General features: G+C 32.3%; 1 protein-coding gene across 1 annotated transcript; it reads left to right on the top strand.

Annotated features, from left to right (window-relative positions):
* The first annotated feature begins 15,303 nt into the window (after window positions 1-15,303).
* On the top strand, window positions 15,304-47,291 carry LOC146996898 (TWiK family of potassium channels protein 7-like). Its single transcript, XM_085819156.1, has 2 exons — window positions 15,304-17,203; window positions 46,942-47,291. The coding sequence occupies exons 1-2, from the start codon at window positions 16,747-16,749 to the stop codon at window positions 46,974-46,976; spliced, it is 492 nt and encodes a 163-aa protein (XP_085675282.1). The 5' UTR covers window positions 15,304-16,746; the 3' UTR covers window positions 46,977-47,291.
* The last annotated feature ends 24,798 nt before the right edge of the window (window positions 47,292-72,089 follow it).

Here is a 72,089-nt window from a genome sequence, read left to right as displayed (position 1 = left end):
GATATGTTTGTCATACTAGAAATTTTTTTACATGTTTATTTTGAAATACCAAGGCATTTCAATGTTGATCGGGATGTTGGAGGTCGTTATACTGTTTATTTTTTTAAAGCATAAAAGATTTTCTTTTCAAAATTGGCAACGATAGTATTATAAATATACAGCGGCCACTTGTGTTTTATTATTATTATAGTAGCTTCAATTATGGTCTGCTTTGCAGCTTAAGTTCTTACAAGATAAATTAGATATTAGTTTTCTAACTAATTAGTAGCATTGCATTTCTCTTAATTTTTAACAAAATCTAAGGAAGAACCACGAAAACACCCATGCCTAGAATTAAACTCACAGCCGAATATCAGTGCTCAGGGACTTTACCACTTGGATGCTAATACGCTGTGATTGTGAGCAAATATAAAATTGTTACTACGTTAGTTGCCGTCAAAAGGCGCCGAATGACGCCAGCGGCGCTCATATAATGTTGTCATCACGAAAACAAAATAAAGAAAAAGGTCACAAGCTCAAACATTTCCTCCTTAAAACAGAAAAAATTGCCTCCTAGTAAAAATTGCTTACTTTCATTTGGTAGATATTTAATCTATTTTTTTATGATAGCCTTATATTTCGACCGATTGAAACTTTCTTGCTTAATACAAGCAACTCCCCAACTCTCTGTTTTTAAAGGAAATATGAAACGTATTTCATGGCACGGAAGCCTTGATTAAAGTTAACAGTATAAAAACTCGATCTGTTTATAATAACACTAGGTGATTTTAAAGTAACAGGAAAAGTACGCAATACACAAAAAAATACTAGATCTTTTTAATAATGAAAATTTTTTTAACAGAAATAGTTACCTATTTCGCCAATAGATAGTGTTTCACTAGTGCCAGAACGTAACACAGGTACAGATAGAAATAGGCAGCACATCAGAATTTTAACACATGTCGCACAGGTACAGTTCTACCGCATTAACTGTGCAACTTCATCTCAGTTTCGAAGCAGAATATCATTGGGATGAATTCCATGCTCACATCCGTTTTCATTTATTTTTAAATGCTTGAGAGAACTTTTGGTTGGCCAGTATTTTAAGTGTCCTCAGGCCGTACAGACACTAAACATCTACAAACATGTATGCATCCTCCGGGATTCGAATCCGGGTTTTCCGCTTCGGTAGGCAAGAGGTTAGTAGAGTAGCACAGTTCATTTCGTAATGCAACTAGGATTGCAAATGTTCCACGTGATGTAGCCACTGTCTATGAAACCGTTGTTGCCTTAGCTATCGGTGAAAAATTTAACTATTTTGGCAATGAATTGTTATTTGTGATATAAAAACATATCATACTATTTTGTGCACTTTTGCCACATTAATTGAAATTTTACCGTAGGTTATAATAATTATAAAACGTGCACTTTAAACATAATTTTAAATACAGATATAATTTTACTTATGAATGTATAAGTGAAAGACACATTTGCTCTGAAAACTTTAAACGGATATATCTAGCACTTAAGTTACATTTTAAATTAAGTGATGCAAATTTATAATATGTGCATACTTTTATTTGGCATGTTAATTTATCTAGGTTTTAAGTAATTTATTTAGTTATATTGTTGTGTTTATTTAGTTATGTTTCTATGTTCTCATATAATTTTAAGCTTGTTTTGTTAGCTTAAAAATTAATAATATCAAAATTTTATTTATATAACGAAACAATTTTTTAAAAGTGCTGTAGAGTAATATTAAAAGTACATGAAGTTTGATAATGAAAGTTCTTCTAGAGATTCCTGAATTTTCTTGGCACCTAGTGTAATTTTACCGAAATGATGAAGCCAAATACGAAAATCCGTCTATCGGTATTTGAAACCAAATAGAAACATTTATCTCAGTTGGCTTTCATTTGCTCTAAAACAAACTTCCTTCTGCACTTGCCGATAGAAAAAAGTGTTAAAAGAAGAGACGGATTAACCTTAATGTCAAATGTTAAAACACTGACACAAATTACGCTTTCCAATGACGAGTAATAAAATTAAGACTTTAATAATTGATCAATTCGAAAACAAACCTAATGAGAGAGGCCAATAAAATAATGGATATTAGATAAATTACAAAACCAAGAGTTGAAACATATGTAATAAGTACGTACATGAAAAAACACAAAATAATGCCCATGACGTGGTAGAAAAATATGCAAGATGTTAATACAAATTAATTATAACAGAAAGCTGCTACGACAGAGAATCATAATCAAAAGTAAATAGGTGCTCTGCCGTGGTTTGAAATTGTCAGCATTTATTGGCACGTTTAAAAGGTTTACGCATTTATTAGTTGTTGTGCAAGTGCATAGCCTATTTGTGCTGTCACTCTGTAAAATAAAGAAGACAGTTGACCTTTCTATCTTCGGTGGTGAAGTCTTGTAGTTAAAAAAAAAAAAAAAAAAAAAAAAAAAAAAAAAAAGCGAAGAGAAGAAAGGAAATCGTTTTCTTTTTCGGGGAAAACAGTTTCGTGGAAAAAAAAATTCCAAGGAAGTTAAGTTGGAATAACAGAGACCAGTCAGAGAGAAATTAAACACCCCATCACACGGGAAAATATGAGTCAAATATTTCAAGATATACTGCAAAAATTACCTAATCAAAAATCCGAGACTAAAAGCATTGTTAAGCCATTTGAATTTGACTAGCTCTCACTGGACAAACACCTCTAGAAGTAAAATTATTTCCGAGAATATCAATAAACATCAACATTAATAGTTATAATAATCGTTTCTAAAGCTACCACACTCTAACCCGACAGAGGCCATTAAATATATTCATTAAAGCGACCGGCAAAAAGTTCAATTCGCTATTAATCTAAAATATTTCAAGTACTATATAAAAAAAAGCATAGTTTTTTTTTTAACTTCCTTGAGCGAAATAAAGTACTGCAATAGCGAAAAATTTCGGGTATCATATTTCAACGAAAATATCCACTCTAACCTCTAACGGATCTATCTGAATGATGTTTTGCGCGACGTCTTTATATGCGGACAGAATAAAGGACTCTTCTTTCCAAAACGGATTGTGAAATAGATTCAAAAGAGATTTCTTCGTGACGTCTGTACGTATTTATCTCGCATAACTCAAAAGCGAGTAGCTGTAGAACGTTGGAATTTTGCATATGGGACTGGCTATAATATCTACTTGTTCATTCTTGTTGTTCAGTTTTGTTGCAATCGGCCGCAACAGATGTATATATATATATATATATATATATATATATATATACATTGTCACTGTTACCCTACTCGGTGAGCTGAGGATTTTTATTTTTATATACTGGTAAACTGTGCATTTTTTGCCTTAAAAGTGACTGGATTATATTGTTCTTATGTTTTGGTTAAAGGTTTTATGCCTTTAGTTAATCTGAATGCGATAGTTGTAGAATTATCAACAATTTAAAATTGACGTTAGGTCTAACTAGGCCACTATTTGTTTACATTTGAAATCCTTAGTAGAATCTTGAATTAAGTCAAATGGTACACCAACTTTAGTTTCTTTGCAAAAATTTTGTATTCATTTCCGTTGGCTGAATTGCTTGTTTTTGCGTAGAAACTCTAATTTTAATTGTAAAAATTGCTTTTTTTAACTGCTTTTGTTTGTATTTGGTATTTTATGTTGTTCTGAAGTTTATAATTTTTAGAGAAGATGTTTTGAGTTTTTATGTATTTTTGCCTTTCCGCAAATGAATAAGAACTGAATTTATTGAATGAGAAACGTATCCCCAATGAAATTTCCGGAAATAAGTTTAAATGAAGTGCAGCAAAAAATGTCTATAATTTAATAGATCGTGTAAGGAAGTCATGTGGTGTCCACATGAGATATTTTAAATATATATTTGTGAAACTTTAAATTTCTGTCAGCGTGATGTTATTTATCATGCAGGTTCGCCTGTAACTTGGAGCTCTTATTATTGCATTCATAAATTATTTATATTATATCAGACTACGGGCTCATACAGATCTCTTCAATAGCCACGTCAGATGCAAAAGAAGAAACGGACACTTTCATTCAGCACAGAAATACCTTAAATAAATGGCAATAAGATATGTAGCTCAAGGACAAAAACGAAAGAAGACTAATTCTCTTTAACACACGAGATCTTACAGCAGATTGCGAAAATCACTGACTGAGAAAATTTAAAGCAATAATCACTGAGCAGAAGCGACTCTAAACTGAATTTTCCCGATAAAAGAACTATTGGTTCCACAATAGCCGAATTTTAGGGTTGAACAACCTCTTCGGAAGCTTTTAGAAAAATCCTCCCTAGGGCTTTAGAAGAGAATTATCCGGACGCATTTAGAATGGCGCAAAATCGGAATGTATTAAAATGTTGACAAAGTAACGACAAATTCTAAGTTTCACTTAGATCATTCAGAAGGGCTTATGAGCATATCTCCGATTTTAAATCAGCTAGCTTTATATTTCAAACGTCAATGGATTCAAAACTTTAAGGTCCATAACATAATACACAAAATAAACAAAATAAATGGCTGAAAACGCAATAACAAAATAAACGACAAAAAATTTTACATCAAAACAAATGAATGAAAACAATACTTAAAACTAAAAAAAATACATAAAAACAAAATATAAGCAAAAAACATCAATATTTACATAAATTTACACCAATACTAATAATACCCACCAACAGCCTGGGAATTTCATTTTGCGATTAGCTAAATGTAAAATTCAACCCTTGGTGCTTAAAAGTTTTCATGTCATACTACTGATAACCACATCTATGAAACTGATGTTTTACTTACTGAATCATGGGAAGGACAGAAAAGTGTTTCGAGAATTTTAAATAACACGGTTGCATTCTGAAATTCTAAACTTTCTTTTGCCTTGTTTAAGCTTTGAATATGTGTATGTAAATAATTTGCCCTTGATAAGGAATCACTGTATTATTCAAGTAAATATTTTCAAATATGTTCCATAGAATGTCAAAACACGAATTTCGTTTAAAATACAGAATTCAAAATCTGGGTCAGTTCTGCGTTGCTGTAAAAGAACTATCTTTGGGAAAAGAACCACTAGAAGAGGTACATTCAGTTCAGCGTTTCCTCTTATATCTCAGTGTTGTGTATTTTAACTCAATCGATTTATATCTCAGCTCATATTTAAGGCAAAAATATAGCATGTTTGCTTTAAGGATTAGAATATTTCAACTTCAGAATATTTTAACCTGTGTACATCTGAGGGCCAATTTATACGGGCCATAGATACGTAATGTTCTGAATTGCTAAATGCAGCAATGGCATCAAATGTAAAATGATGCATAAAAATTTGAAGGGAATTTTTAAGCACATTTTTTAGTAAAACGTTTTTGGAATATTCTTGTGTGTATTTAATTATGGCAAAGCACACTAGGGCTATCTGCCTAAGAGGAGGGATGCCTTCGTGGAGGACTTTCTAAGGGAAACTGGCTCGTATACATGGAATATTCTTGAGTTTTAATCTTAAAATGAATATCACTGGCGCCCATGTGGAATAGTAGTTTCGTTAAAGTCAGTTTGCAGTGATATTAATGATCAAGTAATTTTCTTTATAATAAAGGCAATTAATTTGGAACAATGAAGTTATAGGAAGAAGAGTGTTAAATTACATTGCGAAAATTCGTGCAGTTCTCAAAAGTGGCCTCCCAGAGCTCGTACAATTCTTCACTGGACGTGGACCATTTATTAGTTACTTTATAAAGTTTCATTTCATTTCATTCAATGATCTTTGCATATGTCACGAGGTTTGCGACCCGTACCAAAGAGATCGCCCATTTACCTCCACTGAAATGAAATTAATATTGCTTAAAGCAGGTAAACATCATCGATACACTTAATAAATTTGACATCTTTTGCGAGTAATACTATGGATTGGAAGCCAGCAGCTGAGAGTTGTCATTGCAAGGGCAGCTAACACCTGCAGGAATAGTCGTGAAATATCACACAGTAACGCCTGCAGTTTCTATGCTTTCACTGTGACAAGAAGACAAGATTTATCAGTTAATATCTCCAGCCATAATGTAATATTTAAGTAGTAAAACACCACGTAACTCCTTCAGCTGTATTAAACCACTGTATTTGTATCCAAGTACACTTCGCACAAAAAATGGGATAGTTCTTATCTCCCATTCTACTCAGCCGATTGACAAAACCGAACTTACATTTTTTATGTCTCGAAAGACACGAAAAAATGCAAGAGAAGACATGAAAAACGCCAAGTTAAATTTCATCAATTGGCCCAGTAGAACGGGAAATATAGAGCTGTCCATTTTTTTTTTGTGTGCAAGGTGTACATTAACTGTTAACGTAATTTTGTAAGTTTTTCATGCTTGATGTAAATGCTTAAATATTTGTACTGATTTCATCTATACATATATACCCTGGCCTTATTACATCCGTATGTCAAAGTTAATAGTATAATATTAGCAGTATAATATTATATTAGCAGTATACCCATCTTGTGTTTTCTCACATTGTTCCTCTCGCTCTTTCAATATTCCTTACTTTACTTAGTAAAATCCCGAAGGACCCATTGCATTAAACTCAATTTTTATTCCACTGACGGGAACTAATAGGCTGATGAGCACCTAACCAAATGGGCAAGCTGCTTTGATGACGGCGAAAGAAAAAAAGAAGAAAAGTGATACGACTGATATTTTCAAAACATTGCGAAGAAAATTCTGAGATGGACATAAGTACGAAAATGTTTAAGCACTATGAAATTCACTATGAATAATAATTGTAATAAAAATTTTGTTAATATTGATTCTTTTTGAAGGCAAAGTTTTCAAGGAACACTAGTTCGCCATATCTGTTTCTCTCGCTAAATATTTATAATTCAAAGAAATTCTTACACGGCCGTGCCATCTATAGTTTCTCTTGAGGATTTTGATTCTGTGTGCATAATCTCACCTTGGCAAAATGTGTTTAACATTCGTGTTTATTTATATCCCGATAATTAGGGACTATTTTCAGAAATGATTGTCCACAACAGATGGTCGCCTTGAAAGCGTTTAGCGCATTTTAATGCATTAAACGAAATGAATTTAATATTGCTTAAAGCAGATAAGCATCATCGATACACTTAATAAATTTGCACATCTTTTGCGAGTAATACGATGAATTCATCATTAGACTAATTAACTGAGAAACATATCGTTATGAATGATCACCAGGAGGTTCCGTTATGGATATAGTGTTTTCACTTTAAAACACAGGTAAACGTACCAGAATTTAAACCTTATTACAAGGTTAATTAAATTACATCGCTGGTGAAACCGCAATGAAAAACAATATTTTCATAGTGTAAAGAATGTGACATACTTATCTGTTTAATAGAGAACTTTATAAACAATTTTTATGCTTTATAGTAAACAATTATGTAAGTAACAAGCAACATACAGAACTAACCGAAAGGATATAGTACGCATAAAAAGTAAGTTTGTCACGTCGTATAAATTTTTTGTGTATGAAAATGAGAAACCGTCTTGCATAGCCTGCATATTCGTTTATTTGTTTAATAATCACGTGAGGAACAAATGCATGTTTTATAAAAATATTTTTTTCAAAGAATTTTTGTATTGAAGAAGTTCGCGGAGGGACTTTGAAATAACATCCATTGGTACTCACCCTACATTTAGCTCTCTTGCCACTTCTAAACGAATTCTTTTGGTATCTACCACAAAACTGGCTGCCTCATCATTTTGGATAATTTGAATTGACTGAAAAAGTCAACTCATTAGAAACATGTTGAAAAGAGACAACAGCAACGTTAGATAATGAGTTGGCTGTGGCATAACAAGAATCTGTTTCTAGCTAAAGAAATCTAAGCTTCTTTGCTCAAAATGTAAGAAGGCGCCGAACGGTCCAAGGATGCGTTAATTCTGTTTGCTTTACAACATGAATTATGCTCTTTCGAATCATACGGTCTCAGTCATTTCTTCCACTGAAAGCCCACTAAAAGCATTTAAATATTTCAGATTTCATGCATTTTCCTATAAGGTTTCAGCAAAGGTATATTTTTTAAATTTTCGGCTGTTGTTTGGTATATACATATATGTTCGTTTTAAAATTAAACTTTCGAACATATAGTGTTTCTGAAGTTCACTCAGATTCAAGGGTCTTTTTAAGTTGTTGGTTCATAGACGGTCTAATAGCAGTTTGTTTAACAGTCCCACATTTTGTAGGGAGATATTTAGACGCTTTGAGCAACTCCAATTTATTGTTAGGTGAGGTTTTCCGTCGCCACGTTATTTATATCTGGTTTTAGACAGTAGTTTTGTAATATTCAAAATCCCAGTATCTGAGCAGCTTTATAACTGGGTAGAACTGTAGTACATAAATAACAGGCATATAATTTTTGCCTCTTTTTTATCATTACTTCAACTAACTATGACGAAGTTCTTGGACAGGTGAGTCAAAATTTGCACTTCATGATAAATGTGTTATCAGATTTGAGTAAATGAATAGATTAATTTATAACGAAAGAGCGAAGAGTCGAGAAACTGCTATTATCCACGCCAATTGATTGACAGCCGCAAATACGCTGCTGATGGAATGCTGAGCTATCTAAACAGTGCGCTATAAATGTATTAGCGTTAACACTCATTGGCTTAGAGGCCATTAGAACAGAAGTGATGCTAGTGCTCAGGTATTGAAGTAGACTAATATTAATTATTTAAGCCTATGATATATTCTATCTCTAATTAAAAGAAGTTTAGAAATGTGATAGTGATTAAACATTTCGTCTCTTTCATTTTGTTTTGGCATTATTTGTGGAAAAAAAAATTTTCGTTTTAGTTTATAATGTTACATGTTCAATCAATATCAATGTATTATTAGCAATTTTCTTGTGTATTAATTGAGTATTAAAGTATGGTGGTCCTTTTATCATTAGCAGTATAAATGACATACATTGTCACTACCAAGATTCCTATTGTTAATATACAAAAGTACGCGGAAAAGTAAGTACAAAAGTAGATTAGGATATAAGTCATCAAGCATGTCTAATTTTACCCTTGTTCTTCAAGGAAAGAGAAAAATTGGACATACAGAGCTACTTCAGATCTCAATCAAATTTTATTAAGAGCGACGCCTCTGGCTTCTATTTTGTATTCACATCTTCATGTAAAAGTGAAATGCGTATAAAATAATTTACAAGCCACACGGTTTTAATGAAATTAAGTTAAAAAATCTGAAAGGTTTCAGATTTTTAAGGTCGCCCAAAAGAGTTTATTAATGTTTTCTTACGCTTTCGTTGAGCTCGCAGTCTAGCAGACTATTGTTGCAATCACTCCTGCTAACCGATTACTTTTTGACTTTTTAGCTTTATTATTAAGCATCGTTTTCTTTGCACTTACGTCATATACATGCCAACAGCAGAATTTCAAAAATTTTAAAACCACCATAGCAGGATATGTTTAGAATTCCCGATCAGTGTTAAGTGTTGCATATATTTTTCTATTTTTTTACGATATTTATGATATCCGTGTTCAATTTTCTTAATAATATGACTTATTTTTTGTCTTCTTATTATTAACGTTTTGCATAGTAACTTTGCATACAAGGCGATAGTATTTCGTGAAAACAATTTGAAAACTGATTCGCCGTTTATAACATTTATTAAACATCATTTTTTTCTCACTTACTCCACAGAAAATTCAAGTCAAAAATCGCAAAATAATTAAAAAACAGCATATGTTTAGAATTTCCTGTAGACTTGTGGTCTGGAGATAAAAATGCTTTATTGTATATAGTGTTGCCACTGCACACTTTGAAATTGTTCAGTTTGTTAATCAAAAATGCATTAAAGTTAACTATGACAATGTTAAATATTTTAATCAGACAGATCATGAATTAAATGCATTTTTATGAAATGAATCCGATACAAAAGCAAGAAACGAATATTTATAAGAATTGCATCTGTTGCTTTAAAATCCACAACAGATAGATTCAGTTTGAAAGAAAAAAAATGTAAAAGGGTTCAGATTTTAACTGACGCCTGAAAGGGTTTATTAACATTTTTTTCTACTCTGTCGCTGAGCTTGTAGTCTACCAGTCTTTTGATACACTTACGCGCCCAGCAGCGTGTAGACCACAACGCCACGAAGGCATGCTAAGAATGCGGTAGAAATACCTTATAAGTTTATTAATTAAATATTTTGTTGTTCTTATATACTTACCTCACATATAGGTCAATTCAACAGCAAAATTACAAAATATTTAAAAACATCATATCTTTAGAATTTCCGATAGACAGTCTCTCGCGCTACAGATAAAAATGTTTTATTCCGTATAGTGTTGCCAGTGGTCGCTTTCAGATTGTTGAGTTTGTTAATTAAAAATTCATTAAAGTTTTACTTATATGAAATATAAAATTCGAAATAAAAATTAGGACTTTTAAGTGCACATGAAGAACTACGCTATTGAAAATTATGAAGGACTACGTTATTCAAATAATTTTGAATTAGTTTGAATTTGTTAATTTTGAAGGACTACATTATTCAAAATTAGATGGTCCTAGGTACTGTCGTTCTTTCACAATGCGAGGAACACAGATACTTACATGCGTACTTTATTATTTAATTTCTTTAAAAATAATACAAGGCGAGAATTTCGTGGAAACAATTCGAAAACTGATTCTCCTTTTATAGAGGACAACGCAAAATCCCTTTTCGAGAATAATAGCGCATTCGCGCTAACGCCCTTTTAAGCTAATAAGTATTTCATATTTTGCCGAATGACAACATAATCCCGTCTGAGACTAATAGACCTTTCAGGATAAAAGAAGAAAATCTGAGGAGATTCAGATTTTAACTTCGCATCAGAGGATTTATTAAGGTTTTTCATGCTTTCGCTAAGTTCGCAGTTTATCATTTTGCTCTTGGACTCACTTCTGCTAACACAACTTTTTCCCTCTTTCTAATTTTATTATTAATGTCATTTTACGCTTCATAAAATTCAATAGTAGAATTACAAAAATTTTAGAGGTAGCATTTTTTTAGTATTACCGGTAGAGTGTTTTGCCGTACATCTCTAAATTTTTATTAGTGCTTTGTCAGTTTATCATAAGCATGTTAAATTTTCTTAATAATTTACCTACAAGACTTTGTATCTTTTTAACTTAATATTAGGCATCTCTTTCTTCACATTAACTCCATATAAAATTTAAGAGAAAATCAAAATTCCCGATAACCTTAACTACTGTCACACATTTGTTTAAAAATATAATCTAAAAATTACATCTGGCGATAACATTTGCTGGCCTTTTATTTGAAAAGTGAAGATCGAGGTTAAATAACTACCACATCATGCTAGGTCATATGTGACTGAAACTCAAATCGGGGGATTGTTATTAATAATGAATTTTTTAATCAAAATTGTGGAAGGGGAACTTAATTGAATTCATTTCTCATTTTATGTATCGTTTCGAAGGTATTAGTTGTTTTATTTTTTGAAATTATTCTGTTAGTGTCCCAATGTAATGTTTTGATGGGCTCCAACTGCATTTACTTTTTGTGATATATATGACTAGGAATCCTGCGGTAGCTAAAAGAAATACTTATGTAGTTTGTTTTAATGCATTTGTTCAAAAGGTGTAATTTTAAAAGTTCGTACAAACACAAATTCAAAATACATATTTTATATTTATTAGGTCTTAGAAGTGGAAAATGATATATAAAGAAAACTCTGCATGGACGAAACATTTTCCCTCTAATCAACAAACCAACGAAACTGGATTATTCGTCAGGCTTTTAACCAATATTTTATAATATTAAGACAGTACGATAGACATAATAAGAAAAAATACAAGAATAAAACAAAGAAAAATAAACATTTAAAATAGGGCAGTTTGAACTAGAAAATATGACGGCTTTGCCATCGCGTTTAGAAATAGTGATTAAATTACCATTCTTAAGAATGTTACTTCATACTGCTACACAATTAATGTTTTTTTTATGAAAAATTAACATGCATTTTTGGTATTGTCACTATTCAGTATTCTTTTGTCATTTCAACACCGTACAGTATCATTTACAACATAAGATAAACTATATATATTGTAAAACTTCCTATACTGGTAACTGGTATATGAAATTTGAATAGAATTTTGTTTTTTTCTTCGTGTGCTTTTGATTAGAAATTACTTGAAATAATTGTTCTGTTACATAAAATTACGTACGAAATTTTCATATTACGTACTCGAATTCTTTCGAGTTTTGGAATAAATCCAAAAATGCAGTATTACATTTTACATTAAATTAAATTGAAAAATATGATAAATATTTGCTAAAAAATGCATTATCACGTTTTATTTAAATTAAGTTAAAAAATATAATAATAAATAATTGAGGAAAATGCATTATCACATTTTATTTTAAATTAAATTGAAAATTACAATAATAAATAATTGCTAAGGAAAATGCAGTATCACGTTTTATTTTAAATTGAAAGATATAATAATAAATAATTATTAAGGAAAATAAGAAATATTTAAAATTTATAAATTTTCTCTAAATACTGGTTTGGATTTATTTATAACCAATTGAAAGGCAGTTAAGTAAGTGAAACACATACTTGAATCTATTAAGCAGCGAATGCTCTTGTCACGCAATTTTGATTGCTTCATAAAGTTTTATTACTCTGCGAATTACACTCAACTAAAAATAAATAGTTTAAGTGCAACAACTGCATCTTAATTGAATAAAATACTACCATAGAAAGGGACATATACGAACTTAAAAGTTATTCAACTGCAGTAATTTTATAAAATCGACTTAACAACCACCGAAATAAAAATCCCAATTCATTATACTCCAGCGGATTCACTTTGCGTAGAATATCACATGAAAGTAAATAATAGCTCTTAAACAGGTAAATCACATCACTTGCACAGATACATTTCATATACATTTCATTAGGTTTTTATATCATGAAATCTGTTTACAAAGTAATATTTGGGGCTATCAGTTCCAGATAGGTAGCGTATGAGGATTGTATCTGATGGTGAATATGGTATGGTGAATGGTATAGAATTGGTGCCTTATGTGCTAGTATTTCTACCGGTACCTGCATCTTCATTGAACTTTCTTTCATTGAACATTCAACTTTCTCCACCTCTCTGCAATAACTTTAACATCTCCTTATTTTCGTAATCTTTCGTATACCTTAAGTTTTTAACAAGCAAAGGTAGAAGTGAGTGCGATAGCACAATTTCAGTTTCGTACAGCTGCAATCTCATACAGACATTAGGTTATTTTGAAGCAGGAGACATGAAAAATGAGCAATGACCTAACCAGGACTCGAACCTCGGATCTCTCCAATACGCGCCGAGTGTGCTGACCATTACACCACGAAGGCCGGAGAAGTATCTTATATACTCCCCCTTTTAAATGGGAACTGGGGATTAGGGGATCCAATCACTAAATCCTGGCGGTGGAGACTCATTATCCACCACCTTTTCTAGTTCCGGCGCCACTGTAGCGACATTAGGTTATTTCGAAGCAGGACACATGAAAAATGTGCAGTACTCTCGCCGGGACTCGAACTTTGGGCCTTTCAATTCGTACCGAGCGTGCTGAACATTACATCACGACAGTATGCTAAGAAGGCGGTAGAAATACCGTATGGTCTCTTTCCCTACAACCAACCACTCAAGAAGATTTTCGGCTCGCCACTATTTTAAGTGTCCCATTTTTGTATAGATGTTATGTACTTACAAATATACATTCCTTCTCCGAGATTCGAACTCTGTGATACGACAGCCAGCACCATTAGCCATAATACCGATCTGGGTGGCATACATTTTTAACGCGCACATGTAAACACATTTAAAAATATGTATGTATGTAGTAGATTTGAAAGTAAGTGGCTTTTTCTCATTCCTCCTCTATCAGCAAAAGGATTGTTTTATTTTAGACGGAAAAGTGTGACTGAATTAAACATATTCAAATCTACTGCACATAGCATGTGCACTTTTATATATCTGCTGTTTTTTCTATTGCAGCGCACAATGCGCTACTACTACAATGCACATTAAAAAAGGATTTTTTACATTTAAAGTTTTCCTTTTTATTGTTTGTTTTCCTATATTTAAAAAGAGTACTTTAAAAAATTAGACTTGACATAAATTACTTGACGTTTAAAAATGTACAGATATGTTGAATATCAAAGTTGCTACAAATCATTAACCAGAGAAATATAAAAAGAAATATTACCTGAACTTTGATTTACACACACACCATACGTAAATAAGGAACTGTTATCTCTTTTCATCATTTATATATTTCGATATTAAACAGCATGATGAAAAAAAAAATTCCTCTTTTACGATCGGCCGACTTTATACTAAACCAGGAGAAAAAATATCTGAAGTAGAGTTTTACTTTTAGGGAAAATAAGCGAAAATAATTTTCAATATTTACTTTATCACCGGAAAAAAAGGATGATTTAAATTGTGAAAAATAACACAGATTTCGGCTGTATTTCTAAGCATGATTCATGTTTTTTTTCCTTCTTTAGCTTGGAAATTTTTCGGAATAGTTTTCACCTGTAAATTAATGTTCATTGGTTCTATACTTTGCGTCTTACCGGCTTACTAACATTTTTAAAGTTATGCTTTACTTTCATATTACGGTAATTTCTTAAGCAACTAAGGTGTATATTCATTTATTTAGCTTATTCATACAAAATTCCAGAGGCAAATATGAGAGTCAATTAAATTTTTATACATAAACAATATTTTTTCTTTCTTTCACTTATTATTCTATTACACGAATCCTTTCGCTAAGACGACCTATCTCAAAAAGCAATCAATCACATTTAAAATAGTAAAGATATAGTCTAATAGTATAGTTTAAGAAACATAAATAGATACTGACGTTAAGCATTACGGGATTAAAGCAACTTCTCCATAGGCACAAAAACATTTGGAATCGCAGGTTGACATCTTAGAGAGGGTTCAGTATATTTTTATTTATACCTCGTTAGTAAAATATTTCCTACCTTTTACAATTTCTATAATTTTGTAATAGATTTGTTATTAATAAGACTTTAATGAATTATTTTAATTTTTGTTCTTTATGTATTAATAAAATTAAAGTATTCAGATCGCACGAAATCGCAGGCTACGTGAAAAATCGGCGTTTAAGATGCCGTCTCCGATTTATTCACTGCACTCGAGTTCTGAGGTATTTTGACTTTTCACTTCTCATATATTCGACAGATGGCGTTGCCATGCAATGCGTTAAGCGTGGGAAAAGCATAGTCTGCTGAACTGGCTCAACGGCATCATCTTTCCGTTTGCATCCCGTCAGTTTTCGCTGTTCCATCCCTCTAGTCCGCTGGACTTCTCGGATACTCAACAGAGCGTGTGTGAGATCTCACGGAAGTGTTGAATTTGTTTCATACCTCAACTGTTGGAATTGTGAAATATTTTTTCCCCTAGTTCTCAGTATCTTTGAGATTCGGCCAATATTTCTTAAAATAGCACCACAACATGATATTGATGCGACGGGACAGATACCCTAAGAACAACACATGTGCTCATCGCTAGTAACGGAAATTAATTTCCGCTATATTTGCATACGTGGCTAATTTTTAAATTTCCTCTTGATTTCTGGAATTTTTCTTTAAATTCATTGTATTGGAGAATATTCACGTGAGTGATTTTGTGGAACCAAAACAAATAAAACAGTGAAATTATTGAATTATTTAAATGCATTTTGCATGCTTTAAATCAATATATATCCGAGTGATTGATCTGTTTACTAAGACCGCTGATCTATATTATTGAAAATCAAGCAAATATTTACTAGCCTGGGGACGAAACTATTGCTATAACTTTTCCCTTGACTGATAAGATGTACATACTTTTAAATCTATAAATCAAATTGTAAGATTTCCATTTGTGTAGCAGAACTTCATAGGGATACTAATAATGTATTTCAGTGAATGTGAAATGAAATCAGGTAGCTAGAGAAGTTTTTATTTCATGTTGTACAGTTTGTGAAAATAACAGAGTGCTGTGGAAATCTATTGAACTTTGTTATTAATTGAAAAATCAAAACACGATCATAAAATTTAACAGAGTATTTGAGTGCAAAGCACCGTGATATTCATATTAGTCTTTAACTTCGATATTTTTCGACTAATTAAGTGTCCTATAAAAATACTGCTTGCTTCAAAAAATAAGTATATGATTTTTGTTTTCATTAGTCTGGATATTTATTTTTAACATAATTATATTTTACTACTTGAGATATTCATAAAAGTTTCATTTTAAATTTTTAGTTGAAGGTACATTTTTGGAACATGACTTATTTGACATTACTGAATATTTCAGTTTAATGCAGGTGCCGTATATCTATCACATTAAAAAAATTAAAGCCTTGTTATTAATTTCAACAGTTTTATCTCTTGGACCATTTTAATAATACCTATACTGATTTACTTGGATTAAATTTTGTGATTAAATAAGGTGTTACGAATTTCTCTGACAACTATCATGTGTTTGCTGAATAAAAATATGTATATGGCACCAACTTAATCTTTGGATCTCTCGGGCTGTGAACGAGAGTGGTCATGTTATGAAGAAGTTTGCCATCCGGTATCCAGCGTGGCCGATTACGAGTGCGATTGTTGGCGGACGGACCCCGCCCTCGTTCCTGACGGGGGGGTCCCAACCGCCCGTCTCGCCACACCTCCTTGTGTTCTCGAGATGACACTTGATGCAACCGTCAAGAAAAATAAAAAGAAACAAAAATTACCCAAGAAAACAAAGTCCAATAAGGCGTCCCCAGGTAAATGTCGGCGATGTTGTGGAAAATTTGCTACCTTTTTATTCTCACATGTGGGCTTGTGTGCGTTGGTTATTGGATACAGTATTATGGGAGCATTCGCTTTCAGGGCCCTTGAGGCCCCATATGAAGAACAGAAAGCTTCTCAAGTGAGTCATTTGCGTCAGGAAACTGTGCGAAGACTTTGGGAGATAACAGACAAACTCAATGTCCTATACAAGGACAACTGGACCGGACTTGTGGAGGCCGAGGTGCGAAGGTTTCAAAAGGACTTAATCCTGGCCGTTAAAGAAGGATATGATGGGAAAGAAGGGCCGGGACAGCAGTGGTCCTTCTCCGGGGCCTTTCTATATTCACTCACGGTCATAACGACAATAGGTGAGTAAAACTATCTTTTATTATAAGCCTCTTATGTTTAAAACATCTTAGGATTTACATATGAGTTATTTGCTTATTCGATTGTGTGTCATCCCCTAAATGTGATCACCTACTACCTGCAGCAGCAATCGCAAACGGAAATTAAATGACTGCAAACAAAACCTGAGACGTTACATCTAAAACGATTAGGATTGACTTATTTGAAGGCATTGTTATTTTCTAAAATTTAAAATTTCTTTCCATTTTTAATGAGATATTAAGCTGATTAATTATTTTATGCAGTTTTGGTCTTTTGATTATGTTGCATTTTTGATAACTATTGAACAACTCGTAACTAAATAGAAATATAATTGTAAAGAAATTCATAGAATAATGAAATTAATCAATATATAAATAGCTATATGCTCATTTTATTCAATATATTTTTCACGTTATGTATAAAGTAATCATAAAAAGGATTGCATTTATATTTTCCCGTGGGAAGTTTCGTAACTTCGATTTGCCCATTTGACGACTTTTTTAATGGAATTCATTATACTTTAGAAATGGTAAAAATGCTGTAAACATCGCATAAAAGACAGACAATTTAGTGAACACTGAGTTTTACTTTTTGATAAAGAAAATGTTTATTATTGCCGCGTAACGTTGTGAAGGTTTTCTTCGACTTTTAAGAGCTTTTTAATGTGGCCCCTAAAGGCAAAGAAAAAATAAATTTTTTCGAATGTCATTTATACCGCATTTCGCGCTTTCAAAGAAGAAATAGTAATATATATTTCGAAGCAATAAATGTTTCTGACTTCTCGAACGTACGAGAGGACATTACTTTCGAGATATGTTTAAAGTTTATGGATATTATTTGTGATAGTTATCCGGTTATTATGCATTAACTACTTTTCTATTAAGTACTTTTTCTACGTATTGATACGATGGAATTAATTTGTGATTTTTTGTATAAATGCAGAAGTAAATCATAAATGTTATACCTCAGAAGCTATATTTATTTGAGCTTTCGAAGTAAAACCATAATTTAAATTAAAAAATATCTTTAATGTTTTGTTCTTTTCAGAGAGATAGATGTATCTTGTATATCGAGCTGTGATGCAATATTAGAATTTGTCGTAAATTTTGATACTTATAATGCTGAATATGAAAGTTAAGTTAAATGCTAGAAAAGTCAGTTCTTACAAATAGTAATGAAGAGCAAATATTTCGATGCAAGGAAATATTGTAATCAGTTTTGTCTATACTGCTAAACATTATATTCAATAAATACCTTATAAGTTTCGTATACTTTCCTGTAATCAATTAAACAAACAACTTACGACAATCATTAGACGGCACGCAAGCATTTATTCTTTTCCAGAATATATGGGGTTAAAAAGATCTCTTAAGTGCAATAATGCTGTAAGTTTGTGAAAATTGTTAATTGCACATGTTATAAATCACATAAATTAGATTTGTTGCAAATTACGTCGATGTTGCTATTATATAGTGATTGATATAAGGTACTGTTAAAATTAAAATGACGATATAAGTTTTGTAGAATTATGTAATATATTGCTTTAAATTACTCTGGTAATAATAAAATGTATTGCGATAATGTGAAAGATAATTAAAGATTTTACAAAATGTCTAATGGCAGCACATCGCAATCTGGCCATGCCGCGACTAAGCAGTAGATTTTTTTTAATGAAAAAATATTCAAAAAAAAAATATAGAAAAGTTCAGTACTTGTTTGTACGAGAAATATTGCATTACATTTAGTCCGAAAAGATGGGAACCAAGCGCTTTCGTTAATTATATCACATAAGTGCGATATGCTTGAGAAGAGAGTTTCCTTTAACTTAATGAGAAAAAATACAAGCAACTATCGCGTAATACGGTATTTCTAGAATTAACGCAGAATATTTAGATAATTTCGTATAAAATAAAATCTCTCTAGTACACTTTTGCTCTAGCATTCTTCAAGAAAGAACTACAAAATTAAATTTCAAAACTGCAGTAACGAATTGCCAGGAAAATCCTATATGCTACAAATATTTAGCGAGCCATAAGTTTGTATTTAATATATCAGTACTCAAAAATACTTAACTGCTTTCAGTAGATGAATAGGTCTATATTTAATACTACAAGTTAGTAATTGGTTACTTCAAGCCAAAGAAACTCTGAAAAAATGTGCGATTTATAGATTATATGTTGTAAAGATCTGGTCCAACTTGTTGACAAAACTGAAGAACTCAATATCAGGTTGGTGTTCTTAGTTCTCATCAGTTGAGCTTGTAAACCGTGGCAATGCGCCAGACAGCTATTTAATCCTAAGGCGTTCGATTGAATGTCTGTGCTTGGTGAGTGATTTTGTATTCGTTGGGTAGCAGGTCTGAAGCGCAGTGGCTGAAGCCGAGTTAGTTAGGCGATAAAAGTTATTTTCTATTTTGCACGTCTATGGCAACCCCATTAATTTTTTAAAAATTTTCGCTATACCAAAAAGGCATTCTTTTAATAAGTTTTTTTAGTTAAGTTGTCTTGTACTGATTAAATACTATCCATTCATACAATCAATTGCACTAAAATATTTAACGGAAGCAAAGATTTGTTACCAAAACATACTGCAATGACTAATGAAGCTCAGAGAAATAAAACTGTACTTTGCTGACATTTGGGGTAATAGACAAATGAGTATTAGTGGATAGGATAGAGAGATGATATTAAAGAATCCGGGAGAAGGCATGGATGTTTGTAAATGTGTAGTGTTTTTGCGGCCTGTAGGCACGACGATACTAGCCTAAAGTCCTCTCGAGAGGTTAGTGGTAGGGGAAGAGGCTGTCAGAGTCCCTCGGATCCGTACTCCCGGGGTTCTGTCCATCTAAAATAGAGGCGGAACTGAAGGTCGTATTGTCACCTGTATGGTGCTGAAGGGTCTAGCCAACGACCGGCGCAGTCTTGCTCTCCTTGCCACGATGAATTTCGTGGGCTTGTTCTGATGTTACTGTCAGACAAGTGAGATAAGTCACGACACACCAACAACGCAATACAAAACGAATATAAAAGGTTAAGTTCGCACTAAGATTTCTCAATATACTGAAGTCAGGTCTGAACTAAAACTTGAGACCTGATGCTATCTGAAACTGAGAATTGTCTCCGGGCTTACGTATTTTTCCCTCCGGCCGTCGAGAAATCTCTAAAACCTCTCATTTCTCTAAATTACTGAAATACATACGACTAAAGTTAATATATAAGGGCCGGATACATTTAGACTTAGATATAAGGATGAATTACAACTATTTAATTACAATACTTATTAGACCTATTATACAGAGACCGGACCAAAATGTCGCCAACTGTTTATCATGTTTGACGAAATTTGGTGATATCTCGTCAAATTTAGCAACAAAAATTAGTCGCCACATATCGCTAGCTTTGGCGATATCTCTCCAGTTTAGTGAGATAGCCATTTACCTCTATGTTAAATGCCCCTGCAACCTTACGTTTCCGGAGATATTCGCTTTTTTCAAGCATTTCATGTTAATAATGTAAAAGATACTACAATTTTACATATAAATTTTCTAAATTCATTTACATGTATGCAAAATTCGTAACAATACAAATGATATAAGCCTACTTAACAAAGATAAAATTATTTCTGCTCTATTTCAACAAGATGGAACACATAATGTAGGATTACAAGAAGAATAGGGATGAGTAAACCAAAACAAAAAGGCAAGCAGGTAAATACGCCGCTGTTCTGCATTTGTTCGCCAGGTAACCCTTGGGGATAAGATATTTTCGACGTCAGTGTTATGACAAGGAGTTCTTTAACTATCTATATACAAAAACCTTTGTTTTGATACTTAAAATGTTTTATTTAAGATGATTAAGTGTAGTTTTATTCCACTATGATCTTCCTTAACACAAAATAATTAAATAATCACTCATTTAAAAATCATTGTACTCTAAAAGAACTTAGCCCACTAGATAAAGCCGCTGAATTTTTATAGCTTGATCTTTTCAAACCCTGGTAAATGGTTCGGCTGCATAGAGGATTTCCTGGTTCTTCCTTATGTAATGTGAATAAGAGTTTCCCTTAGAAAGTACTTCATGAAGGCATTTTTTCCTTCATACAAATAACTTCAGCTTGCTTTCACATAATTAGATATTCAAATTCCTAAACTGCTATGTGTATTTCTTCTAATAGGAATTCCCTTTCCCATCATAAACCACCTGAACGCTTCACACCATTCAGCAATATTGTATTTTGTGATTACCATAGCCTGCCTTTAATAATCTTCACCCGGTTTTCTAAGTAGTATTATACCCGTATGTTATATATTTCAGAAAAGGTACCGTCTGTTTGCTTCAGTTTATTCACAGTATATACCGGTATTATCCAGTTATTCATTTCATTATTTCAAAATGTCGCGTTCATTCTGAAAACAGAGACAAAACTTGGGTCATTTCAGATGAATTTCATTTTTAGTTTTTGACCATTGTTGAAGATTTTCCTCTGTTACAAGTGTTTCATGTAAAGAATTTCTTATAATAATTCAGTCCTTTCTGAAATTTATTTTCTTGCAGAAAAATTAAGTTTCTTCTACAAGCTTCCATTCTGCCATACTTTTCATCTACGATTCTTCAATCCATTTAAAATGGATGAGGTTAGAAATTTCAGTTTGTCTGACTGTACTGTGCTATCTATTTTTACGAACAAAAAAACGGAGTTGAAATACAAATAGAAAAATTTTTTCACAAATCATTTTTCGTGTAGACCGTATTCTTGTAGACGTTTGGGGGCATCTCTACAAAAATATTTCTTGAACGCACGATCGTTAAATGTGTTTGCACTTTCATTCCATATATATATCTCCTCTTTCAAATGGACTTGCACTATAAAATTCAGGTCGACATTTAAAAAATTCCGAGACATTTTCTGAACATATTTTGCAGTGGGATATTGCACTGAAATCTGTGACTCTCCAGTTCTTGCATATCCAGTCACTTTAACAACGCCACATGGGTACCAAACAACTACCTTAGAAAAATGCAAGACTACCATATTTGCTAGTTCTCATTCTAAAAACTAGCAAATCTGGTAGATGTTTGGGAAAGAAAAATTAAGAGGTGGATACTTATCAGAAAAACATTTATATATTTCAAAAGAATTGGATGATTTAAGAAAATCAGTTCCTCATTATTAATTACCTGGTATACAGGATTTATTTGAATGAAGATTAAAAAATGTTTCTTCAGAATATGATACAATATGTTTTCATGAGTGATAAAGAAATATTACTGAACTGAATCACATTAATCTAGATGTAAGCAAGCGAGATGTAAGCATGAACATGAATTTTAAGTAAACAATCTAAAAAGTATGTTTACTAAAAACATTTAAAACTTGCGAAACCCATTTAGTGTTTTTTATTTCCTCTTTCCTTTAGTATAATATGGATCTGAGAGACTTAAACATCACATTTTAATAGCAGATTTTTTGAAAGGTTGAGAAATAACATGAATGATTTGGTATTTTCTCACCAGTTTTATTGAATATATTAAGCATATTTTATTTTTAAATTAAATTATCATTCGATTTTGGGGACAACCAGCGGCTGAGCGGTAAAGACACTGGTAGTTCGATCCGAGGTTCGAATTCCGCAAACGGGCTGGCTGCATGGGCGTTTTCGTGGTTTTCCCCATGTATAACATATATACGAGCTAGTTTCCCTTATAAAGTCCTCCACGAAGGCATCCTCCCTTTAGGTAGATAGCCCTCGAGGCTTTGCCATAATCACATACATACATACATACATACGATTTTGTGCACAAATAATAAAATTTTGTCAAGAACTCAAAAAACGGTTCTTTAGTTCTTAGGTTAACCGCACCCGAGAGATTAATCGCCAAATATTTCTTGATTTATGGCATCCTATGCTATTCTGAACATTTCAGTGTTTGCACATGGGTTCGATTAGATAGTTGTGTATTGGACAGTTATCTATTCGTTGAGAATTAAAGGCAAACAAAATTTGTACCTTACTTTTGATTTATATGGATCTTTGGACCGTATTTTGAAATGAAACGGAAGCATGATATGTTCGACGTTATCCTAAAGACAATCGCTAAACATTTTCCGCCGGAAACTAAATTTTGACTATAATCGCATTTAATATGAAAGAAGCCATAAAACTATATTTTCAATGATTTATAAAATCCAACTATATCAGTTAAGCACAAATGTTCTCATAGAACACTCAAAAGCTAAATTTAATTTGAATTAAGTTTTGTTTCCCAGTCTTTCAAAAATATTAAATTCGTCATGCTCATTTTTATGAGTATAATAATAAATAAAAGCATTTAAAATTAAAGCAGAAAGAGTTCCAAAAAGTAATTTAAATAACTGTGTGTCGAATTGTGTAACTATTGTTGCTGGAGACCAGTTTTGAGCATTAGAGATGTTTCCCTCCCCAAATTATAAAATTAAATATATCATCTTAAATGGAATACAAACAATATTTTTTCAAATTTTATTTCATCTAATTGAGTGAAAAGTTCAGGGCACAATTTAAAATTCATGTGCAAAAGAAGACAGATCTTTGAACAGTGAAACAGTATCTCACCAAAATATGCTTTTTAATTAAAGGAATTCGTATGTACCAGTTAACATCAGTCGCTGTTTTCAAAACTATCTCATTTTAATATGTCGTTACAGTAAAAAAATATGCTGTTAAATTTAAAAGATTATTAATAAAGGAAAGGTAATTTATTACCAAAGTATGTATTTTTTGCCATTCTTTGAAACGCAGTATTCTGTATTGTATATAATTGTTTAACAATAACAAGAAGCAGAAACAGGAATTTGAAACTGACATGTATTTTGGTACTAGAAAGGTATTTTATTTATTACACTAATGGCACAAATTTGCAAAATTATTTGCAAAATGTTATTGAAAGTGCACGTAAAATTACTTTTTAAATTTTTGACATAGTTACACTAAGGAGCAGCACGTTTTCTTAATGGTCACTCCTAAACGAACGATTTCAGCACTCGTTGATATTTAGCACTTTCTATCTTTTATTCGCAACACACAAAATCAGTAGATGAAAACCGCATAAATATTTTAAAGTACCGTATTAATAACTGTTACTGAAAACTGAGTTAACCGTTTGCTGCAGCTTTTTGATAAGACTTTGCTAAATTTTACATGGGTTGGAACTTTAATAGTTGATGTACTGCTATACAAACGCCATGAAAGTGCCATCATTGCTTCTAACTTACATACACGATAGTTCGATACCTAACCCACCTTACAGTAAAATGACTCTTTTCCCAATGCTATTTTCATACATTATGACGAGAAAAATAAAATCTCTTATGAGTTGACTGTTCAAAATTGTTTAGGCGCCAGGGTTTCGAAAGTGGTACAGCGGAATTCTTTGAAATGCAGAAGTGGCTACAATGACTCAAACTCACTTGAAGCGCTATGAGCGCGAAGAGGAGGCTTTCTTACGACGTATACCATCAGTTTGATGAGATGCGTGTCGGATTGTACAAGCCAAAACTGAAACACAAGTTGAACAAATGGAATTTTGCAATTCACCATGAAAATTAGAAATCCTTCAGAATCTCAGTAATGTTGTGGCTAGGGCGATTCGTAAGAGCTTATGGCTATCCTCATGTATTCATACTTGGTTTAGAATAGCACCATCACAATGGTGCTATCCTGCGGCAAAACCATATTTCAAGATGCAGGATTTCGGTTTAGTTTTGGAATTTGACCTGCGAACGGTGTTGGGGGAGGAAAAAAATAAGCGGCATCACTTTGTTTTAGCTTTCCATAATTTTAAGACAATGCTTGGTTGCACTTAGTGACATCTATGGTTGTATTTGTCGCTAGAATGGGCTGAAAAGTGCTTTACCATTTACCGTATTCTTTGGAATTAAATTCTTGTGAATGTGATTTGATTCCTGTAACGTAGAAATTCTGGATTCTGGATTATTGCTAAGTGTTATTACTTTTCATACGGATTTTCTTCCATTACGTTTTGTATAATAATAGACTCCCTTTATTTCGATATGTCCAGTGCGTCTACAAACTCTCAAAACTAAATTATTTAACACATTCCAGCAAGCCTGCCAAAAGGCAATTGACAGCATTTATTACTATGACATCTCAACTTGTCTTTCGTTAAATATCATATGCTTACGAACAGCATTTTCTATAAAGTATATAGTTTGATTTGATTTAGCGAATATTTGCTGTCACGATTCAAAAGCTCATCAAAGTCGAGAAATGTTACGTACCTTTTTAAGAAAGACACGGTAACACGAATTTAAATTTTCCTAACAGACTAACCTAACTCAAATTTAATAAGTAATTGCGTTGTGTGTTTTAGTTCCGTACAACCCTTTTTCAAATTAGAATCTGACCTGGTGAAATGTCAGTAGTAAAGTTAAATAAAACATACACTTAAATTAATACAAAGAAAGTATATAAGTTTATTGAGCATAATATTATAGCATCAAATATTAATGGTAGATACCAAAACCAGACAGAACTATTTTTTAACAGAAAAGATTTTACCTTCTTCAGAGAGGGGGAAAAATATTTAACAGTTAACTTTAACATATACTGCAACTTGACAAATACTGTAACCAATTTATTTTCCTACCAAATTTTAACACAGGCTATTTGAGAACACATTCATACTTTGGAAACAGAATACTTAACTCAATTGAACATTTGCAAATTAACCGCTAAGCTAGGTAAAATACGGGGTCAATTTCTAGAATTTAAACCTTTTACAAGCACCAAATTTATTTTCTTTACTAGGGTTTCTAGGGACCATTAAATTACAATAACCGGAAAGATGCAGACTAATCAATATTGCACATAATTAAAAATTTCACCTACACTATTAATATTCCATAATCAGAAAAGATGGAAAGGTTATATTGCACAAATAAAATCATTAACAGTAAAAGATAATATAACACAACTTTAACAAGATTTCTAAGACGAAGCAGTGATGTAATTTAAGTAACATTCATTTTGTCCAGTGATCCTGAAAGGTTATTATATATATTTTTAAAATTTTCTCAGCCTAGGAACATCAAATAAACCTTAACTACTAATTAATTATTTTTTCTAAAATTTAAATTTTCCTTCTAACAAGCCATTAAATTCATCGACGGTTGGCCGGGGATACAAAAGAGTTATACAAAAGGGTTACACTAAAATAACAATTTCAAGAAAAAGGAAGAAAACTTATCTGAAGGCTTCCTGAAGACGATGCAGTCATGCAGGGGAACTGAACGGTCACAGGTATACAATACAGCCCGGTGGAAATTGAGCTCTGGAAAATACTGAACAATGGAGTTTTTCAGTCCAGAAGAATACCATAATCACGCAAGCTTCCTCAGGTACATCTATATGCATGGTTGGGCCAGCAGTGCAAAAGAAAATCTGACAGGAACCCATAGATGTTGATGTGCGAAGATCTGATGGCCAATTACTGCTCGGGAGAGAAATTGGATCAGGAGCCATCCCATCAGCTCCCTGAAGAAATACCCGCATGACGAATGAAGCTCCAGTGAAACGTGTATAACTTAGAACTTAGATGGTGAAGTTTAAGAATATCTATGGCAGTGAACTAATGTAGCTGAGGATAATCAGATTTAGGTGTACTAAAGGAGATGCAAATCACTCATATTGCGGATGAAAAATTGTTGTGCGAATAAATATAAAAATACAGTTACTTTAGGAAAATATCGAGTCTATTGAACAAACTAGATCGGGTGAAGATTTATACAGGCCGCAGGGGCTATCGGCCCCGTAGGTACGGCGTGCTGGATCACCGCCATTTTCGAAAAAAACATGCCATGCGAAAGCACGCTACTCTGTACTGCCGGTCAAGAGAAGTGACGAAAAGTGACCTTCGCCCCGAAATCAACCCGTTTTAGAAGCGACGGGGCAGCCAACTTGGCTAAGCTCACGCCCGCCAAAGTGAAAAAAATCAGTTGTCGAGATTCCAACCTTAAGCCATGCGAAATTTCACCTATTTCCAAAACGTTGAACTAAAGGCGAAACTCAATTCCCACCAAAAACGCGCCCTCGAGCAGATGCGCGTGTGAGAGTTAGCAACCTTGAAGGTTCCCTCAAGCAAACTTGTCCCGAGTCCAAAAAAACTCACATTTTTTCGTTAAAAGTGAATTCCTCTCCCATTTAAGCCAAACAATGGGTTTTGCAAGTTTTACGTTAATTAAATGGCTATAACTTAAGTTCTGTTGAAGGTAGAATTATGAAAGTAGTCTCAAATTAAAGTACTAATTTTTCTGCATCTATTGATATTAAATTTCAAGGGTTTAACTTAATTTAAGTCATGAAAATCCTAGTTTATTATGTGAAAATTTGCCAAAATCCATTGTGTGAGTAATCGCGAATACAAGCAAGAATGAATGACGCTAGCTAAAACATTTTCTTGCAAGTTCAAATAAATAATTGACCAAACAATGCCAATAATTAATTGAACAAATACATGTTGTGTAGCAGAAAATTTAGAATAATTAATACATCAAATTTTGATAGCTGTAATTAGATTAATTACGTTAATTTGCTACACAACAGAAAATAGTTTAATACAAATGTCATACATTAATCTCAATCTTTTGAAACAACTTGTGATTGGAGATGAAACTTAGTGCTCTGTATATGATCTTGAGGCAAAATTGCTATCATTTGCTTAGTTTGGTGAAGACTCACCATGGCCAAAGAAGCTTCGGTTAAGGAAATTTTGAATAAAGTCTATACTAATCCATTTTTGATTGCAAAGGGATAACTTGTAGAAGTTTTTTCCCTAGGAGACAGACCGTGAACTTCATGTTTTATATAGATATAATGGACAGACTGTTGAAACCGAATTCAGGTCGGAAGGCCTAATAGAAATCAGTTGAATATCTGGTTTCTGCTGCACGACTATGCGCCATCACAGAATTTTGTTCTCATCAAACAGTTTTTAGGAAAGAAAAGTACCACAGTTGCCTATTATCCCTCTTATTGAACAGATTTGATATCACCTTCAAACTTTCTGTTTCCTGAACGGAAGTCTTCTGTTTCCTGAACGAAAGAATACCTCAAAAGGTATTATTTTAATAGCATTGAAGAGATTCAGAACACTTGAGATTTGAATAGCATCCCAAGAAATGTAACGAAGTAATCAAGCAGCTGTTTGGACGTGTTAAACGTGTTTAGACTTGTTGTTATAAAGATTGTGCATTGAAAGCTAAGAAGTGAGAAATAAGAATGCTGTTTTCTTCAACTTTGAATTCTGCACGAACTTCAAGCTATTCCAAAAAAGTTGTAGTCGTTGCGTATAACGTCTGAGCAAGTTTATGTGCGACATTTATATCTTTACGCATATAAGAAATTAATGTAAATGATCGTAAATTGTAGTTTGCTAGTTGTTCAGTTTTTGATATCGCTTTTCTATTAGCAAACTTCGCTTCTGTCTCAGCTGTCGAACATTTCAATCGAAGGTCAAAAGCATTCATAAAGACATAAGCGAACAGATTCTCTATATGCATTGGACAGAAATTAAGGAAAAAGTCATACAGAGTAAAAGTTTTCAACACATTTGCAAAGGCAAAGGAAAAAAGAAGGAATTCAACGAAAGACACAAAAAAGTAATAAATAAAGTGCACAACTTTGGGATAATTTAATGAAGAAAACTGACTTTTTATTTATTTTAAATTGGTGATATGCATAAAGTCTCACATATATTTTTAAAATTCACTTTTAGAATCTGAGAAATGCTCCTTTCCTATTTATTAACAACACATTTATGTATTTCGAAAGAGAATTAAAATTTATTGTAGTAATTAGATTTATAAAATCGTTCTTGAATCACTTTTTCGATTAACGATTTTTAAGGAAGAAAGGTAATGTGAAGCTGCTTTATTCCTTCATTATACTTATGCTTATACCTTCTAATTCCTTAATTTGTGTTCTTTGATTCACATGGCTATGTTAAGAGTTACCGGTCAACCTAACAGCAGAGGAAGAGAGAGGAGAAACTGTCAGCAATTGTCATTAGCTCCAAGAGTCTTTCTGGTACTATCCGGGAAAGTGCAATTATTTGCCTTGCCTTAAGAATCGAGCGCTGCCCTCTAAGTGCGGCTGCAAGAAAAGCTGCGAGAAATGACAAGAAATCCCCATTTGCTCTATCTCTCCATCTTTGGCTCTTTCTTTCCTTCTCCTAACAGTACTTTTTTCTTCGTCCAAGTTAGTTTGTCTCAATTTTTTCTTCCCCCCCCCAGCTCGCGTGAGAAGTCAAATATTTGAGTGGCTCTGACAGTGTGCCTCGTATATTTGTCACTGATCCGACGGGGAAGGATTATAACTAGATTGTTTTTGTTTGCAACAAGAGAAAGAAGAGTGGACGAGACGGTAAAGGATCGTCTTTACATTGATGAGATGGCCACAAGTCCCATAATTACAGTGCCGGTAAAGGTAAAGGAGTGATTATGGCTTCACATGAACTACCTGTTTCCGTCTAGGCTATGGCGTAGTTATTATTACGAAGGTGTAAATCGTTTCATTGATTTTCCCATGTATTGGGCACTATTAGAAATCGATGATTTGTGGAGATTCCGCATTGAGTCATTTTATTGGAGCTATTTTGATAAATTACATTTGTTATCGTCGTGTCTGGTAATTCTCGCTATACTTCAAATTTTTTCATTATTTTTGCACAAAAATTTATTCATTAGCTTCAAGAAATATGCCATCACTTTTAAATGCAATTACTAGTACTGTATTTATTATTTAATTCCCGAAAAGACTGTTACTTAATTTTTTCTAAAATACAGCGAAAGATTCTTATGACTAAAAATAGGGCAAATCGTTTTCTTTTCTTCCGAATCTTAATTATACAATATCTACTAATCTCTCAAATCTCCATTCCTTTAATCCTTCATATAAGAAAAATAACAACTACAAAAAAATCTGATGTGGACACCACCTAGCTTCCTTTAAATTATACACAATGTTTTGATGCACTTCATTTGAACTTATTTCTTCAAATTATTCTATCTTAATTAATCAATCTCCCACATCAAATTAAAAATGGCACCAAAAATTTCAAATTTTAAAATTAAATATCCCGTTAATTTGTATCGCACGGAAGTCAAACTTATTTTTTCATAACAAGTATAAAACTTTTCCAACTATAAGTCTAGGAACCGGGAGACCGCATTTAAAGTTAGACTTCGTTATTTATCCAGAATAAAGTTTTTCAAAATTAAACATTACCAAAACATGAAAAACATGAATATTTTCGTCCTTTAAAACCCTTCTTAACTATAGCAGTCTTTCACGTACAAAATTTCAACGTTTTATGGCTAATCATGTTTTACCTATGCCTGATACATACATACCTACCTACGTGCATACGTATGTACGTATGTATACGTATGTATGTCTTGAAAAAATCCTTTTAAATACGTTTTACAGTCCATTTTAGGTCCCTACGTACAGATGGCACTAAAAAAAATCGCTTCGGTAACGGGCAGAATGGATATTTCTCTTGAAATATGGTACCCGAATTTTTTTGCGATTACAACGCTTTCTTTAATTCGTACAAAAAAGTAAAAAAAAGAAAGGAAATGAAAAATCCTTTAATTAATAAAAATGTTTTAATTGAATGTGGTACGAGTCCTAAATTTTCTCGAAATTGAATCTAAAAAGTTCTCGTATCTTTTGAACCTTTTAAATCTTGAGTTTCTTGAATACTTCACGTAAAAATAACATTGGAAAAACACTTTCAACTTAATATGACAAGTTTTTTTTAATTAAAGTAAAATTTCAAATCTGCGACAGGAAGCAAATTTAATAAAACACTTTTTAAAATGCAGCTATTTTTATTAAGAAATTAGAAAGGAATTTAGTAAAGAATCACATTGTGTTTACTAAATTCCTTTCATAATTTGGTCACATTGTTTTTCATAATTCGGTTCGTTTTCGGTCCCATTGTCAAGGAAGATGTTAGCCTTTGAGAATTAGAATATCTAACCCCTACTTATGTTTCGTTTTTTGAAAAAATGCAATTTGTGTTATCCGTTTTATTATGATATTCTTTTATTACTGTGGAAAGAAACTGTGTTCCTAATATAATATATCGAACTTCACTGAATCTCATACTTTAGGTACGCAAATTCAACTACAAACCGTGGTTCTTTGTAAGGAGTTCCTTCGCATAGTATGGTTTCAGTAAGTACGGATTCATTATACATCGATCTGAAAATTTCAAAAGGAACTAAAAAATTACCAAAGTTATTTTTAATGCACAAACGATAGTTTTTTCCCTCCTTATATAAATAAGTTTCTTTATGTGCATATTAAAATTGTACAATGCAGTACACATTGCAATAAAAGACGACTACGCCAGCACAGTGCTGTCAAACAGTCCGCAGTACTGGCGAAACCAATTACCCAGACTGCGATGTATTGCTGTATGTAAATCTCTGTGCATGTACTGCACATAATATGCATGTAATTTTTATTTACATGCATATGTGTATTGCACATAATATGTATAATAAATAATATTTCTGTGCATGTAAGTTTTATTTACCTTGAAGTAATCAAAATGACTATGTAACGAAGACCACAAAGATACCATTAGTAGTCTAAGATGAGATATTACAAATAACAATACAGCAGCTACCTCAACAGAATGAATTGTTTACTGTTAAAATGATAAATAAAATAATTCTGCTTTGCGAAGGTACTTGCACCCATTTCGTCTTTCGTCGTAAGTCGAAACAAATAAAAGAGGAATGGAAAACATTTGCCAATTAATAATACCATTAAGAAAAGAAGAATGCATCTGCTGAATCTGTAAATGGAGATGCATCTAACAGAACAATTTTGATTATAGAACATTGAAGAATATATAAATATTATTAAGACACAATAACACGCCGAATAAATACTAATTCAGAAGTCAAACAACAAAAATCAGCGTTAATTTACAAAATTTTCACAGGACTAGTTTCGATGGTTTTACCGAACCATCATCTTCAGCTGCAAAACCGCAAATGAACAAGATAGGAAATAATGTTTAGATAAGGTAAGAAAGCCTGGACAAGAATAAGCAAGTGGCGCCATCTGTTGGCGAAACCAGAACTAAAACATAATTTCTCTAAAAGCCGAAGGCAAATTTGGATTGGAATTAGGATCGTTAACTAGAACAGAAAGATTTTTATGAATGTGAAATGCCTCTAGAAAATCCAGTTCTCCAATGGAAGATGTTTTTTGAATAATTTTGGCAGCAGAAAAATTGAAAGTGTGATTTTCGGACCAACAATGTTGAGCAACAGAAGACTTCTGTGTTTCCTTTTTTCTAACATATGCCTCATGTTCTTTGACGCGAAATTTTAAGGCTCTCTTAGTTTGGCCAATGTAAATTAAACCGCACTGGCAAGGAATCCTATAAATACCCCAGGAATTCATATCCGGAATGGGGTCCTTGAGTATAGAAGTTGGAATTTTATTGATGGGAGAGTAAACAACCCGAAAGTTAAATTTCTGCAAAATATGTGCAACTTTATAGCTAATTGATGGAAAGAAGGGAATGACAACAGAATTTTTATAATCTCCTAAAATAAGAGTGTGGCTTTTAGTGTGTTGAGATGAGAATTTTTTAACTGCTTGATTAATAATGTTGGGTGAAAAGCCCCTGTCAATAGCTATTGCTTTTAAATAATTTAGTTCTTCATCAAGGGCTAGTTTGGAGCAGCAAACTTGAAGAGCACGGAAAACATAGGAATAAAATGAAGCTAACTTTTGTTTAGTCGGATGACATGATTTAAAATGTGGTGGAAGGCAAACCGATGAAGGTTTACGGTAAACTGTAGTACTGAAGTTGGATGTGTTACGTGTGACCAGAATGTCGAGAAACGGAAGAGAATTTAGAACGGAAGAGAACGGAAGAGAATCAATTCTCTTCCGTTTCTCGACATTCTGGTCACACGTAACACATCCAACTTCAGTACTACAGTTTACCGTAAACCTTCATCGGTTTGCCTTCCACCACACTTTAAATCATGTCATCCGACTAAACAAAAGTTAGCTTCATTTTATTCCTATGTTTTCCGTGCTCTTCAAGTTTGCTCCTCCAAACTAGCCCTTGATGAAGAACTAAATTATTTAAAAGCAATAGCTATTGACAGGGGCTTTTCACCCAACATTATTAATCAAGCAGTTAAAAAATTCTCATCTCAACACACTAAAAGCCACACTCTTATTTTAGGAGATTATAAAAATTCTGTTGTCATTCCCTTCTTTCCATCAATTAGCTATAAAGTTGCACATATTTTGCAGAAATTTAACTTTCGGGTTGTTTACTCTCCCATCAATAAAATTCCAACTTCTATACTCAAGGACCCCATTCCGGATATGAATTCCTGGGGTATTTATAGGATTCCTTGCCAGTGCGGTTTAATTTACATTGGCCAAACTAAGAGAGCCTTAAAATTTCGCGTCAAAGAACATGAGGCATATGTTAGAAAAAAGGAAACACAGAAGTCTTCTGTTGCTCAACATTGTTGGTCCGAAAATCACACTTTCAATTTTTCTGCTGCCAAAATTATTCAAAAAACATCTTCCATTGGAGAACTGGATTTTCTAGAGGCATTTCACATTCATAAAAATCTTTCTGTTCTAGTTAACGATCCTAATTCCAATCCAAATTTGCCTTCGGCTTTTAGAGAAATTATGTTTTAGTTCTGGTTTCGCCAACAGATGGCGCCACTTGCTTATTCTTGTCCAGGCTTTCTTACCTTATCTAAACATTATTCCCTATCTTGTTCATTTGCGGTTTTGCAGCTGAAGATGATGGTTCGGTAAAACCATCGAAACTAGTCCTGTGAAAATTTTGTAAATTAACGCTGATTTTTGTTTTTTGACTTCTGAATTAGTATTTATTCGGCGTGTTATTGCGTCTTAATTATAGAAGCCCCAAACAGGCTTACATTTTGCTTTCTTTTTTGCACGTGGTGTGGCCGCCATTTTGTGATTGTAGGAGTTTCGGTGAGTACATTTTTGCAATTTTCAAGTTATGTTTATGTTTTGTACATTTGGATATTGTGCTTTGCTTGTCTGATTTCATGCATTTTCTTACAAACATTTTGTTTTTCTATTCATTTCAGTGAGGGATTTTTCTGCTATTTTGTGTGTACTTTATTATTGCTCAGTTAATTTAGTTTGATTTTCTGCATTGTTTATCATGCCTTCATCCGTTAATCGTTTCACTAATTTACGCCTGAAACGGCAAAAATTCCTGAATCATCTTGACTTTTTACTTAAATGTAAATGTAAAAAATTGATCCCCAATTTTATTCAAATCAAATCTAATCAAAAACCTTCGAGTCGCGTTTCAAGAATTCTGTTAAATTGCAAACTTGCCTTACTTCGGTCCGTGAGAAGGGATACACGTCAACAATTGTCCAAAATTGAACATGAACTCTATAAGCTTCATCTGGAACTCGCTAAAACATATCCAAAATTCACTGCCCTTGAACAAAAGTCTTGGTCTAGAACGGAGAATGCAGTTAACCGTCATAAAAACACCCTTGCAGTTAAATTCGAAAAACTTCTTTTACAGTCTTCCAGTTCAAGTAGTTCAAAAAATCTTCCCATTGTAAACATCAAGCCAATAGTTAATATTTCTAATGTTAGTCTTTCAGAAGAACAAGAGAGAATTCTAAAATATAATTTTAACTTCTCACAAACCTGTAAACCCTCGATTCCAAAGATTTTGGCTCCTATCGAAAAAGCTTTCAAGTTCAGTAAAGTTTCAGATTCATAGAAAGAAATGATTAGGCATCTTATCGCTCATAATGTGAAATTCAATAATAAACCTTTGAAACCAAATCTAACTGCGAGAGAAAGAGCTACAATGCGCGAGATTCATTCTAACCCGGATATTGTCGTTTCAAAGGCCGACAAAGGTGGCCAGATAGTCGTCATGGATAAGAACACTTACATCGATGGTGTCACTAAACTCTTAAACGAAGGACCATATAATCCGATCCCTAAAGATCCTTCACCTTCGGACTTATCCAAAATAAAAACTGCGATCAAATCTTCGCAAATCATTTCAAGCAACTTAAAACATTCGCTTATCCCATCTGTTGCGAATTGTGCCAGATTATATGCTCTTCCCAAAATTCATAAAAGTGGTATTCCTTTCCGCCCTATTGTATCAAATTTAGGTACTGCCTCGTATCCATTAGCTAAATATTTAGTTTCTAGATTTTCCACTCTATTAGACAATAACATTTACACCATAAAAAATTCAATAGAGTTTGTAAAAAAGGTTAAAAATATTTCTCCTCGTAATTTACTCATGGTTTCTTTTGATGTAAAATCATTATTCACCAATGTCCCAGTGGAGGGTGCATTAAAATGTCTAGAAACCAGACTTCGCGAATTTCATTTCTCTTGCATCGAAATTGATGAGCTAATTTCTCTCACTCAACTCTGTTTGAAACAAACACATTTTGTTTTCCAAAATAAATATTACAAGCAAACTGAGGGATTAGCCATGGGAAGCCCCCTCAGTCCCATCCTGGCTGATATCTACATGCATTATTATGAATCAAAATTGTTTGAAACTTTAAACTTCCCGGCATGGTTCCGCTACGTATACGATACTTTTACCCTGTTTGAAGGTAATAAAGATGATTTAAATAGAGTTCTTTCAACAATGAATTCTATTGATCCTGCTATTCAGTTCACTTTTGAACTTGAGACTTGCAATTCTCTTCCTTTTCTCGACATTCTGGTCACACGTAACACATCCAACTTCAGTACTACAGTTTACCGTAAACCTTCATCGGTTTGCCTTCCACCACACTTTAAATCATGTCATACGACTAAACAAAAGTTAGCTTCATTTTATTCCTATGTTTTCCGTGCTCTTCAAGTTTGCTCCTCCAAACTAGCCCTTGATGAAGAACTAAATTATTTAAAAGCAATAGCTATTGACAGGGGCTTTTCACCCAACATTATTAATCAAGCAGTTAAAAAATTCTCATCTCAACACACTAAAAGCCACACTCTTATTTTAGGAGATTATAAAAATTCTGTTGTCATTCCCTTCTTTCCATCAATTAGCTATAAAGTTGCACATATTTTGCAGAAATTTAACTTTCGGGTTGTTTACTCTCCCATCAATAAAATTCCAACTTCTATACTCAAGGACCCCATTCCGGATATGAATTCCTGGGGTATTTATAGGATTTCTTGCCAGTGCGGTTTAATTTACATTGGCCAAACTAAGAGAGCCTTAAAATTTCGCGTCAAAGAACATGAGGCATATGTTAGAAAAAAGGAAACACAGAAGTCTTCTGTTGCTCAACATTGTTGGTCCGAAAATCACACTTTCAATTTTTCTGCTGCCAAAATTATTCAAAAAACATCTTCCATTGGAGAACTGGATTTTCTAGAGGCATTTCACATTCATAAAAATCTTTCTGTTCTAGTTAACAATCCTAATTCCAATCCAAATTTGCCTTCGGCCTTTAGAGAAATTATGTTTTAGTTCTGGTTTCGCCAACAGATGGCGCCACTTGCTTATTCTTGTCCAGGCTTTCTTACCTTATCTAAACATTATTTCCTATCTTGTTCATTTGCGGTTTTGCAGCTGAAGATGATGGTTCGATAAAACCATCGAAACTAGTCCTGTGAAAATTTTGTAAATTAACGCTGATTTTTGTTGTTTGACTTCTGAATTAATATAAATATTAATTGTTTCTATCGTTCTAGGCATTCTCATACTAAATTACATGTTTTAACATGAATTTTTGTTTCTTAAAAATAAGTTATGATGCAAATGGTAAAAAGGTACAAGTATGATTGCCATGGGCTATTTTATTGCATACCATAAATGTTACTCTAGCGAACTACTTCTGAAAGTTATCAGAATTTCTGAGAGCTAAAATAAGCACTGATATTAACATCACCTCGTAATGTTAAATGCTACTTACGTTTAAACTAAGTGATTAGTTGATTTGCCTAAACTACCAAGCGGCTTACAGTCGTCTTACTTAAAGTTTTACGAATACATCAAAAGGTATGCTTGCCGTGAGCATACCTTTTGATGTCGCGAGCATACCTTTTGATGTATTCGTTTTATTCGAAAATGCAAACTGAAAGATTGCTATAGTTTGTTATGTACAAACTAAAAATGTAACAACTCAATCACTGCTTCTTGCGCCTTAACTACAACAGGTTAAAATATGTAAAAAATAAATAAGTGCATTTAATAAGTATTGGCCCAGCTTTGAAATTAGGGGGACCACTGAGCGTAAGTTCTAGTAAAAACAAGAAAGAACTTGTAGAGCCATTAGAATTTTTGAAGCAGGAAGCACGAAAAATGAGCTCTGCCTTCGCTGGGACTCTAATCTGGGACCTCTTGAATAAACGCCGTGTGTGTTACCTTTACCCTACGAAGGTATGTGGAAAGAAGGTAGAAAATACCCCCTTTTAAAGTGCGACTGGAGATTAGAGGACTCATTCGCCAAATCAGGTGGTGAAGAATTATCATCCACCACATTTTAGTTCAGGCGCCACTGTAGTGTCATTAGGATTTTTGAAGTAGGAAACACGAAAAATGAGCCACGCCCTCGCCGGAACTCGAACCTTGACCTCTCGAATACGCGCCGAGTGTGCTTCCATTACACACGAGGGCATGTGAAAAGGAGGGAGGAAATACCTTACAAACTTACCGAAAGCAGCGTGGTTAACAGGAGGGTGGAGAACGAGAGAAATATTACTGATGATTGCGTTGCCAAACTTTCTAATTTGCAACTTTCGCTCTCTGCTTACAACTAATTAATATGTTTGATAAAAATAAAAGTAGAAACAGACATACTGGGTAGATTTAAAATAACGTTTTAATTCATATGAAATTTAAAATCTCAATGGAACGATTACCTCTGTAAAAAATCAAAGCTATCCGAGATTGCAAGTGGTCGTTTATAGAGGGTTTATTGTAGATCAGATCAAGAGTGATGTGAAATACTGGGAACAGTACAAGTAGTGAAAATGATACTGGTTTCTTGAAAGATGGTTGATCTTCGTATGGTTCAAATAATTGTTCAACTGTTCAAGTGAGTAAGAGGAATATAAGACTGCGATAAAGCAAATGAAATGAAGAATTTTATGTCTAGCAGCATTAAACAAGATTAGTGCTTCTACGAAATAAATAAACATAGATCATTCATTATCTTTCTAAGATAACCAACTTCCAACGATGACCAAAATCGAATCGAACCGTTGGTAGTAGTTTTAAAATGAGTTCACTATATTTTGGAAAAAGAAAAGGACAAATAAGTTATGTATTATAAAAATTCATTTATAACTTCCAGCAAGAATACCAAACTTTTACATTGTGGCTAACTCGTCTAACAGTGCGAATATTCCATTAACTCTATTTTGACATCAACAAACTAAGTGATTGATGTACCATCTTTCTCATACCGTGCTATCTCATGTAGTATCTCAAGATCGTAAATATCAATATCATGAACTAGAAGAAAGTAAGAAAGGGTAGAGCAGATCCTAGTTCTGTTCGTGTCTCCTTAATATTTTTATTACTGAAGTTCAAACTACTAACTTTAAGAATGGTTAAAATAAATTACCTCCATTTATCATAAAATAGTTTGGGAAATGGTTAAAATATATGCCATCCATTTATTCTAAAATTTATAATGATTTATTAAAGGAAAACTTTTCGAGTAACATATACGTGAGAAACAGACATATTAATACACGAAAAAGGAGAAAACGGGTATATTAGTCTGCTGCAAACTTAATTAACTGACTTTTCCCTAAATGTAAAACTATTGCTTTATTTTTTTCTGTAATAATATTAAAATTCATTTCTTCATTTCTTAAAGGTTTTATTTTGCAACATTCGTTCATTGCTATATTTTATTGAAGTTGAGTGAATGAAACCTTTACCTGGTTTTTTTGTGCACTGTCACACAATTTTGAAAATGTTTATCCTCTATGTATTCTATTCATTCTATTACATAATACTGGAATACATATAATTTTAATTCCTTACTAATGCTTCTAATTAAATGTCCTTTTCATAAAGAAATTTCGTTATTTTAATTTACTACTTTCGTTATTTTAATTTACTATAATTTATATTTTTTTTGTAAAACATTTATAAACATTTATTATAAAACATTGTGAAGTTAATTTAGAAGTCAAACAACAAGTGTATCTTAATTGTGAAATTGGCAAATGCTTCTATCTTTATATAATTTTAAAAATGAGTGTAATGATATGCATCATTTTTACGTTCATGAAAAGGCAGTGAAACCTCTCATGGCGACTGCCTCTTGGCGCCGCATTAGGAGAACCTCAGTTTGAAAAGAACCATTATTTTTTAGAACATGAATAAATACTAGTACCGAACAAATGCGGTACCAGCATTTTTGAAGACCTAGGAAATCAGTATATTTGGCGAAGTATATAAATGAAACCAAATCATTATATACTTAGTTAAAATTTAAATCATTTTAACATTTGACGCGTATTATAAATGCAGCTTACTGTAAACTCAGGCGCCTTTTGTAATACGTAGTATTTATTATCTATGATATTATTGCATTTTAGCTTTCGAGAAATATCATTTCTATAGAGGGAAGTGAAGGAAAATTCAGTTTTTCTTGACATAACTTCAAATGAGTTTCAGTTAATTTGAATTTAGAATTTTTTCTTTCCGCTGAAACTGTCTGACCGAACTTACAAAAACAACTCCTAACTTACTCAGTCCGTAAGAATTTTATAAACAGTATAAACAACTCGATTGGTGTTTCTACCATTCTACAAATGAAATTCTGCAATCTGCACATTTCTAATCATCTCTTCAGCATTTAATATTGCACTGCTAATCGCTAACTTCACCTATATTGCCATTTCTGTCAAAGTACACTGCAAGCTTTGGCAGGTTTAGCTAATCAGCTCATGTCCAGTTTTTAAAATGATAAATAAATGCTCAGTGCTGCTCGCTATGCCGCTAAGTACACTGGCCATGCTCAACTATTTGCTTCAGCAAAAAAAAAAAAAAGTGTCTGATTTGTTAGTGGATCTTAAGAAATTTTTAGATCTATTGATGAATTATCGGAATGTTTATGGTTGAAAATTCATTTTATTCATCAAAAACCATGACTTTGAATGCAGATTTAAATCTTAAATTTCTGATAGATCTCAAAACTCAAACAAAGCGAGCACCTTTAAACCCTCTATCCTTAAGGGGACAATGGACGTTCAGATTCGTAAATTTCCTTCGAAAATTCGAAATTTCATTTTTTGTTTCTAAAAATAAAGAATAATGTAAGTGATGTTTACAAAACAGAATTTTTAAGTTGCGATGAAAATTAAGCATTTTATAAGGAAATTTTGTTTTCGACATGGACATTTAAATGCGTTTAAAGGGCATTTAAAGGGCTGCCATATTTGTTTTTTAGACTTTACACTCGCAGACAAGCCACTAACTCATTTTATTTCGAAAATGTAGGAACTGCAACATGCATATTATTCTTTCCGTGAATGGCAACAGGAACTACTTCGAGTTTTGTTTACATTTAGTGGCACGGCGAAGTTCGTTTGCTTATATTTGTGATTTGTTTTTATAAATCAAAAGTAAGCATGCTGCGAGTTCTAGATGGCGAAAACCTGTGTCCCGCTCTTTAAAAAAAAAGGAAACTTGCAAGCGATAAAGCAAATAAGAGATGGAACAAATGCAAAAGTGAAACTGTTGAATGTTTTGATACTGGTTTGCACAAAGTATGCAATCCCAAATGCTGATGTTTCACACCAATCTGATGTAGATGTATTACTACTGTGTTTCTTCAGTAACGCTGGAAATAATGATGATTTAGTGGAAAATAATGTTTCTACTTACACTGTCATGTGTGATAATATGTGGATTCATTTACTGAAAGAACTTAGGTGTCAGTATTGCAATAAAAATGAACTAAAAGTAAACAAATATGATAATTTTGGTTATTCTTCAAAGCTACAGATTTTATGGACAACTCAAATGCCTTCTCTTTTATACCCTTGATCACATTTACAAGTTGAACAACACATTTATTGCAAGCTTTCCTATCCATTGCTTTGATACCAAGAAACACTGAAAACTGTTCTGTAACCGAATGTCCTCTACCAATATTTAGAAAGAGTTTGACGCGCTTTTGTTTCAAATTGCCATTGTGCAATCAATCAAAGACTTGAATAGATTAAATCCATTTCATTTATATAATATTGTATTTGCAATGCTATGCAGAACAACTAAAAATATTTTTAGACAATAATATTTGAAATATAGGTAAAAGTAGGTTAGCAAGTAAATACAAGTCTACGTGATGTACCGTGTGTTATGCTTGTCTACAGAGCATAATACATAAAATTGATTCTGTTTAAATCAAATGAACAAAATTGAGCTTAGAAAGAACTATTAAATGAAGTAGTAATATAATAGAATGCAGAAGCATTTATAAGTCATTTTAAGGTATGCAAATAAAAGTAAATCTTTATATTGTGTTTTCACGGATTTCAGATTTTTGAAAATTTTGAGTACTGAATTTATCTCTTGCGTTTTAATTGTTATCGAATTATTTTCATACTTGATTTATATAATTGTAATACTATTCATGAGAGAACTGTGCATCCATTTTACTATTGATGAACTTTTCTAGGAATTGTTAGGCTTTTCGTAAAATAACGACCCATAAAAATTCAAAAAATTGTGAAAAATTTAATAAATAATTTATTTTTCAATGATGTTTCATCCTATTTAAAATGCATGCCTAATTTTATTTATCATTTGATATAGATTCATTAGAAAAATTATTGTAGGTTTCTGATTAATTTTTATGCGCAAGGGGCTATATGAATATAAGTGTAAAAATACATAAAATTATTTTACTTTTTTTGGAAAACTTTTACCTCTATCATTCTAAAATTGTATATATAGGTAAATAAATGCACAATACACATAACTGAAAAATATTTTAAAGTTTGAACAAAAAGTAAGAATTTTTCATTTAAACGTCCCGTGTTCCTTTAAAATGGATCAAGAAATTTCCTCATTTTTGCAAAATCAGAATAAGATTTTACATGAAGGTATTTATTTATAAGTCTTCCCCAAGTCCTCAAAAGTCTTCCAGAGTTTAATGATACAGTACGGTAATTTAATATTTTACCTTGTTGTTCCACCGTTGAATACCTTGTTGGATATTGTCAATGATCCTCTTTGATATCGTTGCGTTGGCGATATCAAAGAGTACAAAGAGTATTGGCGCTTAGGTAGCTGCCAACGTCGGGCCTATATTGAACATAATCTGTCTAAAAATGACCACTTAGCCTAAAGACCAAAATTATCTGAAACTCTAAAGTAATCGCCTTAAAACAAGTAATATGGAAATGTTCTAATGATGTATTTCATGTAGCACAGTGTGAAAATGGTATAACATGCATGAAATCTAATTAGAATCTTGTGTAGATCCTATTAAAATAAGTGAAATGTATGAGAATTCTATTGATATTGTATTATCACCTAGTAATCAACCATTTTTGAAAAGCAAAATTAAATCAAATAACAGAGGTTTGAATCAAAATGAAATTGAATATTTAAATGAAGGAATTTAATGATTTACACAGTTTTGATTTTGACTCCTTTACATTATAGTTATGAATTCACTGCAGCGAAACGAGCTTTCAAATCTTTTTATAATAATTTTAGCGTAAAGCGAAATATTTAAGATCATAATAAATAAATAAATATCTGTATCTTCAATCACGAGGACAACACAAACTACATAATTGATTTTTCTATTCATTAGGCAATAACATAAGAATACGATTCATGATAAAATTATTGATTGTAAATTTCTGAAATTTAAATTTGAATCAAGACTGTAAAGTCCAATAATTTAAGAATGTTTCGAGACGTATTCAGTATTATTAAGAACAAGAATAATATATTTTCTTCAGCCATTTTAGCCATTGGTTTTGCTTTAAAAAGTGTTTTTAATTTTTGATTCAGGACTCTTTCGTCTGAATATAGTAATTTAATCTTTAATTATTGTTTGTAATTAGGGTTTCTTTCTGAGGAGAGAGAAATTCCAGAAGTATGTTGTTATTGAATATTAATTCACGGGAATTTAAAGATTTGTGGGGCTTTTCTTGGACAAATTAACTTTATTAGTCTCACTAAAGAAATTTAATGCAGTTATTCCTGATGAAGAAGTAACAGGGCAAGTCATCATAAATTACGTTTTTATCAAATTACAGTTGTCAGTGATGCGGTTTTATTAGTCTTCAAACAATTGAAATAAAAATATATCTTTCATGAATAAACCGTAAATCTATTTTTTAAATATTCCAAATTTTTTTAATCAATTGTTATTCTTTTTAAACCAAAGGGCGTTAGCCCAGAAGGGCTGTAAATTTCGTTTTAACATTTTACGTTGAAAACTTTAAATGTCGGTTCACTTTTCAAACTATTGTCACCATATATTACAGCCATGTATTATATTTAAAGAAATTAAATAATGAATAATCTACATAAATGTTTGTATGTTTCTCGCACTGTTATAAAACGACGGAACCTAGAGCCATCAAACTGTAAGTAACGAATATGGGCATCTGCAAGCCCAAATTTGGAATTTGTTTTATTATCTACTAGCAGCTACGTGGCCAGCCTTCGTCTGGCGTTTAAATGTATCGGAAAAATGCCTGAAGGGAACACCAAACGTTAAATTTAAAAGCTGCGCAGAATTTTACTCTATAGAACAAATTCATCCCTCCAAAAAACCACAAATTAAAAAAATGTATTACATATAACAAAATACAATGAAATAAGCAACATACCTTAAGACAAATATTAATTACACTAATAAATAAATTAATCAACTTCCCGTTGCCTTCTCTCGACAAACGTCCTGTATCCAACAGAAACATTAAAATTAAAAACTGCACAGAATTATCGCATTCATTTTTCCAAGTGGCAACAATGCTGATTTTCAACAGCCAGCGGCTTATTCACAAAGCCTACAGACCGTTTCTTCTGCTGTTTGCTCCGATTGGTTAAAAGAGGTAGGGTTACAGAATCTAGTGCTTGGCGACTTTTGGTTCATCGCCTTTATGAATTGTATTTGAGCGTCGTGTACCAAAAAGTGAGCATAACCCACCGGAGAAACCGCAGACCAGTGGTAACGCGCGCGAGAAAAATTCTCAGACTTTTAGGTCGCCGGCTCTATCCCCGCTCGTAGCTTTCCTAAACTCTTCTCTATACGGATTTATTTTTATTTTAACTTTATTGAATGACTGTCATTATTTGTCTTTTCGCCTTCGGGTACGGTGTTAAAAATTAAACGCCTTTATTTTCTCTATTTTTGTTAATGTTAATTTTTTTTTCTTTTTTTTATTTACTGGTTTGTACTCTTTGTAGTAGGTACCAGTAAGCAAGATTACGATCCAAGATCCCGAAAAGCGTTTCAATAGATATAGCGCATAACGGAATAAAATATAATTTTAGTTATACTTACTTGTAAAAAGAATAGGTATCCGACACCCTTAAATGTTTACTGAATGTTTTCATTTGGTTAATATTTTAATATTCCTTTATTTGTATAAATTAATGCGCTATAAAAATTTACACAACAGACTCTTCCTAAGTGAAATAACGAAAAAGTGCATATGCTGTCTCGATATAAACACCTTTTCTTGTAAAACAATTACGTACTTTTAAAAGTTTAAATTCAAATACAAATAAACTATTAATAAGATCACTAGGTTATTTAAGATATATTCCACACAATTCCTCTAAGCTTTCATTTATAAACTAAAAAAATATTGAATGAAATAAACGCTGTTTCCGTTTGTTTGGCGTTAATTACCACGCCTACAGGGCGATAACTCGCCATTCCAAATATGACCGCCAAGCAGATGTTTCCTCCAATGAGAGCAGCCCGTAGCGAAATTGTCTGTAGGCTTTGTGAATATGCCAGTCAGCAGCCCAGAATACAATTGAATGAAAAACTGTTGCCTAAACCACATTTCGAAAAGAAAGAAACTATTCAAAATTATGCAAAAAAATCGAAAAAATAAAATTAAAAAAAATCTGATTCAAGTTTTGAAAAAAAAAATCGCTTCGAGATGCACTGGCTCTTGTCTAGATGCAACTATATGCCAAATTTCGTAGCCCTGGGTTCATGCTGACGCGCAGCACGAACGAAAGACACACAGATTAATTCTTTTATTAAATGTAGAGATTTCATATTTTGTAAAATTTTAACAAATTCTTGATTAACAAACTCAAAAATTTCAAAGCGAGCAATGGCAATACTCTACGGAAAATAAGATTTGTATCTCCAGCACTCGAGACTGTGCATCGGAAATTCTAAAGTTATGCTGATTTTAAAATTATTTTGCGATGTTGCTGTTGAACTGAATTTTGTCGTTTAAGTGCCAAGAATATTAGATATTTAATAAGTAACCCACAAAACGTTATATATATTTAATAAATAAAGGTAACCCACAAAACGTTATATATATTTAATAAATAAAGGTAACTCACAAAACGTTATATATATTTAATAAATAAAGGTGACCCACAAAACGTTATATATATTTAATAAATAAAGGTAACCCACAAAACGTTAAATCTGAAAGCTCTCAGATTTATTCTTTTTTTGCTTTAGAAGCTTCACTTAAAATATAGAAACAAACTCCTTTAGAGAATATTTAGCTTCGTACTAAAAATGCAGGAAGAAGTTTTACCTATTTTAAATCTTTTATGCTAGAAATTCATCATATTTTATTACAATATTAGTAAATCACACTGTGTTTTGGCACCCGTTTTAATTGTATGACTGAAAAAACGCTTTGCAGCAGTTTACTAATAGTTAAACTAAAATCCGTTTATTCCTTTACCTTAATCATTTTCATCTGCAGAAATAAAATACATAAAACATTTGATTGAGAGAGCAGCATTCTAAAATTAAACAAAAATGCAGTTTTAAATTGGCGTAAATTTTGTTTAAACTTATATAAAACTCACAACTCGAATATTTGAAACCTCCACCCATCTGAGTTTTTTTTTTTTTTTTTGCCTAAATTTAAACATTGCGAAAATTAAGAAATGAAATACTCACTGTATATTATAAGAGCACTTATGAGAAAACGGTTATGCCTTTCTTTGTTCCTCCACTTAAAGTCTCCAACAGTGACGAAATAGAACCGGTGATCTATTGGATTTTGAATTCAGGCGAACGGTGGATTCATGGTTGGTTTCAGTGGCTTTCTTCATCCGTAGAGAGTTCAGAGTTCTCCAGAAGAAAGTTCTCCACTAAGGCATTCCATTTCTTAGGCAGATTGCTTTCGTGGCTTTGACATATTAAATAATCTAACCTAACCCCTCTCTTAAAGAAGGACTGGACGGAGTGCCAGTTGAACAAATCTAAGTGATGAAGACACTTACCGTTCACCATATTTTTGTTCCAGCGTCATTTCAGAGGGTATGATTTGTATTAGTTGAGCAAATGAGGGGTAAGCATTGATGCCTTGTAATTTAACTAAGTTATTTATTCTTTCTATGTAAATGTGTAACTACTGTTAATCTTTGAGTTATGTTGTGAAATGTTTCCTATTCAATTGTAGAGACATTAGGATCTTTTTGGAGGCCGAAGAGATGAAAAATGAGCAATCGCCTTCGTCGGGAATCGAGCCACGGACCTCTGGAATACCGGCCCAGCGTGCAGCCGTGCAGATCCAGTACACCACGAAGGCACGCTAGAAAGGCGGGAGAAATACCTTATAGCATGCAATGTGAAACCGGATATAGCTCTCGAATCCCGAAGAAGGCATGGTGGTACTTTTCCAAAATCTCAGTAAGAGGCAAAGGTGGCCCACCTATTCTTTACCTCCATAATACAGTGACCACCGCTTCTGACCTCAATAGTTTCCAACGTCTGTAGACGGTTTGATCCCGTCATTGGAAAAAAAAATGTACGAAAATTCAGTCAGTATTAAAAACAAAAAGGTTTAACACTGGGGATAGTGAAAAAATATACATCTTTAGAAATGAAGAAAGTAAGTTATAAATCATATTGATGCATATTATTTAAAAAGAGCTTAGAAACTATCAAAATTCGGTTGATAAGTGAGTCATAACCATTTATTTTTCGCTTAGAGACAGTAGTTTTTCCATCGTTCTGGAGTAAACAAATTAAACGTTTGTTTAGAGCGAGTCCAGTTAATCCGCAGCACAGTTAATTTTCTCCCAGTTAATCAGGAACTGAAATAACGTATGCATACAGTGTTTTACCTCATTTAATAAATAACACAGAGAGAAATGACTTTTCAATAAAGAATGTTTTCTAAGCCTTCTGGAGACCTTAAACCCGGAATACAGTTGAGAGGTCAAGATACAAATACCTCACAGGCACAATTACTGTCATCTCATTTTAATTTCTCTTTGAACATCAAAAGCAAAATGTTTTATCTATTTCCTTCCTGAGCTGTGTTAGTTTCAAACAATACACTGCTTCTAACGCACGGATTCTATTATAGTTTTGTCTTCATCTTTCCTCTGCGATTTAAGAGGTGTTTCAGTCGGCAAATCTTTTCATCTTCCTCTTTATTTCACCAGCTGGTTGATGTCAAATGTCTTCTATGATCTTTGCCACACGGTGTAGCTTAAATCTGAGCCTGGTGTCAGCATTTTCCATTTCACGGTGTACGCTTTATCTGAAACGATATGTTTAGGTTGAGTAAGCTAGCTGGAACCATTATTTTTAAACCTGATTATTTAAAATGATCTAAAATAATTTCCTAGGATATACTCTTGACGCCTATATTTTAGGACGCTTCTAAGAATCAGTCGGATTGCACAATTTGTAGTTAAGAAATTTTATAGAAGAGAAAAATATGCATGAATAATTTTTCTCACTCGACGATTAATAGATATATTATATATAAATAATCATATTTTATTTTCGTTGTATAATTATTCTGCTTAAATTAAAAATATAAAAATGATCCTATCGTTAAAATTATCTAAATTTGTTGAGTCTTTGCTTAAGCGTTTAAAGTATTTTTCAGTTAATTCGTCTTGCCAAAAATCCCATTTAAAATCTAAAGCATTAACAGTTTGGTTGCATTAAAAATGCTCTGTTTGTAGAATTAAGTACGAGTAATTAACGCTAGAAAATTCTTTAAAAATATATCCTAGAGCGATTTAAGAACTTAAAGTAATTGTTTCGTTTTTTTCTGGGTGATGAATATAGCGGGGTTGTGATACCCTATATTTAAACGTTATGAGTCTGCTGTGAATTTATACGATGTAATAAAAGCCCAAATAAAACATGTGTTCATTTTAATACATTGATTAGGGGTTGGCGATTTAAGTGCAAAATTTAAGCTGTTTGGGAAGGAAAATAAGCAAGTGTTTAGAAGTAAATAACGAATGGATTATTGTTCATATTCTAAGTATTAAAATACAACATTTTAAAAATTACTTAGCTATATATCCAGTATTTACCTGTGGAGTTCTTGTTTTAATTTAATTCTCATATGTCTTTTGGTAAAAAATGAATGAGTTTTCTGAATTATTCCGTATCTTTTCAGTTGATTACTTCGTAATTTAATGTTTATTTCTCACGAAATTTGTATACATAGGACATGACCTCCTTATGACTACAGCTATTACAAAAGGAAACTTCTGTCCTATAAAAGTGTGTCATAATGGCGGTCCCTAACTCTTACAACTCTTCATATGTTTAAGATTTTGGCCAGTTTTGTTTTTCAATTCGGGGAGAGTAAACCCGTTTTATGTTTTCTTAGTGCTTTGCGAACATACAGCATTGTTTCAGATAGCGGTAGCTTCTCTTCTTCGTGTTGCTTTTCCTCTGCGCAAATGGATTTGTCTTTACTTACTTGTTGCAAAGGGAACTTGATAGCTAGACAACTGATGCTACAGCTTACAATTACGTTTTGAGTTTTGTGTTGCAGTAATTGTGCGCAGAAATCTTAATAAGAAATGCCTTCAAGTCTGAAGATAAAAATTTCCACTCAAAGTGAATGAGACAAAACGAAATGATTTCTAGCAAGCCTAAATGGTAAAATTTGGTTAGATCCCTGTTTGAACTATAATACCACGTCTATGATGCATAAGACTTGTAACACTTGAAAGGATTCTATTTCTTGTATTCAAAGATTTCCAACTAAACCACTGAATGACTGGAATAAACATATAAATAGAATATTAACCGATATGTGTATGTTGTTGTTACATATGGATATATTGGAAAGATCAATGCAAACATATGAAACAGCTCAAGTATCACACAAGAAAAATGATATATAATAAAAAAAAGAACCAGAACAAACGAATACGGGAACAAAAGTAAAATGTTAGAAATTTAAACAACAAGGAAATGAATATAAGAGATGTAGTCTTTACGAAGGAGTTAATGAAAGTTCTGGCATTCCAATACAGATTGTTCACCACGTTTCTGAGACATTTTATCTAGTTCTGGGCATAAAAAAAGATGTTCTGCATTCATGATGCCCTCATTACAATCGGTATATACTTGACTGCCAACTTTAGGAAGATGATATGCCATGTAATCGTGGCCTATTTGCAGTCTGAAGTTTGCCACAGCCTCGTTACAGGTTTTTGACAAAACGTTTTCCAAGTGTCTTGAATGTTAGCTCAGGTTTTACCTGCTGATTTTTGCTTCCAAGCCGCCTTAGCCATAGTTGTTACTCATTCATACCCAGGAGGCACTTGTGATTTAAGGATATCACAAACGTGAGTAACAGATAAATTTATGCGTTTATATCGACAGCACTACATATATATATTTCGCTTTTTTTAAGGTTATCATTATTGGATAAAATTGCAATGTATCTTAATGAAATTCAATAGCAAGGCAGCTAATATCGCCTCTATTTTAACTATGTGTCATATTTATAAAACAAAACTCCGAAAACTGGCCACAAATAGCTAGTGTATGCTTATGAAGCGACGAGGTTTCATTAAATTAAGACACCAATAAGTTGTACATTCACTTTTGTCAATTAAGTATCTTTAAGTGTCTCACACCATTTATTAGAATAAGGAATATTTATTACAAAACTGGACGATTTTCTAAAATAAGTCTTAAGGAATTATATGCAGTTGCTAACCTAAGCCCCTTTATGAGAAGCCGGTGGGAATTAGGAATGGACTAAAGAACTGAAGAGAGGAAAAGGAAGCTTGAGTTTCGAGATTCAGTTTGACATTCTATTCTGCTGAGGACATTTTGTCTCTGCTTTCAGGATATTGTTCACCAGCTGGGAGAAAGAAGGGTTATAAGGATTAGATTGGATTATTTAATCAAGGTAAAGCGCATGATGGTTAACTACGTAGTTCCATCTCGATTCTGACTGGCAGCACCTTGGGGAAGGAGGGATATCAGAGCAAGTGTCCCTAAAGAAGCATTAATTCCTTAGCCATAGATCCTTAACTTCCTTTTGTAGAATCTTAACTTCCTTTTGCAGAAGTGTGTAATAACACACATCGTAGATTTTAAAATATCTTGGTGTTATTTAACATGTTTAAATTTATTAATCTTATTGTAATCAAAGATAGCGTGGTAAAATGCATGTAAATAATAGCAATGCAATGAATTCTGTCGCGGCGAGCACCTTTTCTAAGAGAACCACGTTTGGTTCAGTGAACTGAAATTTAAATATCTGATGTGGACACCGCATGACCTACTTGTACGGCCTATTAAATTATAGGCATTTTTTGCTGCACTTCATTTAAACTTATTTCCTCGAATTTCATTAGAGACATATTTCTCATTCAATGAATTCAGCTCTCATTTCGCGGCAAGGGAAAAATGCATAAAAACACAAAACATCTTCATTAAAAATGTTATAAAAACGAAAAAACCTAAAAAATAGTTAAAAAAATTTAGAATTAAAATTAAAGTTTCTATGCAGGAAAAAGCAATTCAGGCAACTGGCAAGAAGACACAATTTCCGGTGTACAGCATTGGAAGTTAAGTTTTTCGCCACTGGACAAAAAGACACTGAAGTTTGTGAATGCATTAAATAAGCTGAAATAGTAATAGAATCTTACTGTTCTATTAAGAGTTTTCAAATGTAAATAAATGACGGCCTCGTTAGGCCTAGCGTCGCTTAAACTTTCAGACTGTTGAAAATTTTATGGCTGTTGCATGCAGATTAATTAAAGGCATAAAAATCTTAATCGGAACATAAGAACAACATAATTCAACTATTTTAAAGCAAAAAATGCGCAAGTTACCAGTATATAAAAATGAGATCACCAAGCCAGGTAGCAGGGTGGGTATCTCTATATACGTTTAATGCGGCCAGCTGTAACAAAGAAGAGATGAGCACAGTTGCATGCTATAGCAGTCTCATATAAAAAAATTCAACGTTCTACAGCTACTTGTTTTTGAGTTATGCGAGATGTTATGTATAATATTTCCTGAATCCGGTTTAAAATATATTTTACCATCTATGTTGAAAAAAAAATAAATAGAGGCCTTTATTCTGTACATACGTGCAGATATCACCCAAAAAATATCATTCAAATGGATTCAAGAGCAGTCAAAATGAACAATTTCTTTGATATATGGTACCCGAAATTTTCGCGATTACAATACTTCCTTTACTTCCTACAAGGAAGTAAAAAGTAGTTGAATAAACAAAACATTACATAAAAGTAGAGAATGAATGTTTGAAAATGATATTTATTGGAATAAATATGAAAACAACTGCAGAAGTTGGATTGAATTCAAATATAGAAATAAATGAAAGCGGAACGAAATAGGACATACATTATAAATTTATGATAATGATAGTAAACACAGATATGTTTATATCACGACTTTAATTCTTATCTCCACTACCAAGTTATAGTGAGTATGTATTATATCTGACTTAAAAAATACGCACTGCACTTTAGGCAAAAAAGCACCAAATTTGAGGGGAAAAAATCCTGTTCGAGAAGGATTTATATGCACTTTAAATATATATTAATTCCCAATACAAGGAAATCTATGACCAACAAAAGTTCCAGACTGCTTTGATTTGCTTCGGAGGTGGTCCCCTAAAAATTGAAGTTTAATGCCAGGGTTTATTTACGATCTATGAAATGCTGATCAGTTTTAGAAGAAAACGCCATGAGATGTTTCACTACATCTCCTGTGACTTTGTAATGACGAAGGTGTATTTATTGAATGTAATACACACCGCCTACAAGGAATTTAAACAGCAGTATACGAAAACACTTGCGCTCTAAGCACACTCCTGAAATTAAGTTGTGTGAAGCTCACTTTGAGTCAACATCGACCGAAGTTTTTTTTAAGTTCTAGGTGAGTACAGGAAAGACGAAACTTTATTTTAGAAAATTGTTACAATTAATCAAAAAGTTCTTTCATATGTTTTTCAATTTTGTTCTTTCTGATTTAACCATATTAACTTTGAAATTTTTTTCAATGTTCCACCTGCGGCTGTACGCAAACACAATGAATTTGAGGTATGAAAAACCGAGAACAAGATCAAATATTGACTTAACTTCCTGTTAGGTATTACTAGATTAATTGTTGATCTTAATGTATTTAACCTGCGTGATAGTTGAGGTGCTCCATGTTATAAAATTCTTAATCTAGTTTTTTCTATTTTAATTAAGTTCATCGCTGTGGAAGAAGAATGCTAATTCTATTTTTTTTTTCTTAATTTAAAATAGAAATGTTTTATTCTTTTACGTAAGCCTAATATGATTACATTAACTATATCGCCGATTAATAATTTCGGAAAATTTGTTAGTTTCGTCGTTTAGATTAGGGAATGACATAAAACGCAATATTTTTAAAAAATCGTGTGTAAATTTTTTATTCCTAATTGTAAGTTCTAATTAAAGTAACTTCCATATTCATTTTATCTGAATAATTTCTTTCTGATAATCTCAAGATAGTGACTCGAGTAATTTTCGTTCTACATTTGTTGTTTTTTACGTTATTGTTTTCTACGTTGTTTCATTTGTTACTTTTAGATTTTGTACTTTATTATTTTAGTGTGATAAGTACCACTAGAATTAAATGCGCATAATAAGCTTTCCGTATCCGTGTTATATTGGAAATGAAGAATTACCCAGTGGAAAAAATTAATACTTATGTAGAAGAAATATATATAACTGATTTTTTTATTTAGTGCTATTGAGATTTAGGCGAGATAACTAAGAGCTTTCTCATTTCATAGAAATTCCACCAATTAAAAGAGTATTCGGTCTGTCTTGAGAATTTATTCTCCATTAAGCTTTTCATTGTTGATGCGAAAAATCAGTGTAAAATTAATTCCGTTTACTTTCTTTGAGGTGGCTCTACATTCGAGAGATAGCAAAAGTTTGCAATCTGGGAACTTCGGATTACAGTGTAACATTTCTATAAATGTTTATCATTAAAATAATAATTGAAAAAATAACCTGTACTACGTGAAACAATTCTACATATATATTGATTCACCTCTCAGATAAAATAATGTCTGCCAATAAAACGTGACAGCAAGTTTTAATACAGTAATCATACGAAGGCGTAAAATATAGATTCAAATTGTTTAATGAAACTCAAATGTATTACCACAGATTATCAAAGCAGCGAAAAATTAATTTAGTTCAAACAATGATCATTCTCGTAAGAAAAAGGAGCTTTTTTTCAATTCATATTCAATACAAAATTACGAACACTTGCAAATAGTTCTTTGTAATAGAATTTTCAGCAAATTTAATCCTTCATAACTACAGTTTTACAAACCAAAATAATGTAACTGGTGGTCTTCTTTGCTCGCATAAACGCAACGTAAATACAAGATGGAAATTTATTTTTGATACTTAATGCTAAATTTTATTGGGTACAGTCAAAGTAATATTAAATTTTAGTTTGACTCGTTTTCGGAACTTTTCATTCTATAGCTTTGCTGAAAATTCTATTACAAAGAACTATTTGCAACTGTTCGTAATTTTGTATTGAATATGAATTGAAAAAAGCTCCTTTTTCTTACCAGAATGATCATTGTTTGAACTAAATTAATTTTTCGCTGCTTTGATAATCTGTGGTAATACATTTGAGTTTCATTAAACAATTTGACTTTTGCTTTACATCTTTCTTATTGCCGTATTACGTCACGGGATCGCTTATTCCATGGACTATGCAGATTTGAATGGAAAGCTATAGAGGAATAGCTCGTAACTGTATAGAGTTTAGATTAATATTGGCGGTTTTGCGGTTCACCATGTCACTTGGCGAATAGTCGCTGATTCGCGTAATACAAAGATCTCAAAACATACTTGACTGATAAGCTCTGATTTTGAGTAGCTGTTAGTAGTTAAATTTTATAGCCTCTCTCTTAGACAGAAATTATATATTGCACTTGTAAGACTTTTTAAAGGATAATTTAAAGCTCGCCCAGGGTTTCAGTGACATAAATTTGTGGTACAATAATTTTATTAGTTTAACCCTTATTACGGGTGAGGTAAAATAAATTTAATTTAAATTGAATATTTGAGTCTGTGTGCTTAAGAAGTAGTTAACGTGAAGTTAGTAACACTTGAAGGATAAGAATTCTAACTGAAAGAGTTGAGAATTAGCCTCTGTAAGTGTTACAAAACATAGCATAAAATGAAAAACATTTGATTTTAAATAACATACAGGTATTATTACGAACTTTGTATACATATATATATATATAAATAATTTTGGAGAAATTGTAGTATTTATTGCGAAGCTTCATTGGGAAAATAATGTTACAGGGCAAGTCTTTTTAATACTGAGTTAAAATGACTATCTCGCCATTTGGAAAGATATCGCTAAGGCGATGGTCTCGCGACAAGTTTTCGTTTCTAAAATCGGCACAAAATCACCAAAATAAGCCAAACAATATTTTAGTCCGATTCCTGTATAATTGTTATTGTTCTGCTACCTATATGTAACTGTATAAGCCTCGACGGGGCCAGAGAAAAGCTATACGAGACCGAAAGGCCATTAGTTCTGAGTTTGTAGTTCAGAGTATTAAGAGATCATCCTGTGAGCTTTTCTCTTAGATGCCCTTCGTATTGCGGTGTGTTTAACAGTCTTAGTAGTTAGAAGTGGTGACTATTAATTGTGCTCTGTTATACTGAGAAGAGCTGTACGAGTACTTTTGTGAAAAGTTCCAGAACTGTAAAGTGTGCCTTTCGGAAAAATAAATTTTATCCATCTATCATCGGTTCAGTGGCATTCAATCCACCAAGAAGCCGAACGCACGTTATAAAATGTTATAAAAACGTATAGGTAGTATGTTGTAAAAACGGAAGTGTGCAAGGAAAAACTTTCTGCCAGTGTAAGTAAGTTTGATTTATGTAATACGATCTCGTTTTTCTGCAAGTAACAATTTAAGATTGTTTGCATGGTTATATACCACGTTACATGCTACGGTGTTTGGCCAATGAAGGCAGTCTTCTGACTGATATCTTGAATTAAACTGGAATATAAAGTAATTAAATTTTCAGATAGTGTTCATTTTAAGCATTTTTTTCTTTTAAGAGCAAAATAATACCAACTAAAATGCATCATATACGTAATATCTTAGTCAGTATATATATATATATACACTGCAACGAATTGAGGTTATGATTATCAAAATAATGTTCCCTCTTCTCGATGCATAATTTTGATGGCTCGATCATGGCCAAACTTTATTTAAGCCATTTATTGTTAAGGCTGCGAATACTGTTATAGCTGGCGATTACGATTTTCTTAACATTCTTAAAACTGTAAAATAGCATATTTTAAATGAAACTTTACGTTTTGGGAACATAAAAATGTTGATGAAAATCGGGGAATCAGAGTGAATGACTGATCTTGGGAATCCGGCATTATATTAAGAACTTGTCACAGTCAAGTGATGAATGTAGCGTTGTGTTGCCGTTCAGAAGGAGATAGCTGTTACGTTCCTGCAGACGTGGACATCACACGATGAATTCTTTTCGACAGACAATCGAGAACCTAACAGATAGAACACATCGTTAATTTTCCCCATAATTTTCTTCGAAATGCTGATTGACAGCCATCCATTACTTGGGTTATTCCCAAAATATTTCTTTCTCTCGTGAAATCGAGAATATCATTTAAACACATGAGAGGATAGGACTTTGTTTCAATACACAGTTTTGATTAATTTTAAATATTTATAGTTTATTTATCTAACCTGCAGCAAAGCTAGAGGTTTATACTATGTTCCATGCGGGAAACACTATAGGAACAGAAACAAAATGGCTCTGATTACTGATCTTCACAAATTGAAGAATCTTGATATTCCCAAATCTTTATATGACCTGCGAGACAGAAAAGATACAATTACAATTTTACATGTGCAGCATACGTTTTCCATTAATATTAATTGTGCTCATTAATTCGTTTCCTCTTTTCCGAATAAAAGTTGTAAGCTCCAAATGCATAAAACAATTCTTCACCGAACGTAAAATAATTCTAAATTTCTGTACTCACGCAAGCGTTTTTCCTTGATAAACATTATTCACTTAAATAGTGATCCAGATATGAACTTTCAGCAAATCAATGCTAATAAGTTTTTTAAAGTAAGATCGAAAATTTTAGAACAGTAATTTTCAATAAGGAAGATGAAAGGGTTCCTGAAAATAAAATTTAACATTTTGTTTATTCTCCTCGGAGAAAACATTTCAATTATTAAAATACTAGCAGCGACTCTGCCAGCCTTCGTCTGGCGTTTGAATGTACAGGATGAATGCCTGAAAGGAAAACCAAACGTTAAATTTAAAAACTATGCAGAATTTTACGCTGCAGAACAAATTCATCGGAACCCCCCCCTCAAATTAAAAAAAATGTATTACATATAACAAAATTACAATGAAATAAGAAATATTCCTTAATAAAAATATCAATTATCTCAATAAATAAATTAACCAACTTTCCGTTGCCTTCTCTTAACAAACGTCCAGTATCCAAGAGAAACATTAAATTTAAAAACTGCACAGAATTATCGCCCTCCTTTTTCCAAATGGAAACAGTGCTGATTTTCAACAGTCAGCAGTCCAGTATACAATTGAATGAAAAACTGTTGTCCAAACCACATTTCTAAAGGAATGAAACTATTCAAAATGATGCGATTAAATCGAGAAAGTTGTAGAGACATTAGGATTTTTTCTTTTGGAAACAAGAGAGATTGAAAAATATGCAACGCCTTAGCCGGGAATCGAACCGCGGACCTGTCAATTACACGCTGAGCGTGCAGACCGCTACACCACGAAGGCTCGCTAAGAAGGCGGGAGAAATACCTTATATACTTCCCCTTTTAAAGGGCGACTGGGGTTTTTAGGCGACCAAGTCGCCAAATCCTGTGTGAGGAGAATCATCATTCACAACCCTTTTAGTTCGGGCGTCACTGTAGAGTCCAACAAATGAAATTCTGTCTGAAACTGGAGTAGCAGGAAACTACTCAAGAGAAGGGTACTTTAACTCTTCTCTTGCATAAACGTCCATGATTTGTATTCTAGATACGCGAATTCATCGATTATATTGCGACCTTACTAAAATGTAAGATTATGTAAGAGATACGTAGAGATACTAAACGGGCTTAGATGAATATTAAAATAACCTTTAGCGTGTTTACAAACTTTTCATTTTGGACACAAAAAGTGGACGATGACAAAGGTTTCAAGGAACTTATCTTTTTTCCTCAAAGGTCTGTGTTAGTAATGAACAGCCAGTTTCATTCAACATAGAGAACAGAATTCTGGGAGATATCAGAAACTGTTCAAATTTAGATTTATAGAGGATTTAATACACTTATATGGAAGATTGATAGGATCTCATTTAGAGTATGTCGTTCCATTTTGCATTCCTCTTTCGAGAAGAATATCGATCTGGTACATGAGGGTAATGAGAACAGAACATCCCATCTGTTAGCATCTGTTAGTTAGTCTGGAAATACGAGAATATGTTAAAATTATTAAAACAAACCATGTTGAAGAAAAGATTTATATAAAAAAAGGAAATTATTTACCTCAATTAAGAATTTTTGGTCAAGTAAAACTGGGTAACACTTTTTATGCTAGCAATTGATAATAAAATAGAAGCAATATGTGTATGATTTTTGAAATGTCCTCTATGTTTGGACACCATTTTCTTGTCAAAAAAACAATTAAAAATGAAACAAATCTTTTTAAAGTGAATTCAGAAATTATGATGTGAATTGATTTTACACTCGCTTTCTCAGTCAACTGCTTGAAACTTTGGGCTTTTACTAGCGATAGCTTTACCTTGTTCATTATTATTTAAAAATCTTTACACAAAGGCAAAATAATATTTGATAATACAAAACTAAGTATTTTTAATTAAAATTGCTTTACTAATTTTGCTCTTAAAAACGCTCTCAGTGACGTCTTTGCAATTTTTTTTGGACGGTGACGTTACATTAATGTATCGACCATTTATCTTGGAAATGTTGCCATGGATTAAAACATAATGTGTTTTTACAATTTAATCAATCTGCAGTTTCTTAATAAGCGGAAGAATTTAAGAGCAATAAAGGAATCCCTTAGTATTTTGGATCTTTATTTTTTAATAATATGTCTAAGTAATATAAATTAAAAAGCAGCTCTATAATTAATAAAAGATATTTCTAACACTATGTGTCTCATATCTGGTAGAGAATTGCTTGGTTTTCTTTTAGAAAAATTACTGTTGCTAAACGGAGCAGGGTTTTTCAAAACCTCACATGACAACTTGACAACTTTTGAGGGGAGGATAGACCATTAATATAAATCATTGTGATATAGGAAAGCTTAAACGGACATGTTAACTGCAAGAGACATAAGTTACACAAAGGCACCACAAGAACGCATTAGAGAAAGCAGTGTGAAACACTTTATTATGCAGAATCTAACAGTACAGTTACTGGTAGATACAGAATACGATTTCACAATAGCCGTTCGAAGTTTCGACCATTCGCAGGTATGCATGTTTGATACTGACACCATATTACATGCCAGGTTGAATATCATTCCTGATTCATCCGTAGAGCGGCTCGTCCATTACCGCCAACTAACTTATGCACGAAGTGAGTGTCCGTCCATTCAGCATCGGTGAAATATATTTTTATAATATTTTATACTTTTAACTGAACAGGAATCAATATGACTGTGCAAGGTTTCAAAGTTATAACCCGACCAGTTTTTTTTTTTCAGTGTCTCTCTCATTTTGCTTATCATTTTCTACTTAACCTTTCTTCAGGAATACGCTTATTTAATAAATATTTAGTGTGAAATAGGGACTCAGATATAGTAATTAAGCCGCCCAGTCGGTATAGTGTTTAGGGGAAGTCGACTTCGATATCAAAAGGCTCGGGTTCGAGTCCCGGAGAAGGTATGGTTGTAACTGTCCGTCCCTTCATAGGAGGCAAAGGTGGCCAATTAACAGAAAAGATTTCTAAAGTATATGAATTTTGGCGATTTTCAATGTCTTGCCATTTGGTTTAGCTGGTTAGTAAGGGGATTGGTATTGAGCCCGCAATATTATGTTGCTTTAGTTTACTATCTATAGTACTAAATCAGTGAAAACTTCCAGTTAGCTAGTCTTTTGAATGAGTTTTGAACGTAAAAGGGTAATTTAATAGAAATAAAACTCAGTTTTCCTATTTCACTAACAGGTGAGAGATAAGAGCAAGCCCGGACACCCGGGAGGCTTGCATAGACAAATCGGGTATCATCCAGATCCCGCAAATATCTAAAGCTACACTCCAAAATCAAGACAATACATGGCCTTACAAGGGCAAAGTATCAGATTTTTCAAACCCTCTCCTGGTTGCATCGCATGTTAACACACTGCCACACAAAGCTGTTACACTATACATTTTATAATATGCATTGCATTTTGATCATTGCACAGTATTTAAGGCACATTAGCAAAACTTAGTGCTGCAATTAATACAATATAAATTCTATGTTATATATTATGCTAAATATTACGCTGAGGAATTCAACATAGATTCTGAATAATATAATTGGTTACATAAGAAATAACTTCATTATATAACATACAATTACACAATATGTATAAGACATAGTTTTTGATAAAACATGCTTAAGTAAAGAAAAAACAATTACACATTACACACAAATTACAGAATTTCAACAAAAATATACGTTGGTTACCTTATGCTATACTTATAATATACAAATTACAGATAAGAGATATGAGGACACAATACAGCCTATACTGCTTTTAATTAAATAACATTATGCTTCCCTGTTGTGTCACTTAAGTTCACTGTTGCATAAATTTTGCTGTATTCTTAAAACATGCCAAAAATAACTTTGTAATTAAACATTCTACTGGTCACATTGCACGTTAACACACTGCTATATATAAAAAACTCAATACCCTATAATTTTTATAATACGTATTACATTGAACACTGCACTAAATTTAAGATTTACAAAACTCATTTCTGTTCTGAACTTAATACACTGTGAGTATTAGCTACATATTGCATTGAACATTACTCTTGATTATGACATAGACAATGGTTATAACTCTTGATTATATATAACATAATTAATAATACAAAGAGTTTTAACAACCGCTAAAAATATACATTGAAAAAAAGTGAAAGACTACGAAAATATGCTGTTACTACTTATTGCTGTGAATATAACATACAAAGTGCAGATGTCGTGTTTGGCAATCCACAGCATTCTATACATGAAGCACAATACATTCCATACAGAGCTTTACATACAGATTCCATACAGCATTCTATTCATGAAGCACAATGCATTCCATACAGAACAGCATCCATAACTGCTCTGCTCAATATCTTTCATTATGTTGCTCTACATGGACTAGATACATTATATACTGTACTTTACACAATTTACTATTTATATTCTTTGCTCTTGAACACATTAAGTTGTAGTACTACAGTTATAGTTACTATGCTTCCTGCGGCTCAAAGCATAGTTCTAGATGCTACGGGTATTTACACACTTTACATGATACTATACACAACGTGCTAGACAATACACTATTCCCAACACTCTGTACAATATTCTATTTATAATATGTACATGCTTACATTAGATACTAACAGCTATTACACTAACAGCTGTACTAACTCCTATTATAATAACAGCTGTAAAGTTCGTTAAATCTTTTAGTTGTTTTTGCTTCTAGCCGAATTATTGTTTTATCTCACAAGTAGTTGCTTTTATGTGAGAAATATATATCAAACAAAATCATAATCTAACATGAGTAATAAATTGGGAACCTGGCTCAGATTCGTAAATTACTTCGGGAAAACAGAGCAACACTTGCAAGTAGATTACTTGAGAGATTACATTGATAAACTGAACTATTTCTCTTCTCTTCAACCGTTGATGATTAAAGTTAAATTAAGGTTTGTCCTGGCCACTATATTCTCCGAGTTTGGGTTCTTTTGTAATTATCATCTCTAGGAATCTTTTGTTAATTGCCATTTTTAGAGATCTCATGAGGACAAGCGTCTTTAGTAGAATAATCAGCACACGACTAAAGAACTGAAAAAAATCTGTTGCAGAGGATATTTGATAAGAAACACTATGACCACAATTAGAATTTCTATAATGTGAAATAACTTAGCTTATCCAAGACTATTCTCAAAAGTTACTGGAATGCAAGGCGAGTTATCACCTTGATACTGTTTAATTGGCAACACAATATGCGACTTTACTCTAAAATCATATCAGAAATTTAGGTGTCCCTAGTGAGTTTCACAAAACTTAAAATGACAAGGTAAATTAATAGAAGCCTTCTCATACAAATAATACAGGCAACTTGTGTTGGTGCTAAGGTTATTTAAAACAACTGCTTAAATCTGAAACCTGGTTTGGGTCTAACCTTACTAATGTTTTAAATAACTTACTAACCGCAGTAACTAAGTGGTATTCCATCACAAATTTCTGTTGGCAGTCTATGGAGACAAGAAGATCGCACCGCTGTGCAGGCTTCGATAAGTTGCCGGTTAAGATTAACAAATGTTACTTTTAAACTATTCTGCTTGCCATTTACTTTGCGTAAACATTCTGGTCTGAATGAGTATTGTGACGAACCAAGAATAATAATCCAGAAACTGATTTAAACTTCTATTAGTTAAACTTAAAGAAGAATTGGCAAAATATGGAGAATTTTCTTGAAAATCTGCAAATAATGTTAGATGTTAGGAGATTAGGTATTGAACATGTTCAGGTTGGATTTGACTTTTGGTATGAGTACGAGCGAATTATTATTTTGACACGAGCATCGTTCATATAGAAGCCATGTATGAATATCTAATTAAAACTTTTATGACCTTGAATTATATTCTGTTTTAGAATAAATTAATTTCGAAGACATAAGTAAAATTACAAGATAAATGAAACTGATGACTGATTTTTATATTTTTCAAAGTTTGTTCGATGGGAAATTTTAAGACATCTTTGCTCTAGTTTTCCAATTCAAATTATATTCTTTTTCTCAGTAAAACTTTAGTGCTCATAATCGACTTGGGTACGGAACTACGAAAGTTTAAATATTTACCTTCCATTCCTCAGATCGTTCTTTTCTGTTTCATTTTTAAGTTAGAGTAAATAAGAAGGGAATATCATTGTGTACCGTTTTTATTTATTTATCCCTCCCACTCTGTATCTTTAATTCAGAAATAAAAAGAAAGCAAAATCGAACAAAGTGCAGACAAGAAGCATCAGAGAGTAAAACGAGAGAAAAAGCCTAATCTCCAGCTTGAAAGAGCAATTTTTTTAGATAAGCAATGAGGCTTGTCTGGTAACTCTTATAACACCTTGGGGGAATTGTCGATCGCTCTTACAAAGAGTTAAAGTACTCTTTTTTACAACTCCACGCACGAAGCAAAACGACACAAAACCTAGTTCTGCTTTCTAGATTAAATATTTGAACTGTTTCTTTTTACAGAAAACACGAACTTCATATGCGATATATATGAAGTTTTCCTGGTTCTCTTTTTGTTGGTTTTATACTTTCATCAAAACGACTTCTTTTCCTTCAACTCCCAACTCAATTACTTTAGAAAAGTGGTAATCGTGTTCTTCAGGGACGCAGAATAGAACAAAAGTCTATAAACTTTTACCTCACAGAACATAGTACAGTTCTTCGATAAATTTTAATTTCTGCCCACAGTTAAGTCTTGCTTTGGAAAGGAAGATTTCGAAATTTAAATCAAGACTTTGGAACACACGAAGAAATAATGAGAAATTCGAGAATGCCATGTCTTCTTGAGGATTGCGAATGGAAGTCTTTAATTAATTCCACTACTGGCTGAGGTAGGACACTGTAATTTGAATTTGAATTGATGTTTGATATGAAAAAAGTGTCTGCGTTGTCTCACTAAACAGAAAAATCTCTGTCCTATAAACATCTTGTTGGTTTGGTTGTAAGATATTTATTTTCTTTACAAGAAGCATTTCTTTCCTGCCCATTTCGATTTTCTGGATTTGAGTGAAAAACTGAATAGGTTTAAAATAAGAAATTTAATTCTTCACAAATATAACCGAAGTGCTAAACAGAGTAGAAATAAATTTTTCACAGTAGACGTGGAATGTTTTTAAGCTTCTCTCTTTTTTTATTTTGCATTCGAATTGTTTTGTTGTCACTTTTCCTTTCTAGAAATGGTAACCTTTTATGATTTCCTATCTTCTTTTCTTGTAGACGATTTGAAAGAATATTTCTAGAAGGCGGTTATCCTATGTCTAACCTGGCAAAGTGCGTCACACTTTTTGAAAAAAAAAGGGGGGGTTGAAATGTGAAGGAAGGAAGATGGCTAGTTTATAGGGAATCATCTATTTTTGATTTGTTATACTCGAGAGAATTTCTATAAAGTAATATTTCTTCGTAGAAAAGAATTACGAGTATGGCATTGTAACGTATGACATGTTTGCCTTTGCCAGACGGAATTAAAAAGAAATTGTTGAGAGGCTATTTTGGTATAACCTTCTTTCAATTTCCCCTTTAATTCCTAAAACACTTCTCCCCTTTGTTGCAAAAAGAAAATAGAATCATTTCTTGAAACTAATTTTAAATGCTTGACCGATTAAAGCTTAGTAGAAACAATTTCTTCAAATATTCAGTTAAAGGCAAATGCAAGACACAAATTAGGTTAAACTGGGTTTAATGCAATATTGATATACAGCGCCTGCACAAAGATTCGTGATGGAATTTAACAAAAGTATGACACAGCGGAATAAGATCTTAATTAATTAATTTGTAAAGAACTTTCACTTTCGTTACTGCGTGCGTTCTTAATGATAATCGGTACACATCATGCTATTATCGGGAAGTCTGGAGTCCAAAGTGTGGTGTCTTCTAGAGTCTGATGCCTTGCAGTGTTAAGTTTTGAGAAACAGAAAACACGCCCAATCAGCGATGATTTTGCCAAAATTGGAACTCTAGACATTCTGATGCAAGCGGATGTACTACATTTACACCACAAAGACATACATGCAATAAAGAAAACAAAATTTCCTCATAAGTAAAACTTAGATTAAATCCTACATTGCCAATTTATGTTTCCATTCGTAATACTTTTTTGAAAGAATAAAAATTTAATGATTCCTTTACTTTGCTTTCAAAATCTGTTAACTTAAGTAATTATGCAATTTTTTAAAAATTGCAAAGAATTTATGGTAATATGGAAAAATATCTTTCATAAATAAACGCAATGAAAATCTTTCAGTGAAGCAGATATTTTAAAAATAATTTTAAAAAAAATAGCATAACATCAATTAAAATAGTTTTATATAGAACAGAAGTTCAGTTTTAATAGTAATAATCAACGATCGTTTGATCCATGATGCTTTTAATTCGCACTTATGTTTAGATATTAATAAACAAAACTTCGATTTTTCCGCAACATCAGCAAGGCAAATTTAACAGCAATTTTTCCTTGCATGTCAAATTAAAAAAATCTGATGTGTACACCACATGACTTCCTTGTACGGAATATTAAATTATACGCATTTTCTCTTGCATTTCATTTAAACTTATTGGATTGAATTAAATCTACTTAGCCGACAGCGCAAAAACCACAATAGAATAAATGCATTCTTTAAAATTCACTCTAGTGTTTGTTTACCATAGCGACACTCTGGCGCTAGATTCACTTAACACTATTAATAATTATATAACAGTTAACTTATATAATAATTATATAACGGAAACTAAGTTAACTGTTATATAATCCAATAATTATATTAACTTTATATTAACTATTATATAATCCAATAATTATTGGATTATATAACATTGGATTATATCATTTAAAGAATAGAATTATCTAATCGTTGCCACATCTTCTATTCAAATACTATAATAAAGCTAGAATGATGTATAAAAGAAATTAAGCAAACAAAACAAAAAAGAAACAGTTTTTCACAGACGATTGAGTATTTCTTATTTAATTAATTCAGTTCTCACTTTGCGAGAAGGCAAAAATACATAAAAACTCAAAATATCTATATTAAAAATTACGAAGTAAATCTTAAACACTTATTTCCTCGAAAAAATTCCAGAAAGAAATAAGCATGATTTAATTGGCAATAATAAATAAATGCGTTATCTTTGTTGTTGCGAAGCTAAGTTTCTCTAGATTGGCAACAAATCAACTAGTCTCCTGTTTCAAATGTAAACATCAATGGTCGCCATTAAAAAAAGGCTTAGTGGCACTTAGACAACTTTAAAATTGTTGATAATTCTAAAAATATTGCATACAGATTTACGAAAGGCATAAAAACCTTAATCGGAAGATAAAAAAAAACATAATACAATCATTTTTAAAGCAAAAAATGTACAATTTACAAACATATAAGAGTAAAGAAACTGAGATCACTGAGCCGGGTAACAGACGTACATACGTTCGTACAGACGCCACGAAAAATTCACTTCAGAATTAATTTTAAAGCAGTTTTATAATTTTTTGAAGGAAAAGAGTATTTTATTCTGTCCTTACGTACAGATATCACGCAAAATCATCGTTAAATTGCATTCGATAGCGGTCAAAATGGATATTTTCGTTGAAATATGCTGCCTGAAACTTTTCGCGATTACAATACTTCCTTTTTACTTCGTACAAGGAAGTAAAAAGTATGCATACTGAAATAAATTTTGCGTGTTTCATAGTTTAAGAATCTCTGTCCTAGAGTATAGAACATTAATTTTAATTTATTTTAAATTCGGTGCTAATTCAGTTTGTCGCGAGAATACAAGTAAATTAAACCTTTTACTTTGACGTAAATGAATTAAATTTAAACGTAGTTTCGATATTATTCTTCATCAAGTTGCTTTGAAAAGGCATAAAATGTTAAAATCCTTTATGATAGCAAGGTGTTTGGAAATTTCTGTTATAATTTTCAAGACACTTGTAGTATGGAATAGCCAGCCTTTATATTTCTTTCCTGTAAAAGCCATTGGGTTGCATATAGAACTAATTCTGAACTTTTGTAATGAGGCGATTGTACGACTGGAGATAATTCGGCTCACTGGGGAGAAAGCAAAGAAATTCCAGTAAGCAGAGACGTATATTGGAGAATTCCTGAATAATGTTGAAAGAATCAGAATTAAGGCAATCGTGTCCAGTTAAAAAAACGGAATGTTGCCGCAGCTGTAGCACTAGCAAAATATGGACTAGTATATTTCTCGTTCAGAAGACACTGCTGAGTCCTAGCCTTTGGAAGAAAGTTTGAGTGAATATTTATCAATCTCTTAACAGTGTGGAAAGTTATTAAATTTCTATATTGCTGGCGAACTGTCATTCTTGTAATTTTCAGAAAGTCCGAATTTTCATTTACTTCTTCAGTTGCCCATTTCTTCAACCTTTCTTTGTAAATTCTTATGAAGCTTGCATTTTTTCTTTTTCTGTTTTTAAGAGTTAGCATGGGAAGGCATTCACAGTTGATCCATGGTACATCGCTGGTGTCCCCTATTACTTTTATCTGTATTTGTACTTGTACAAAGACCCGGTACTCACATAATGCAACAGAGGTTGACAAGACAATTCAAAAGATATCAGAAAATAAGTCTGTCAAATATCCACATTGTTAAGTTTTAGTATATTCTATCCAAACAATGCATCACTTGATAAATTCGTTTTAACTTCTGTTATGTAATTCTTTACTGACTTTTATGATTTGTTTTTGTATATTTAAAGAGGAAATATTTGAGTTTATAGAGAAGGCAAATTTCCATCGATCTTCACATTTCACCTTCAGAAAGCAATACACATAACAAATTCTGAGAAAATCAGAGTGAACATCATTCTCAGAGTTCAGTCAATTTCCTCACAATATATTAGCGTTCTCGAATTCAGTTTTGCATCTCCTAAGCCTTTCAGCTATTCAGCGCCAAACATCACAACTGCCTTTTGTGTATTGCTTCTTTTATTGCGTAACAGGCGCGACAGTAGCTTCATAGCTATTTAGCAATACTCCTTATTCTTAACCAATGGATCGAAATTATAAATGTCGCCTTAGGGGTATAGCAGAATTGTAGATTTTGGGTTCCTTTTCATTTGAAAGATCTTGAAATAGGAAGAAGCATGATGTTGTGTAGAGAGAATTTAATGGTTTAAATTTAAAGCATTTGAATGCTGAAATATAGGATTATTACAACAAACTTCTAGACTTAAGTTCTTTGTAAATTCTAATCTCTCCTTTCCACGAAATATTTGAGATATTTTTAAAATTCTTTTCACGACTGCAGATAAAACGTACAGCTCACACTCTTCGTCAAATGTATTATACATAGGTACATAAACTGCTTTCTGAGAACTTATATCCTTTGACATTTAGGGCCAAACAGTTTCTTGGAAACTACATAATTAAAGACTACATTCTGTAATGATCTAATGCACAGAGAGATCGAAAAAGAAATTCCGAGCTTACTGTTCTAAAACTGTCAAAGTTCGATTCCTAAGGGAGGAGTTGGAACTGTTCGCTCTCTAATTATTTCGTGGGAGTTTATAAACGAATTAACAGAGAACGTAGGAAATTATTGTGGAATAAGCGAAAATTAACTTTGAAATTACTCTGGGGTACAATAATCAGTGCTCTCCAAAGAGACTTGATCACACGAATATCGCTTTGGGTAGGGGGGAATCTTAACGTAGTCTATTACAATACTATCGAATAAGAAAAGATTCTATTTTATCATAGAGAAGGTAGAAAGCTTTATAAGTGTAAATTTAGGGAATAGTTGGACTTTTAATTAACTGGAACTGCTCTGAAAATTCATTATCGAAATGAACAGTTAGACGGAAATAAGATCAGAATTTGCTTCTGCAAAAGGAATATGAGAAATTAAATCAGAAAATTTTACTCTCGAAGAATAATTAGTTTTACATTTTACAAATCAAACTATAAACTGCATATTACTTTTGATGGAATAAAATATTGCCGGGGTTAGAAAAAAAATTTTTAACTTCGAGATTGCCATAAATTTAGACTGAATTATGGATAATCAAATATGGTTTAAAAAAATCGAACATTTTTTATGAGAGAAAGGAGAAAATGGAGAAAAATTTTCTCCATAAGCACTAAAATGTGCATCTTACACACAGGTTACCATAAGACATTAAGCTGTTATAAGAATCAATGTTACTCACAGTCACACGATCCAATAACTTAAACCAAAGTATTAAAATGGATCATTTAATTTTTGGGAAAAATGCGTATGAGAGGAATGCCTTCGTGGAAGATTTTTTAACGGAATACGGGCAGCATTTATATTATATTACACCACTGTGATCAAAACGTAGTATTCTATATAGATCTCAGTTTATTGGCCAATGTTTATTATACTCCTTTTAAGGTAATCAACTGCAATGCGATTGTATCAGTCTTTTGACCAATCCTCGAAACGTTTTTCAGTTTTTTTCACGAAGCCTTTTAAGGATTCGTACTGGATTTTATTTAGATCAACAGTTCACAATAATCATCTCACATCATACGCAAATAAAAATTTTCCTGTCATTGAAAAAAAAAAGTTATTTGCAAACGATAAAAAGAAATGAAACACGTACTGCTGCCAGATGTCGACAGGAAATTCTGAAAACAAATTGCAAGCGATTTCTAGCTCGCGAAAATTATTAGCTATTATATGAAAATTTTTAATATTAATAATTCTTTTTGCGGTCTTTTTGATATCGAATACTTTTAAAAACATGAAATATCAAGATATAATTAAAATTAAATTTCTTTTTTGTCTTTTAGTTTTTAAAAAATATTTTAAAGAAACATGCAAAAAAGTAAATTCAAACCTTGTTAAGGAGTCTTTTAAATCTGATTAAAATATATCGGTTATGATTAGAAATATTTCTCAGTACATTTTTGAGGTGACGAGAAAACACATGCGTACTTTTACTGAAACAAATTATGTAACGTTAATAGCTAATTTAATGTCAAATTTTCCTTTTATATGGAAGGGAATGGGACAATATTTGAATAGCAATATTTGGATAAGAACAGAGGCAATAAATTACGTTAACAGCATGTTTATAAACAAGCTTAAGGCAACTCTGAAATTTATTATTCGCTGTGTTCCATCCGACAGAAATGATTGCAATTCTAGTATGGAATTATCGAGAAAGATTCATTAGATTTAATCATTAAATAAATCATTTAACTAAAGATTTAATCATCATAATGAAATATTCAAATTTCACTACGAGTAGACAGCATTGTGTGGAATTTATAGATTACGAGCATATATGAATGATATTTGAATCCACATGGAAAGCAAGATTCTGGAAGAGCTGCTGTGATACATGATCGTAATCGAAATCTGCTCATTTCCTTTCGAGACTGCAGTTCAATTAGAGAAGTAAACTCTGCACATTGTATTCCTGTATACAGCAGTTTCCCTCTAACAGGATTATAGTAGATATAGAAACACTAGATTAAAATTTTAATTAAAATCAAATTCCAGAAGTGAAAGACTAGTAAAAAGTGCAGAAAATTTAAACGTGCTAAAAAATTAATTGCATTCATGTTAAACAAAATCTCTAATTCGAAATGTAACTGAGCGAAAGATATTTTATTGTGGAAAGCTGATAAAATTATATAAGTTTTCAACTTGAGAAAATGGCAGAAAAAGACAAAATGCCAAATACACTGCTGGCCATTAAAATTACAACACCATGAAGAAACGCAAATACGAGAAAGATATATATTGTACGTAAACAATATGCTTGAAGAAAAAATGATTAAATTTGTAAACATTTCTGAATTGCGAGTTTGTTTTATTATCTTATTATCTATTTCATATTTTTAATATGAAACTTTAACGAGTTTCTGATTAACAAACTCAACGTTTCAAACAGGCAATGGCAGCACTGTACGAAAAAAAAAACGTTTTTATCTCCAGTACACAAGACCCTCTATCCTGTCTATCGGAAACTTAAGATATGCTGTTATATTGTTGTAGAACTGAATTTTATGTGGCGAAGAACACGATACTTAATAAATAAAGGTAACATGAGAAAGACTACAAAAACGCGCTTTTGGGCGTAATATAAAATTTGAAAGTATTCAGATTTTTTTATATGCTTGTTTTAATTTCTTTTCTCTCTGTTGTTAAATCTAAAAATCTGACACAAATAAAAAAAAGCAGTTTTACTAAACTCTTCGTATAACCAATATATTTGTGCTCGAATCAATAGCAACCAACCAAAAAATAAAAAAAAAATCTTAATCAACAGGGTAAGCTATTTTTTTTTTGTTAAAATAACATTGAATGTTAAACCAACATCGCGAGCATTATTAAAACCTGTAAAGCTATCAAGTATCTTTGCCATAACAATTTAGTGTAGAGAGAAGCTGAATTTCATTAATCCATCTTTTCCCTTCAAATGCAGGAAGAAATAAGATGATAAATCATGAACTAATATTTTTGTAATATAAATATTAATTCTTTTTAAAACAAAATACGTTATAAACTTCGAAAGGCATAATGAAAAAAAATTAATCTCGTTTTTTCATTATATTAAAAATATTCAAAGCTAAAAATTGGGTTAATCTTTGGATTATGGTAACTTGGCGATTTTTTGGTGAAAATTTGGCGACCAACCCTGCTACAGAAACCTGCTAGTTGCAACCGAAGTAAAGGCATCATTTTTTTTTTTTTTTTTTTTTTAAACTCAACATTTTTTTCAACAATCTGCTAGCCGAATTACGCTTATGCTAGAACTTTTATGGAACAAAAGTGCTTAATCATGACGAAGTTTAGGTGCGAAATTGGGAGAAAGTGCAGAATCGCCCACTGCTTTCCGCGTTTTTAAGAATTGCACATACACGGTATCGTCTATGTACACGTCGACCTATTTTCACTTAAAAAAATCCCAGAATTGCACAAAAATGGCATTGCGCACACTCTTCACTTTATCCATGCACACTGCTAAAGGCCTAGCTAGTAACCTTTATCGCCTTACCAAAATGTCGCCAAACTACCTGTTACCATATTCCAAAAATTGATTTACTACAGATTTCAGTATAGTCTATTCATTTCTGACTACATATAATAGGGCTTTGGTATCATGAATCTGAATAAAGAAGAAAAAGGGTAATTTTTTATATGTGTTTAAAAATAAAATCGTTGGGCTACTAATTTTAAATCGAATTTTGAGAACGAAGAATTTTAAATCGAAATAATAGCAGAGAAATTCATTAGAAATGAATTTATTCG

The sequence above is a fragment of the Stegodyphus dumicola genome, chromosome 6, assembly GCF_044657685.1.
Source record: "Stegodyphus dumicola isolate Sdum_Otavi_A_Nest chromosome 6, ASM4465768v1".
Taxonomy (NCBI): Eukaryota; Metazoa; Arthropoda; class Arachnida; order Araneae; family Eresidae; genus Stegodyphus; species Stegodyphus dumicola.
The sequence above is the reverse complement of the archived record's forward strand: the minus strand, read 5'-3'. Positions and strand labels throughout refer to the sequence as shown.

Bases quoted from the DNA above. Each gene is read 5' to 3' on its own strand.
- LOC146996898 (XM_085819156.1), top strand. From the start codon at position 16,747: ATGACACTTGATGCAACCGTCAAGAAAAATAAAAAGAAACAAAAATTA. The intron at 17,204-46,941 runs GTGAGTAAAACT...ATTCAATTGTAG, and splicing joins CACGGTCATAACGACAATAG to AGACATTAGGATCTTTTTGG.